The sequence below is a fragment of the Mustela nivalis genome, assembly GCF_964662115.1.
Source record: "Mustela nivalis genome assembly, chromosome: 17".
In the NCBI taxonomy this organism is placed as follows: Eukaryota; Metazoa; Chordata; class Mammalia; order Carnivora; family Mustelidae; genus Mustela; species Mustela nivalis.
Window position 1 is genome coordinate 37504156 of NC_139036.1, and position 69419 is coordinate 37573574.

General features: G+C 53.7%; 2 protein-coding genes across 15 annotated transcripts in view; one reads left to right on the forward strand and one right to left on the reverse strand.

The window, feature by feature from the left end:
• Positions 1-1454: 1454 nt before the first annotated feature.
• Positions 1455-32985, reverse strand: ITGA3 (integrin subunit alpha 3). Of its 14 annotated transcripts, none has more exons than XM_082704698.1 (27): positions 32886-32981; positions 30328-30535; positions 22362-22489; positions 21968-22047; positions 19999-20248; positions 18391-18477; positions 17799-18006; positions 17155-17351; positions 15426-15514; positions 15162-15298; positions 14912-14998; positions 13699-13766; positions 13492-13628; positions 12720-12869; positions 12525-12622; positions 12024-12171; positions 11692-11760; positions 10787-10866; positions 10599-10676; positions 9950-10052; positions 9628-9810; positions 9303-9425; positions 8414-8527; positions 7355-7453; positions 4067-4192; positions 3533-3675; positions 1455-2810 (listed from the first exon to the last, which is right to left on the reverse strand). In XM_082704698.1, exons 2-26 carry the CDS (start codon positions 30531-30533, stop codon positions 3565-3567), a joined length of 3156 nt encoding a protein of 1051 aa, XP_082560824.1. In that variant the 5' UTR covers positions 30534-30535; positions 32886-32981; the 3' UTR covers positions 1455-2810; positions 3533-3564. The 14 variants fall into 14 exon arrangements, with proteins under 14 accessions (XP_082560824.1, XP_082560829.1, XP_082560820.1 ...); XM_082704703.1 differs by lacking the exon at positions 32886-32981 and adding an exon at positions 31550-31737; XM_082704694.1 differs by lacking the exon at positions 32886-32981 and adding an exon at positions 31176-31595.
• Positions 32986-65166: 32181 nt separating this feature from the next.
• Positions 65167-69419, forward strand: part of DLX3 (distal-less homeobox 3) — a 5243-nt gene continuing 990 nt past the window's right edge. The window contains exons 1-3 of the mRNA XM_082708540.1: positions 65167-65707; positions 66798-66988; positions 68569-69419. The exon at positions 68569-69419 is cut by the window's right edge and continues 990 nt beyond it. Of these exons, the coding sequence (XP_082564666.1) occupies positions 65383-65707; positions 66798-66988; positions 68569-68916 (864 nt within the window). The 5' untranslated portion in view covers positions 65167-65382 and the 3' untranslated portion in view covers positions 68917-69419. The remainder of the gene's footprint in view (positions 65708-66797; positions 66989-68568) is intronic.

Consider the following 69419-nt stretch of genomic DNA (forward strand, 5'->3'; position numbering starts at 1 on the left):
CTGAGCCACCCAGGTGCCCCTGCCATTATGTTTCTTTTATAAAAGTATAGCACCAGTCCTGAAAATGACTACTTATACTGCAGGGTGTGTGTGTGTGTGAGAGAGAGAGAGAGAGAGGACTGTGTTCTCATCCAAGCATAAACAGTGTCACACACACACACACACACACATTGGGGCTGAGCCTGTGGAACTGGTCAGAGGGATGTATAGACCCCTAGATGCTACCTTTTTCTTAAGCAGTTAGTATCCACAAAGGACAGGACTGAGTGGGCCTGAGCTCTGCTCAGCCTGAGCTGGGCTTTGCCAACGCCACGTGTAGTATTACTCCTGACGGAGTGAATAACCCAGGTTTTGGAAAAGGACCTGGGGGTTCTGATTTCTAGATCAGAGACCTCTGGGTAGGGGCTGGGGCTTTTCTGGGGGAATTGGACCTTCTGCTATTAATTCACCCTGGAACGGGCAGGCCCAGCACGGAAAGTGAGGGGTGGGAGGGGTGGGCTCTGGTGGGGGCAGCAGAGGGCAGGGAGGCAAGTTGGGGGACACCAAGGCAGACATCGGGTGGGGCTCCTGGGAGGATAGCCTGGGTCTGTGGGCTCTCGGAGCAGCTAAAATTGAGGATCTACCGCTAGGCTTCTCTGAGTAGTGATTTTCAGCCTTCAGTGAAGTCTTCCAAACGTCATAGCTTTGAGGACAACTGACAGAAGGACCTATGCCACAATTTGGGATAAAGAAGTCACGGGGAACGCAGAACTGCTCTGTTCTCCCCGGCCTGTGGGGAAGAGTGACCTTGGGAAGCAGAGGACTTGATCCAATGCTGTGGGCTATGGGGGCTCGGGACTGAAGCACCCTTGGAGGAATGGCCGTAAGACTAGAACGCCAGGTACTCCTGCCCAGAGACTGGCGGACACCATGACCTTCCAGTCTTTCTAGTCTTGAGTCACTGGTTCACCCTCTGATCTACTCATCATGGTGTCTAGGGGTGGGCTTGAGGCAGAAAAGCAGGCTTTTATCTGAATCCAGCCACTGGATGAGGGCCCTGGGCTCTCCACCCTGGCACCCAACCTCCATTCACCATTATCCAGGATCACCTGCTTCTATAGCCAAGTAGCTTTCTGCTTCTGGACCTGGCACACCACCACCTCCACCTCCCACCTCCCTCCCCAGGGCCAGCACACTGTCCACCAAGAAGCCATTTTGGATTCTATCCAGTCTACTCAGGGGTTTTCCCAGACTTTATGTTCTGGATCTCAGCTAGATGTCCATGACCATCCTTTAGATCAGGATGTCCCTGAGAGCAGGGACTGGTGCGTCCTGCATCCATCTTCACCTCGCCAGCCTCTCAGATCCCGGCCCCTGCCTTTTTCCACCTACGGGTCAGCTGTTTGACATCACCAGACTGGACAGGGGGTTGGGACGGGGCGGGGAGGGGGGTGAAGGGAGGGCGATGCAGAGCGTACAAACCGGGAGCTGTTTATTGGTTGCCGTGAGAAGCCTATATACAAAGAAGGCACAGGAGGGGGAGAGAGCTCCCCAGCTACAGTACCATGGAAGTGGGTAGGGACTGGGAAAGGGGGACTGCCAAAAGGCAGGGGTCAGGAGAGGTTTCCTGGAACCAGCCTCAACTTCTAGAATGGGCCTCAGGACTTAGCCCATGGGGGGAGGAGGCAGAGCTAAGTTGGCTTTGAAAGCCAAGGACAGCCAAGAACCCCACTTCTAGGCCCCCTACCCATGGTCGGTGAGGGCAGAGCAAGGTCCAGCTGATGGGGCAGGGACAGGGCTCCCTCCCCGTCCTACATTCAAGTGTCGCTCCCTCCATGATCTTGGGGGGTAGGGAATGGGTGGGTGGGTGTCTCTCCAGGCCTTCAGAGGCCTGGATGCTAGTGGTCAGTGAGAAGTGGGGTCTCCTCTCTCCTTCCAACAGCTCCTTAGTGGAGGATGGGCCCCCTTTTTCACTGAGCATCCCTCCGTGCTCCCAGGGCTGTGCCGTGGCTTGTCTGTCTCTGTTCCTTCAGACAGCATTCTTCCCCAGAAGGCATCTCCTGCAAGGAGAGAGGCCTTGCAAAGATCTGTGAAGGAAAGCTGTCCTGGGGACCTTCCTTCTAGTCCACTCTGCTCTTGGATCTGAGCATGCCAGGGCCTGGAAATGCCACCATGGCCAACCCGAGGCGGGCCCCTGCTCTCTGGGGCAGGATCTCCAGGAGCAGTGGCTGGGGGAGCCCGGTGCGTGGTTCCCTGTCAGCAGCAGTAGTCTCAGTAGCAGTCAGTCCAGTGACTATGGCTCAAGATGGGTCCAGTGTGAATGGTGGTGGGCGTGGTCACCACAGAGGGGGCCTCTTCCTCCTGGCTCTGGCGGAGGCCCTTTGGCTTGGTTTTGGCACAGGCAGAGGCGGAGACACGTATGTCCGTGTACCATCCGTTATGTCCAACATAAGTCCACAGGCGGTGGGCACCCCCATGTGTCCAGGGCCCCGCAGCTCCAGCCCTCCTATGGGGAGCAGCCTGTGGCTAGACAGCACGTGCCTGTGCTAGAGGGGTGTGTGTGCCCAAACCTGCCAGCGCCAGCCAAAGGCAGTGGCCCCCGTGGATTGTCAGGGGCATAACTTATGATAAATAGAAGGGGCACTGGGGGAGCAGGGGTGGGATCGGGGAGGACATCAGTAGTATCGGTCCCGAGTCTGCCAGCTGGTCACCCAGTGCTTCTTGGTAGGCACGGTGCTCCCTGGAGGTGGGTAGCGCTCCTCCTCCCGGATCCGCACTGCGTGGTACTTGGGCATGATCCGGTAATAGCGGGTCCGCTTAAAGAAGTCACACTGGGGGGTGGGGGAGGGGCGGAGAAAAGGAAGGACATCAGCATCCAGCCCTTGAGGTTGCAGGAAGATGTGCTTAGCACCTCCCCCAAGCAGAAGCCCTCAAAGCCAGGACCCCTGACCCAAACACATGCCATCTCCCTGCACTGTGACAGGGAGGGCGAGCTTGCCCACCCTCGGCCCCAGAGGAAGGAGGAACTGAGGAAGGCAGAGAGGAGGGGGGAGGCAGCTGGAGACAGTGGCGGTCACCGACGCTGCTGACGCAGCAAGTGTGCCGGTCTGCCCTGATCACGCTGTGGGGGTGGGGGGCCAGCGTGTCACCCCAGAGGGGCTCGGAGGAGGAAAGGTAATAGGTCCAGGGGAAGGACTCTCCTAGTGCCCTCCTTCTCTGGAGGTGCAGAATCACTCTGGATATTTGCTGTGGGGCCTATAGATGGGGTCTAGCCTTGGCCTTGGTCCTTTTCTGGTTCCCAGAAAACAAATGGGTCACAGGGAGCATTTTATGGCTCCCTCTTGGGGCCCCAAATCTTCAGCAGGAGGAGGCAGTGAGAAGAGCTCTTGAGCCCTCCCAGGGCATGGAGGGAGATGGTGGCCTGCTCCGTGGGGTGGTGCTGGGGCCAAGTGAGGTGCAGAGAGAGCCCATGAGGAAGAAGAGCAGATAGGACAGAATTAGAGGCCCTGGCCAGCTGCGGGGCTCAGGGAAGAGGGCCCAGAGGCCGTGTTACCCGGGTGGGCTGGGGGCAGGGGGCTGCCCCCCTCAGTAGTCGTCCGTCAGCCTCTCTGTCTCTGACGGCTGGCTCTTCATCTCCGCCTTCTGCCTCTTAGCTTCATACAGGGCGCGAGTGCGGGCTCGCTTGAAGAAGCCGCACTGCGGAGGGGAGGAGGTGGGGATGGGCCATCAGGGGGCGCTGGGGGGGTCCTGGCCAGCAGCACTCATGGGCTGGGGCTTAGGGCCGAGGAGCCTGGATCCCTGGATCCCATCCCCTGCGTGGTGGTGTGGCCAGAAGCCAGAGCTCCTGGCTTCCCCTTTCCAGCTTGCAGATCCCCCCCATTAACCCGGCCGGAATGTCCTGGTGGGTGAGCTGAGGATGGGGGGTGGGGGTCAAGGTTGAGATGGGAAGCTGGGGAGAAGGTGGGGACAACATGGGAGAAGGGTGGGGGTGGGTGGAAATGAGGAATGGGATGAGGGGAGAGCTGGTGAGGGTCTGCTGGCAGGAGGTCCCAGAGTGGGAATCCCAGTGGTGGTCTGGGGTCCTAACCTTCCACAGCAGAAGAATGATCAACCCCAGGAGCAGCAGCCCAGCACCCACGGCCACAAGCACCAGCCACAGCTCGATCTCCGCTGGCAGCTCCTCCACCAGGTCAGAGTCAATGTCCACGGAGAACTGGCGGGGGTGACAAGGGGCTCAGCCCTGTGACCACCCCGTTAGACCCCATGCTCATTCATCCTGTCCCAGCAGGACCCAGCACCCTGCTGTTTGACCTACTACCAGCAGGGGGCACTCAGGGACCAGAAAAAGCCCCTGCCTGCCCTTTGAGAGCAGCAGATACCTCCATCCTCTGGTTTTCCCTCCGTGCAGACCCAGCCCCAGAGGACCAGCTTCAGATCTGGGACGCAGCCTGGAGTCTGGGTTTGTAACCCACACATCCGGGCTTAAATATCCGCTCCATCCTTGAACTGTGTGGCCTTGGACAAATAAGTTCACCTCTCTGAATCTCCATTTCATGCTCTCTGATAAAGGAAATCATAATACCTGCCTCATGGTATGGCAAAGTGGTCAAGAGCATTCTGGAGCCAGACTACCTGGATTCAAGTGCCAGCTGTGCTACTCACTGGCTGTGTGACCTTGGGCAAATAACTGAACCTCTCTGTTGCTCATCTGTAAAATAGGGGTTATGAAAATGATACCTACTTCATAGATTGCTGGTGAGGATTAAATGTGTTTATTATCAGTAAACTGCTCTGAACAATACCTGGTACATAACCAGCAGTCCATAAATATTTACAAAAAACAAAGAATGAAGATCATGTAGTACCATTATTTTTCTTCCCCTACAGTAGAGATAGACACACACACACACACACGCATACACACATATATATAGTTATATTATTATAATATAAAATTATATTACATACAATATATGTAATCAAACACTATTATATATACAATTGTGTTATATTATATTATAATATACAATATATTATTTTATAACATATATTATGCAATACTGTATATAATAATAAAACATAACACATGTAGCATAAGTGTTATAGAATATATTATAACATAAAATTATATTACATATAATATATTTTATATATATTGGGAGAAAATTTTTTCTGACTATACATTATTATTTCTTTAAAATTATTTTTATTATTATTTCTTAAAAGAGTTTATTTATTTGAGAGAGAATGAGTGAGAGAGAGCATGAGAGAGGAGAAGGTCAGAGGGAGAAGCAGACTCCCCAAGGAGCTGGGAGCCCAATGCGGGACTCGATCCTGGAAGTCCAGGATCTTGACCTGAGCCGAAGGCAGTCGCTCAACCAACTGAGCCACCCAGACGCCCTTGATTATTATTTTTGTTTAAATACAGATGATATCAAGGAAACTAAAGGTTCCCAGTAATTTTACTTCCCAGAAATAACTCTTCAACATTTTGGTGAATCTCTTTCCATCATTTCTAATGCACAGGTTAAACACACGTAACTTGCTTCCACATAAGCAGGGTCTCTGTGCAGAACCTACTCTCCTGTGACCCGACCTGCCTCCTCTTTCAGCTATAATCATCATCTCCTGATGTCAATTAAGAAAGATCGACCTAATCTCTGATGACTGGATAGCCATTCAAAATGTGCCACAATTTATTGAGCCGATCTCCTACCAAAAGACATGTAGAGTGTTTCCAATTTCATGCCATTATAAACCACGCTTTCAAATATCCTCGTACATTTATATTCGCATATTTGTCCTATTAGCTCCTTAAGATATATTATTGTGGGCTAGATCAAAGGAAGTGTGCGTTTTAAACTCTAATAGATATTGACAAACTCATTTCCAAAAACAATCTATCCATTTATACTCTAACCAATAGCATTTCCTTCTACCTCATCGGCACCAGACAGCCTTAGCGTTTTTTAATCTTTTTCAATCTGATGGGAAAAAAAAATTTTTGTTGCTGTTATTTTTATGACCTCACTACTGAAGTGACCATTCCTAGTTCACCCTGTGGACTCTGCCTGTTTATGTTATGCTGCCCTTTACCTTGACACACTAAAAATATACATCAATCCTTTGTCATATATGCTGGAAACTCTTTCAAAAGCAACCTATCGTTTGTCTTTCTAGTTTCTCTTTATCTCTTTCACTATATACAGATTTAAAATCTGTATTTTTTTTTCAGATTTTATTTATTTATTTGACAGAGAGAGATCACAAGTAGGCAGAGAGGCAGGCAGAGAGAGAAGAAGGGAAGCAGGCCCCCTGCTGAGCAGAGAGCCCGATGTGGGACTCGATCCCAGGACCCCGAGATCATGACCTGAGCCGAAGGCAGTGGCTTAACCCACTGAGCCACCCAGGCGCCCCTAAAATTTGTATTTTAATTTAATATAATATAACATTTGTGTTATATTATATTATATATAATATACAATATATTATTTTATATATGTATATATAAACATATTTTAATTTAATATAACATTTGATTGGCCAAATGTTTCCCTTGCAACTTCTGGGTTTAGTAAAATAACTCCTTCTCCCCGTAATTAAAGATTATTATTAAATTATTTTCTGAGGTTTTTTCCTGGTATATTAAGTTTTATTTCCTCTACGTAAATATTTAATCTAACTTCAGTGTAGTTTTTGGTTATCATGTGAGGGAAGGGGTCTGTCTTTACTTTCCAAATGTGTTAACACCACTTCATAATCCAACTTTCTCCATTGGTTAAAAATGCCATCTGGATAGTAACGTAAACATCTCTTCATAACATAACGTAGTATCTCTTCGTAATGTAACTTAACGTAATGTAACGTAATGTAACGTAACGTAAATATCATTGGTCTTTCCAGCTTTCCTCTGCTACCTCAATTTATTTTAGGAGATATACCACAATACATTTAAGCAACCCTCCCTTCATCTCCTATATTATGTCCTCCATATCTCCACTAGCTTTTACACAAAAAAATGGACAATTTTGTTCTTTTTGCCCCCCTCTCTGATGTAACTCAGAATCAAGTTTGAGAACTTTGTTTTCAAGTCTCCACGGAGACACAACACCCTCACAGACAAGTTGTGCAGATCGAGTAAGCCCTAGCAGAGTCACCGGGGGACTCATAACCATATCCCACCTGGGGTCCCACCTCCCCAGACTCAGATTTCACGGCTTAGGGGTATAGTCCAGACACCGGGAGCCCTCCAGAGGAGTCTCACGGACTGCCAAGATGTAGAACCTCGTAGCTAACGTTTGTGCGGGTGCTCTGAAAACCTGCTCCCGCCCCCATGCCCGGGCCAGGCACTCTGGCTCCTTACGTGCTCACTCACCCACACAGTCTTGTTCTCCATGTTGATGGTGGGGATGCTGGTTCGGAGGAACAGGGTAGCCCAGCCCGATACACTGACTCTGTCAAAGTCTCTGTAATCCTGCATTGGAGGGATGGAGGGATGAGGGGGAAGGGGTGGGTCCAAAGAAGCATCTGAAGCCCTTCAGAGCCTCCCTCTTGACCCTGAGCATCCTCCCCAGGGCACCGTCCCACCACTGGGCATCTTTAAGCAGCATCCCAAGGGCTTCAAGAGCCGGGCATCTGCATACACAAATCCACATCATTCATGCATCGGGTCCGACACCGGATGTGGGGGACAGCAGGGACAAGGAAGGTCATGGTCTAGGGTCAGGTCCCTGGGCTAAATCTGGCCCAGCACATGCTTTTGTAAATAAAATGTTTTTGGCGCACAGCCACGCCCGTTCCTTTCTACATTGTTTACGGTGGCTGGTGCTCCCTGGCGGGGCTGAGGACTTGCATCGGAAACTGCTAGCCCCACAAAAGCTGAAAAGATGGATAATCTCTTCGTTTGCAGAAAAAATCTGGTCTAGGGGGCTGGCATGGGAGTAAGGGCGACCCAGAGCAGAGCGTAATCAGCGGCACGCACAGCTTCAGAGGAAGTTCTGGAGAGGTCGTTTGCAGCTGGAAACCTCAGCAAAGACCTCACTGGTGGTGAAGCAACCGGGGAGAGCTTGAAGGCTGAAGAGAAGCTCACGTACAGAGGTAACAGAAGGAAAGCTGGCCTTCCAGGGGGAGGGAGCGGCACCGCAGCGATGTGGGGGTGGGAAAGGAACAGACACAGGAGGGAACGGACTCGTTCTGGCTGGAGATGAACATGACACCACATCCACACACAGATGCACAAACTAACACTGACAGGCTTACAGGGGCAGGTGTACAGTGCCTCCTGGGTGAAGTCCGACGTTGTCACTGACACACACACACACAGGGGCACACAGACGTGCAGGAGGCCTGGCTGTGACCCTGGCCTCACGCTCTCCCTGTTACTCTCCCCACCCTGGAGGGGGCGCAGTAGAGACGTCCAGACCCAGGCACTGACCTCAATGAAGGTGCTGTTCCACACTCGGGCCAGCACCGTCACGTTGGTGATGGCAGGGCTGTCAGGAATGGGGCACTCCAGCCACACGCAGCGGGCCTGGTCACCGCCGCACTTCTGAGGTGCGCAGAGGAAATGGGACATGAGAGAGTCTGGGGCTCCACATTCTTCCTGCTTCACGCCTTCCCTTTGGCTCTTCCTCTGGCTTAGTCCCACCCATGGTTGACCCCAAGAGGCCCCACCTCACCCCTCCGCTCACGCATACCACCCCACCCCTACACTTCCACACTGAAGCACATAGAGATGCCAAGGATGTAGACGACATGAAATCTGGTCCCTTTGCCTATAAATGGGACCCAGCACCTGATACTTCCTTCCCACCCCAGTCCCACACTGAGCCTTTGTTCATGCCAGCTTCTCCCACCTGGGACACTAGCTCCTACCTCTCCCACCCAGCTAGGCCTCCACTTGCCTCCCAGGCCTGTTCCTCTCTCCCTTCCAACAGAGGGCGCCCTGCACCACCCACATCTCCCCACCTCCCCTCCATCCTGCCTCTCCCATTCCCCAGCTCTAATGTCCAAGACTTTGGGCCACTATAGCACTCCCCAAAATATGGGGCTCTTGGGAATTAAGCCAGCGTCTCTTCCTTTGACCCCCTGGATTGGCTGTTCCTCAAGGACAAGAGCAGTAGGATTCCCACTGAGGGAGGAAATGAGTCTTCCTCCCTCTGATTAGGGGCTCCTGACGGCACAAGGGTCACATCACCCCATCAGACCAGGGTCTCCTGGTGACTAGTGTGCCCAGTCTCTCTCCCTTGCTGTGGTGCCCCCTGGTGCCCACATGCCCTGTGATGATGCAGACGATCCCTCCCAACCTTGCCCTGGCCACTCACCAGCTTGGTCTCAGACTTGGCTTTCTTGGCAGCAGCCAGAGTGACTGGAGGGGGGGCCGGGCCTCCCCCTGGGTCCAGCTGTCTCCGCCTGCGCTGTGGGGATGGTGGCCTGTCACCAGGGACCTGAGGAGGGAGGAAGATGTTAGCTGGGAGGAAGGAGTGGGAGTAGAGTCAGGGGAAAGGCAGAAAGGACAGGGCAAGAGAGAGGTTCCTAAAGGTATATGAGGAGAAGGAGGGCAAGACACTGGGCTTCCTGCCCTGCAGCATGCAAATGAGATATGATGCAAATGAGATGTAAACGCAAGACCCCCAGTGGTGTCCTTACAGAGAGAGTGAGATTCAGAGGGTTGACGAGGTCTCCAGGAGGCCGGCAGGGCCAGGACCCATTGCCGTGGATGGTGATCTCTGTGGGGTACAGCAGCCACTTGCCATTGATGACTTCATAGGGCCACTCAAGCCCTAGGACCAGGCTCCCCAGGGCTGTCAGCCCTTCCCCCATTGGGCTCACCTGTGGGCACAAGGGGTGTCATGGCCACTGCCTCCTGGCAAACCACCTCTATCTCACCCATCCCCAACCTGCACACCCTCAGACCCCAGGCCCTCCCTGCCTTAGAAGTCCCCACCTGGGGTCCTTGTGGCCCCCTTACCTGGAACTCATATTTGAGGGGGCTTCCCACGTCCTCCACAGTTTTCATGCCAGACTCACCCATCACCGTCCCTCCGAAGAAGCTTTGTAGTCGGTGATTCACTCTAGGGGTAAGAAAGATGCTGGAGTCTGAGGGGGTGGGAGGGGCCTTGGCAGAGGGGGTGGGCACCAAGGTAGGCGAACTCCAGCCCCTCTGACATCAGGCAGACCTGAGATAAATCCCAGCTTTGCATTCACTCGCTGTGTACCAGTTATCACTCAAGCAAGTTATGTATCCTCCCAGAGCCTTGGCTTCCCCATCTGTAAAATGGAGTTTGCTGAAGTCGCTATAACATAGGGCTGCTGTGGGAAGTAGGTGAGCTGCTGGATGTAAAATTCCTAGCACAATGAGCTCCCTTGAAATGGTAGGGCCACTCCGAAACCTTGGCCCCGGGCTGGCTGATTCCTCCACTGCTACCTGCCTTTCAAGGGAAGTAATAATAGCAAGAGTAATAATAGTGACTGCTGTTAGGGGAAGGGGTGGCCCAGGGGAAGCAGAGGCCTGAGGATACTAGGCCTAGAGGGGTGTGTCCGAGGAGCTTGGGAGCCACGTTGAGGACAGCGCGGCCCGTGCACCGTCACAGCGAGACTGGGGGAGGGATGGTACCCACATGCTGAGTGAGGCCCGGAGCGTGTAGTCTACCAGCAGAGTCAGGGTCACTGGCCACAGGTTGTCCTGGTGACTTGACCTGAGGAAGGAATGCAGGAGATAGGCAAGAGCTGTCAGCTAAGGCCAGGGCTGCAGGAGGTCCCAGGGTACCTCACCCCTGCCATGGACTGGCTTCTTGAGGTCACTCACGTGGAGAGCTGCAGCTGGGCCTGGAGCTCCCTTGTGTGCAGGGTCACTCCAGTGACCTCGAAGGCGATGAGCAGCTCCATCTGCCATGAGGAACAGGGAGGCAGAGAGGGGCGTGTGGGCCTGGGCAGGGGTGATGCCATGGGGGAGAGAGGGACTGAACTCTATTCGAGGGAGTTGGTTCTCTGGCCTCCCCTCTGATTTGGGCACGCAATCTCTTCCTGGCCACCTGCGTCCACACTTTCACCCTGTTAGCTTCATCCAGCTTCCCTTTCCCCTTCTTCTCTGTCCAGGACATCTCTGCTACTTTCAACGACATGACCTTGAGCAAGTTACTGTAACTTTCTTTTTTAAAGAAAGATTTATTTAGAGAGAGGGAGACCATGCGCAGGGGGAGGGACAGAGGGGGAGCGAGAGGCAGAGAATCTCAAGCAAACCCCCCAAATACAGAGGCCCAAGGGGAGCTTGATCTCGTGACTCTGAGATCATGACCTGAGCCAAAATCAAGAGTCAAGTGCTTAACCGACTGAGCTACCAGGCACCAGAGTTACTGTAACTTACTAAGCCTATACTATCTTTCTGTAAAACAGCATCTACCTCCTCAAACATTTGTGAGAACTGCAGCATAAAAAAAGTGTGAAGTCTTGGACTCCAGGCCTGGCACATAGTAGGTGCACAGAAAAATCAAGTTCCTCACCTCCACCTGCTCTAGTTTTGAGCATCGCCAGTGGCCCCATTTTTCTTAGTCTCTGGGCCTCCCCCCATGTCCTCCTGTATTGCTCTGTCTCCTACCCTGGCTCTTTCCTTCAAGGAAGACTGGGAAGCAGGCAGGCAGAAGCAGGGTTAAGGAGCTCATCAGTGTAGCAGCCTGGGACCCACAGGCCTGGGAAGGTGTGGCCCACACTCACCCTCTGGTTCCGTTTGAAGGGGTTCCCCAGCTCACAGACAATGGTCTCGTTGGCCTGGCATGTCCCAGCCTGAGGAAAGTAGAGGAATCAGGAGTGAGTGGTCAGAGTCGGGCATCTCCGGCCACTTCCCTGTGGCACTGGGTCCGATGCCTACAGGTTCCTATAGCATTACAGCCGTCACAAGCACCTGAGGAAACCCTGCCAAGAGGAAGCGGGGTGAACACGGGACTAGTGGGAACATATGTAAATGACATGCATTTAAGGATGTAAACGCTCCCAGGGCCCTGCTTGGGCTCCGAGCCCTGTGGGGGTCACTCGCGGGGGGCACTCACGGGGCGCACTGAAGACAGCAGCAGGGCAGGAGGCACTGCCAGGGTGAGCAGTGCCTCGTGGGCATCTTCCCCAGCGCGCTCCCTGCTGGGGGTGTTGGTCACATTGATGCTCAGGAGCAGTTTCCGGCCATCTCTGCTGTATTGCAGCCTGGGGGTGCAGTGGGGAGGACCCCCCGGGGTTGAACCCAGAGCCTGCCCCAGGCCCGCCCCGGATCAGTTAGGCCCCGCCCCTCAGGCCTACTGAGTGAAGAAAGCTCGGTCTGGGGATAGCCAAGCCCCACCCTCCAGCCTCCCTTGGAGAAGAAGGCCCCTTTCCTGGCCAGCGAAGGCCAGAAGCATCTGCCTGGCCAATTAACATCCCTGCCCTCAGCGCGCCTCTCCCTGAGGCTCCTCCCCTTGAATCTTCCAAAGTCCCTAGGATCCCCCAGACCCGCAGGGCCCCACCCCTCACCAATGAAGCCCCGCCCCACCCTTGGCCAATCAGCGTGGCCCAGAGCTCACCTGCTCAGCGACTGCCCCAGCTCCGACACGAAGGCCGCCTGCATCTCCAAGTTGCTGTCGCATTTGTTGTCCTGGCCGCACTCTTTCTGGAACTGGACCTGGGGGTGGCCAGAGGCGTGAGGGCCTATCAGGCACAGAGACATCTGGCTTCACAGGCCTCCCGGTCCCGGCCCTTCAGGCCCCGGCCCCACCCACCTCGGTGTGGTTCTCCAGAACCTGAGCTTGATTCAGGACAGGGTAGGGGTCTAGGGACCGCAGCCCCAGTCGGGGGTGCTCAGGAATCCTCAAAGGTAAAGAGTAGTTCATAGAGATGATGATGGGACGGAGTTTGTCGCGGACGTTGTCCTGGGGAAGGAGGAGGAGCTGAGCCCAGCACTGCGCTCCCCTCCCCTCTCCCCAAGTTGACTCTTCACACCACCCTGAACCCTCAAGGAAGACCTGAGCCTCCACCCACCCTGAAAAACCCCAGTACGGCTGAACCCCCTCTGGTCCCATCACCAAATTGACCCCCTTCCTACAACTTAGATCTGCAAGCAAGGTGAGGGGCCTCCTTCTCTCTAGAGTTGGGGGTGGGGGGACATATTGGGGGTGGGGCTTGTTGAGCCTCCCTTCATCCTTGGGGTCCCCAGGATGAGCTCTTTCAACCTAGATATCCTAGAGAGGGGCTGAGCTGGTCCCACACTCAGGGGCCCCTTTTGCCCACCAGATACCAACTAAGCCAAGAGTCCCACACCCCTCACTTTTGTAAGAGGAGATGAGCCCTTTGGCACCCATCCCCATTCCGAGGCCCTATCTCTTTCTAGCACATTCTGGGCACTGTACCCACTGCAGACTTATGGCCTCCCAGGTCCACCTCCCTGACCTCTGTCTCTGGGGAGACTTCAGTCCCTTGCCCCTGACCTGTCGGGGCATCTACCTCCCTCCTCCAGATCTTGGAGCTGGTGTCTGGCCCTGCCCCCTCCCTCACCATGAGGAGCAGTTCCAGCTTCTGGCAGCGTGTGTGGGGCATGGAGAAGAAGCCGTGGAAGACGGCTGACTGGCTGCGGGCAAAGCGAACCCGAGGCGGTCGGCGGTCCCGGTCGGCCTCCAGTGTGTAGGCCAGGGCTGGGGGAGGACGGGGTGTTATCAGTGCCTGGGCAAGCATGCCCCTCCCCCCTCAAACCCCCACACTCACTGATGTTTCTCCTATAGTTGGGGTTCCCGGCACTCTGGTTGTAAGCAAAGCACAGTTCCACCTGCACGCTGTTGAGAGGCGGGAGAACAGAGGGGGAGGTCACGGTGGGACCCAGTTATCCAGGCCCTGGCCTTCACCCCTGTACTGGGCCACGGAAAACAGAGGTCCTTAGAAGGAAAGGCAGGGGCAAAACTGGGGGGTCCACAGAGCTGCTTTGGGGTGTCCTTGGTGTCTTCCCTCCCCCCTCCCCTGAAAGCCATAGAAAACAGGGTTAGAGGGTGCCACAGTTCGTTAAGCAACTGACTCTTGGTTTGGGCTCTGGTCATGAGCTCAGAGTCATGAGATCGAGCCCCTCATTGGAGGCTGGGGGGGGGGGTCTGCACTCAGCAGGGAGTCTACCTGAGACTCTCTCTTGCTTTCCCTTTGCGGTGGCCCCTCCCTCTAAAGTAAATAAAATCTTTTTTAAAAATTTAAAGAAAACAGGGTTAGAGGTCACCAATAGGGAAACTGAGGCCCTGAGAGCAAGAATGACTTGCCTGAAGTCATCAGTTGATTGGTGTCCTGCCCAGTCCTGTATAGGACACGCTGTCCAGATCCTCTCCCACTCACCCCTGCTTTCTGCTCTGGCACCATTTGCCTTCTGATCCAGGCCTCATTCACACAAGTCTCGGGGTCATCGCCATCATTACCGTGACCATGTTAGCCACTAACATATTCTGAGCACTTCAGGTGGACAAGGTGCCATGTGAAGGGCTTTTTGTACTTTATCTCATTTAATTATCACAATGATCCCATAAATTCATTATTACTATTGACTTTGTTTTATAGGCAATGAATCTAAGACTTGGAGAGATAATTTGTTCAAGGTGGCTCTCTCCCATCCACTTAAATGTCTCCTTCTTCCCTCCTCCTCTGGGACCTCCCTCCCCAGAGCCCACCTCTACCATTGCAGTGGGCAGAGATGGATTTGTACAAGGCTGTCCAGAGCTCCCACTCCTAACCACCACACTCTCCCGCCCCTCCAGTATTTGCCCATTACCTCCTGCCACGAGGCTGGCTTTTTAATGAGGTTGGGTAGAAGGGGCAATACTTATCCCAGAAATCAACCCGGTACGGGTTGGGTAGCAGGAGTTGCCAGGGGAGGGGTTTCCCTTCCTGGTTTGCCCATACATAAGAAGGAGCGCGTGCACAGAGAAGGGCCCAAGAGTCTCACCAGGAGGTGGCTGTGCAGAACGCAGGGTCCAGCACGGATGGCCGGGCCACCAAGGTCTTATGGAGGATGTTGATGACAGGCCGTGCCCTGCACAGAAAACAGACATCAGTGCTTCCTGCTTGGCCCCTGCCAGGCCAGGCCCAGGGCTTGGGCTTGCATGGACCCAGTGCTGAAGGTAGACAGAGCTGGGGCTCCATGCAGACAGGGCTAGAGGGGAGAAAGGCCCCTATCCACCACTGGACTGGCTTACCGCAACAGCACGATGCGGTCAGACAGGCTCCCCACCAGCAGGTCTGGGTAGGAGTTCCCATCCACATCCATCTGTCCACTCAGTGAGTAGCCAAAGGTGGCCAAGCCGGGCAGTCCCAGCTCCTCCCCCTGGATTACCTGGGGGTAGGGAGAAGCAGTGGGCACAGGCTCAGGGTGAGCTCTGGGGAGCGGCGCCCAGGAGGAACAGGGAGAGGGTAGGTGAGGGGAAGTAGGGAAAGCACCCTTTGTTCCTGTCCACCCATACCTGCTGTGGCCGTCCCAGGAGCCCGCTGGAGCTGCTGTGGTAGATATACACTTTGCCCAACCCCTCAAATGGAGCTCCTACGGCAATGTCTGGGGAAGAGAGGCAGGACAGGTCACCCTGAGTCCTGCGGGCCCCATGTCTCCCCGACCTGGCACTCCAGGCCACAGGGTCCAGCAGGAAACAGACCTCACACTGCCAGGCAGCACTCAGAACATCAGAGAACAGAGCTCTACCGCTCAGGATTAAAACCGGGACCCCTGTAAGCCCAGCTGCCTCGTTTTTATATTGTGGGAAAGCAGATCTAGGAGAGACAAGGGATTTACCTAGAGTCATGCCACAAGTTAATATGACAGGCAGGTCTACACTCCTGAGCACTGGCCCAGTGTTTGTTCCTTACTATGGTCCCTTCCCTCTCCTCCACCAGACTCCTCTTCAGACACCTGGTTCCTCCAATGGCATTTACAAGCATGGTCACAAAAGCAAGTGTTCCCCGTTGGTGACTTTGCCAGGTAGTTATCAAGCACCGATCTCCTTTAATCCTGACAAGACTTCTGGGGTTGGGGACTGCTGTCCCATCTTAAAGAGGAGGAAGCAGACTCAGAAAACCCAAAGTCACACAGCTAATGAGTAGAAAGGGGACGGTTGAGTCCATGTCTGTCTAACACCGGGGGCTGGAATTTTAAGCACACTATCACTTTCCTTGTTAAAAATTCCTTAGATTTTAGACTTTTAAAATTCTAACCATTGTTTCCACAAATAAACCCCATCATGTTTTATTATCTTCTTAGGCTTTGCTAAAGCCTTTCTAGTTCGCCGCTTTTGATCTGATAAAGCCTAGGTAACCGGAAAGCCAAGCTTGTTAGAAAAGTATGTAAAGGAAAAGTAGGTCCTGAGTAGAAACCGGACGGCTCTTCTATCAGTAAATGCTTGGGCTTTGCTAACTGAACTTTCTAGCACCGATTTTCGCTCTTCAGCGACTCCTCTGCCTTCCTTTTGGTTCTCAGGGGTGTTCTGGGAAATTGAGGTCATCGGGAAAAGTGGTTTCCAGATAAGCCAGGGGCTGTCATTGCAACGAGGCTCTTCCTTAATCTATCTCCTTGATACCCCACGTCTGATCGATCCCCAAGTCCTGCAGAGCACCGACACCCTCCATATCTGGGGCACCCACTATGTCCCAGCCCTTAGCATCCCACACTTGATCGAATACGTTCGTGACCTTAACACCCCCAGCTTGCTCTCCCCCATCCATCCCATATCACTCTCCAGAACCATCTTTCAAGATACCAAGTTATCATATCACACCCCTGCCCCTGAACCTCCTCTGGACACCCATCCCTCTGCCATTACCCAAATGTAAAGCCCCAGTTCCTCTGCCTGGCTTTCAAAGCATCTACCCCCATCTCCACACTGCCTCTGCAGCCTCACTCATCTCTCATGTGAACACCCTACATCCACTAAATTTGGGTAGACTGAGCAAGTATCCCACACTCTCGTGGGGCCCCTTTGGTTCCCCTCTGGTTTGCGCACTCAGCCCAGTGGTACAGCCACTCCTCCGGGAGGCCCACCGAGCTTACCACAGGTCACGCCCCCTGCACAGCCTCTCTCTATTACTGCCATGAACTCCCTGGGCCTGGACCCCATCCCATCCTCTCTTTGGGTCCTGTCAAGCCGGGTATGCAGCAGGCACCCAGTCCGTGGGGTGTGCTGGGGCAGGAGCGCTGGCTCATACCCTGGAATCCATCCTGGTTGATGTCACCAATGCTGGCCACGGAGAAGCCAAAGGCGGAGCGACTGGGGCCGTGGAGAAGGAGGGAGGGGTGGGCAGGGAAGGAGGTGCCTGCCTGGTTCATGAAGACATACAGGGCACCCCCTACCTCTTCTTTCCGCTCAAAGTAGTACGGGGCGCCCACCAGGAGGTCCTGCCACCTGCACGGGAGAGAAGGAGGGAGAGATGGGACATAACTCTTGTTTAGTGGGCACAACTGCGCCAGGGTCCAAGGCTATACAAATGGCATCTCTGTCCATGGCTCCTGGGAAGGACGTGGCAATGTCATCAGGACCCGTCTGATAGAAGACACATGTCCCAGAAAAGACAGGGAGCGCAGATCACACCCCGACAATCCACATCCCCAAGAACCATACAAGGACAAAAGTAGATGCAGGTGTCCTGCAATTGACGTGGAAATACCCAGAATCTCATCAAGACTAAGTGCAGTCAACATGCAAATCCCAATAAGGAGCAGGCAAACAAATGGACAGTTGGACAACCAGACAATCGTGACCTTCCATTGCTCTGCCCAGGCTTGGGCAGGCCTACCGCCCTGGCCATTCCCCAGGGTTGCGGGGCCCCAGAGGCTGTCCCTGGATCCTCACCCGTCATTGTTCAGGTCCGCCAGGGCAATGGCGCTGCCAAAGTAGGCGCCCACCTGCGTGCCCTCCAGCACCTGCCTCCTCCGCAGGTCTCCGCCTGCCTCCTGACTCAGCAAGAAGACAGCACCCATGTGTCGGTACCGGGGGGCACCTGTCACGATGGTGATGTCCTTGGGGTGCAGGATGGCGCTGCCCACCTGCACTGTGTACCCTAGGATGGGTGGGGAGGTAGTCAGTCAAGGTCCAGTAAACTTGGTCCCCTTCCATCCTGCTCGCCAAGACTTCCCAAATATCTTCTATTCCTTTATTCCAAGTTGGACAAGAAAGTGGACCCTGGATGCCCAGCCTCCAGTCTTGCCTGCACGCCAGACTGTGACTTCCATGAAGGTAGGGACTGTGAATTCTGGGCACTAGGAACAGGCCTGGCATACAGGTGGTGCTCAATAAGTGTGTGTTACTTGAGCTCAATGGTGCTAGTCACACCTGCACCGAGGCCTCACTCTTCCACTAAGCACTGAAGGTGAGAGACCAGCGTGCTAGGAACTGAGCCCCCTCCTTCCTCCACCACCCCATGACCCACCACAGCTCAACTCACCAATATAGAGGTTTCCTTGGTCCTCTGGGTCCTTATAGCTATATTCGGATAAATCCCAGTCCTTCCGCTGAATCATGTAGCTATTTCCTTTCAGGAGGGGGAGGAAGGGGTTTAAATCAACACTCCCTTCAACCACCATGTCCAAGTCCTCCTGACACCCCCACACAATAAGGATATAATAACCCCTTTTATTTCTGAGCCCTCTGCCATTGGCAAATCACATCTGCTTTAATAATTCTGTAAAGTAGAACAATGATGCCCATTTTGCAGATAAGAAAAGCAAGGCTCAGGGATAGGGAGCAGGTGTTGAGCCAGGGCTGGAATCTGGTCATCCAGGCTCCTGGACACAAAATGACATTGCTCTTGCTCTAGACACTGAGACCAGACTCCACACCACTATCTCCTGGTTCTGCCCCAAACTCAGCTGTCCACCTGATCCTTGCTCCCTGGGGCTGCTGCTGGAGGGCACCTGCTGCCCTGCTGAGGTTCTAAAGGACTAGGGGTTGGTGGGGGAGGCAGGACCAGAGGACTGAGCAGAGCCCTCAGCCTCTGGTGTCTGCCCCTACGACTATGCCCTGGACTACCTCTTGGTCAAATGGAGGAGATTTGGGATTCCCTCTGCCTGTTGATTCTGCAGTTAACATAGATGCAGAAAGGAGAGAAGGCTCACTGGGACCACCACTATGTGGTGGAGAGAGGCAGAGATGGAGGAGCTGTGAGCCTCAGACACCCAAGTATCTGAGCGTGGCCATAGCATTTATAAGCACGGCTCTTGATCCAAAGAAAATACTCCCCGGGCCCCCCAAAGACTGCCCTCTATGTACGGATGAGAAAAAAAATTCCCCCAGCTCATCGAGAAGTGGAAAAGAGAAAGTAGAACAGCGTGTTGAGTGTGATCCTGTGTGTGTGTGTGTGTGTGTGTGTGTGTGTGTGTGTTTTAAAGATACCTATATATTCTAGGGGTGCCTGTGTGGCTCAGTGGGTTAAGCCTCTGCCTTCAGCTCAGGTCATGGTCTTAGGGTCCTGAGATCGAGTCCTGCCTTGGGCTCTCTGCTCAGCAGGGAGCCTGCTTCCCCCCCACTCTCTCTACCTGCCTCTCTGCCTACTTGTGATCTCTCTCTCTGTCAAATAAATAAATAAAATCTTAAACAAAATAAATGAAGATATCTATATATTCTAAAATAAGTCAGAGGCTCCGTGAGACACTCAGTAGTCTGTACGGGGAAACGGGGCGAGGGAGGTAGGTGGGAGAGAAGGGGCACTGTCTCTCTTTGTGTCACCAAATCCTACTGTCCCAGTTAGTAGCTGCACCAGGAGCATGTTTTATTGTCTTAATAAGGCTTTCAATGCTTTGAAGCAGAGTCAGACGGACCTGAATTCCAGTTCAGGTTTCGTAACTTACCATTGGCCCTGGGCAACTGACTTCACTTCTCTGAGGCTCAGTTTTCTGGAAAATGGGTCTAAGGACGCTTTGCTTTGCCTCATGAGGATAGTTTAAGGCTAATAAACATAATAAGTGCTTGAGGCGCGAGAGGGGCAAACAGGTCTCTTCTGCCCCCTGGGAGCGGGTGGTCTCCGCTCCTCCCGGCGTCCCCCCGCAGCACCTACCTTGCCAGTTGTAGGCCCCCGGAGCGCCAAAGTACACGGTGTTGTGGGTGAAGCCGCCGCTGGTTCCCAGCTGGCACATGCCTGTGGCCAGGTAGTCTGTGTTGCTGTTGCACATCTCGTTGTGGTACGTCTGCCAGTCGTCAGTGGGGTCCAGCTCGAGGTCGTTGCCCCGCACGTAGCACTTGCCCACCATGCGCCGCTGGTCCTCCGACCCTGACCACAGCACCTGGGTGTAGCGGTGGGCGCAGACCTGGGGACACACACAGCCTGAGCCCACAGCAGGGACCAAAGGCCGGCTGTCTCCTTGGCCCTGGGCACCGCTGGCTTGGCCGGGGAGGAGCTCGAAGAGGTCTCCCAGCTTTTCTGCCGTGCCACAGTGACACCTGGACCTGCATCTGCTTTCCAGGATTCAGAAATCTGCTCTGAAGGGTGGGAACACTTTTTGGGAAGGCCAGGAGGTCCTGGATTTGAGAGTGGCTTACAGATCTTGGCAAAAGGAAAAGGGGAAAGGATGAGGGGATGCGGGGCCCGGGCTCTCCGGTCTAAACAGAGCAGATGAAGGAACTTAACCTCTCTGCTGTGCCCTCTTAATGGGTGGGCCATTGTTAAAATAATCATAGCAATGACACCAGTTAATGATAGCAGCGAACGCCTACTGAGTGCTTCTTATACGGCAGACAGAAGTCTAAGCTCTTCACATACGAACTCCAGTCGGTCTCCCAACATACCCCTGCGGAGTAGGGACAATTTCCACCAACCCCACCATTTTAGATAAGAGGCACAGAGAACTAAGTCTCTAAGATCTCACATCTAGGGAGACGCAGAGACTCCTCAAACCAAGGTTGTCAGGCTCCCAAGTCTGAGCTCCTAAGCGCTAGGCTGCTCCTGCCTGTCTTATAGCTTCTCCCATATACTGGAGGGGCTCGACAAACAGTCGTGGGACACATCAATCAGAAAAGGGTGTTGATAAAACAGCCAGAGGCCAGGGGAAACCCGGAACTGGGTCTGCTTGCTTTCTGTGTCTGCTTCCAACCGTGAGCTCCCCCAGCAGCAGGCCGGAGTCACTGTCAAGCCGCTGGTGCTAGCCGAAGCGGGGCACACAGTAGGTGCTCACTGAACATCTGTGGAGTGGGTATGCTTGCAACTGAAGAAGGGCCCGAAATCTAGAACCACCCTCAACAGAGGCCTTCCATAACACAGTCCTAAAATAGCATTTCCTTGAACTGAGGCGAACCTGGGGCTTACAATGGTGGTGTTCAAAGGTAACAAACTATAACAGAGATGACTATGGGGGTGGCCATTGATTGGATGGGGACACACTCTCTGGAGTGATGTCAATATCTCTTTGATGGGTGTCGGTTTCACAGGTGTTTGGTTGGTCAGATCTCCTTAAAACTTAAAATCTGTATGTTTCACTGTCTGTAGATTTCACATCAATTTTTAAAAAATGAAAAAAAAAATTGCCTATCTGGGATTCAGAAATTGAGACCCCAGGGGCTGACACTGAAGAAGGCAGCCAGGAAGTGACAAGTGACAGCAGGGAGTGGCCCCCAAACCCCCAGGGGTGAGCTGGGGTCAGCAGGGCTGTGCCTCTTCCGCCCGCCAGCCTGTCAGGAAGGAGAGGGCCCAGGCCACACTGCCCCGGGCTCTCTCTGCCCTTTCCTCCTCACAGTTCCCTCAGCTCGTTCCCACGCAGGGTGAGCACCCCGGGAGAGGGTGGCGGTGGCGGGGGGGTAGGAAGCGGGTGATTCAGACAGGACTCAGGCCCTGCCAGGCCCTGCCAGGCCCTGGAAGCATGCCAGAAGTGCAGATGGAGGAGGCACTCAGGACCGTGGAGACATCCAGCCACAGAAATGGACATCTGCAAGGTCCCAGCTCCCTCACTGAAGACCCCTTTCCTGCCCTCCAGCTCCTGGGAGATGAAGGAGAGGACTGGCGTAGAGAGAGCTGACAGTGAAAGCCCACTTACCAAGACTCTGCCTGCAGGGCCCTGGCTGGCCACTGTCACCCCAAGCCACATGTCCTCAATAATGTGATGGTCAGGGTCACCTGTGGGCATGGGAAGGATCATGAGCCGGGGCGCCCGTCCTCCCGGTGCTCAGAGCCTCTAGAGGGTAGGGGTTGGTTTTCCTGGACCTCCGCTCCTGCAGGCCACCCTCCCTGTGCCCTTCTCCAGCCCGCCATTAATCTCAGCTCCACAGATGCCACGTGGTCCCACTTTCCTCTAGCACTCCCTCCTCCCAAAAGGGGAAGAAGGGAGTGGAAACCGCCCAGTTAAGCCGGATAGCTCCTCCAGGTCACCCTCCGTGCTACCCCCTCCCAGACGCCTGCCCCAGTGCTGACCCCCAGCGCCCTCCCCTCACTTTTCTCTGAGATGTCCATCCTCTCACAGTCGTCCTTGTCGGCAGTGAGTGGGCACAGGTACACGGCACCGGTCCGGTTGGTGTAGCCATCAGGCAGGGCGAGGTCCCGGGGAGCACCAGCCAGGAGCCTGGGTGGGGAGGATCCAATGAGGTTGGCGGGCCTGGGCTCAGACTCCCCAAAGCGTGCTTTGAACAACTTTCTGTTTAACATGTTTGCTGAGCACCTGCTGTGTACCAGTGCCAGGCAGTGTTCCGGGCTCTGGGGTCAGGAGATGAATGGATCCCAGCCCCGGTGCTCCAGGAGCGGCTAGCGCAGGAGAGGCAAGAAAACAGACATCTGCAGTCAGTGCCTCCAGAGAGGAAAGCAGGGCACAAACCAGTCCAGGGCAATGGCATGGGGAGCAGTGAGGGAGGCTCACAGACAGAGGAACGGGACTGAGTCTGAGGATGGCCAGGGCTCACCAGGAGAAAGGGAGGAAGGGCACAGTAGGCAAAGGTATGACCTGCATGAGGGCCAGGAAGCATGAAGAAGCAGTGTGACTCAGGATCCGCACAGCCCTAAGTGTGGTGGGAGCCAGGAACATGGTGGGGGGTCGGGAGGGCAGGGTGGGAAGGGCGTTTCAAGCAAGGCAGTGACATGATCAGATCTGGGTTTTGGAAGGGGTGCTTTGGCCTCTGCGGTAAAGGTAGACTGGAAGAGAGAATGACTGGGGGAATCCTGGCACCGGAAGTTTCAACTTCCGGTGGGGGTGGGAGCTGTGGGAGATGACACAGGAGGCATTGGTCCTTCCTCTCTAAATTATATGAGGACTCGGGCCCAGGGGCTAGCACTGAAAGGTGACACTGGATGCATGGAGTGTCCCTGAAAGCAGAGCCAGGTGAGCTGGGGTCAGCAAGGCCCCTAAGCAACCTGGGTGATGTCTATCCCTGCCCCCCGCCACACGGCACTACCACCCCCTAGAGACAGGCATACAAGCTATGAGGGGATGGGCACCTGACACTTTGTGGACAATGGAGCCGCAGGGCTGAGTTCTTGGCAGGTGGGCCTGAGAGTGGGGATTGCCTCCAGCATGCCCAGAACCCATCTTTGGGGACAGCGACCGCAAGTTCCTAGAAGGGTGCCTAGGGCCCTGGTCACACATCCCACTGCAGACAGGTGGCTAGAGAACAGGAAGGCAGAGCAGCCTGGGAGCAATATCTCAGAAGATGGTCTTTGGCCCACCAGCATCAGAAATCCCTGGCCAGGGGCTCCTGGGTGGCTCAGCTGGTTAGATGTCTGCCTTCAGCTCAGGTCATGATCCCAGGGTCCTGGGATCGAGCCCCACATCGGGCCCCCTGCTCCACAGGAGGCCTGCTTCTCCCTCTCCCACTCCCCCTGCTTGTGTTCCCTCTCTTGCTGTCTCTCCCTCTCTCTCTCAGTCAAATAAATAAATCAAATCTTAAAAAAAAAAAAAGAAAGAAAAGAAATCCCTGGCCGATTTGTTAAAAACTGGCAAACTCCTCAGCCTACAGCAGACCATCAGAATTGAACCTGGAGGCGGAACCCCAGAACCAGCCTATTTAACAAATACTGTGCACCTCAGGTCAAGACTCCCTGATCATCACCTCCCTGTCTGTAGCCTGTGGACATTCTGCCTGGATGGTCTCCCGGATCCTGATGGACACAGCCTTCTGGGTAGCAGGCACCTCCTAGATACCCCTCCGTCTGGCCCCAGCACCATCATCATCCCCAGGTTCCCAACTCAGAACTGGGCTCCGGGCTACCTGCCAGAGTCTGGAGGAGCACAGCAACATCCCCGCCCACAGCTCCTGCCTGGGACCCATGAGTGAGGGCAGCGAGAGAGTGGGCAGGGCTGGGCCTGGGCATGCTGGGACCTGGGGTGCCTCCGCCCACTGGCTGTCAGGAATGCACTGCCTGAGGGTGCTGGGAAGGGGGTGGGACCTCTGCCTGCGCCTCACTTCTCCACTCCAACCTCAGCTGGGAAGTGTCCCTGGGGGCAGGGGTGCAGCTTCTCCAAGCAGAGCAGCGCTAGGAGGGGCGGGCAGGAGGGCTGGCAGGGCGCCAGGGTGGCAGCCTGGGCCCGGTTAGTCACCCTCTGTCTGGCCTGGAGAGGGTGCCTGGTGAGTCCACTGCCTGACCACCCAGGTCCCCCCGCCCCCTAGTGACTGCCAGGTGAGAGAGGGAGGCAGAAGCCCTAGGGAAAGGAAATGTCTCCGCTTGTGGGAAAAGAACCGAAGGACCTGGTTCTTCCTCAGGAGGGATGTTTCTTTTCCCTCTCTGAGCTGTGAGTGCTTCATCGGTGAAATGGGGACCACAGCTGTCCCACCAACTTCCAGGGTTGTTGAGGGGAACAAATGGGTCCATGTTTCAGAAGGGCATTTGGACTATGACGTCATGGCCAATGTGAGCACTTAGTCCGGCATCAGGGACTAGACTTCCGTCCCCCGCAGGTGTTCCTCCAAGCAAGCAGGAGTGGTTAGGGAGTCTGGAACAGAGGGCAAAGAGCAGACTGGCTATTTAGAGGGAGCGGAGGATGGGACCTAGGAGTCCTCCCATGATGGCAGAATCACTGGGCGGGCAGCGGGGGGGGGGGGCACTGGCTACGATGAACTTGAAGGGGCAGGTCCAGGCCTCAGGAGGCGAGGTGTGCCTCGGGAGCCCAGGCTGCATTCCGAGGTGGGACACACAGTGGAAGTGTTGCTGTCCCCCAGCTGCAGGCTGGGTGGCAGGGGGGACCAAGCTGTGGGGACATGGGGTGGCCGGGGAGCAGGGTAACCATGACTTCCCAGCTCTGTTCATCTCAGAGGTAGTGGACTGAGGGACCCTTCCTCTTAGCCTCCTGGGGTACCGTGCAGGGAAAGCCAGCCATGAGTAGCATTTGGGACTGAAATCAATCCGTTTGCCGTCCATACTCACTCAGGCTGTCACCCTGCCCCAGCCTTGTGCCCACTGATGGGCGGTGGGGCAGGGCGGGTGCCCTAAATTCCAGCCCCACATCCCAGGCCCCTCCCTTCCCAGAGATTCCATGGGGAGCCCCCCTCTAACCCCCCTGGGGTATTTTTAGCTCCTACTTGGCCTGCTCAGAGGCCCTTTAAGGCCCTCTGGCTCCCAGCCCAGGATCTAATGGGTCCCCAGCCAGGGGACTGGGAGTTGGATGGGGGAAGGCCTGTGCAGAGGGTCAGGTCCAGATCCCTCAAGCCACAGCCAGGTGTGGGAGAGGTCTTCCTGGTACAGAAATGAAATGGAAAATAGAATGCAAATGCACCCCTCTACTGCCTGCTTTTGGGGCTGCTCCAGAGCAGTGGGTCCAAACGCTGACCCCTCCCAGATCACCAGTGAGTCCAACTCCAGGCAGCTGTCAGAAGGGAGGCCAGCAGGATGCTCTGCCCAGCTCTTAGAGCACAGAAGAAAGGAGATCTGACTTCCCCTCTCCTGGAGCCGGGCTGGGCCCCTCCGGGACTAGGGGGATGGATGAAATGACCTCTCAAGGGCTTTCTGACAGCTCCTCAGCCTCGTCTTTGGCTCCAGCCAGACAGCCACTCCTGGCCTCTGGGGAGCCCTTGAACTCCAAGTTCCATAAAAGCACTTCCTCACCCCCATTCCATCATTCTTCCTGGGGTGGGGGTAGTGGGGGAGGGTTCAAAGCTAATGCAACGGCCAAGCTGAAAACGGCAGAAGCGGAGGAGGCTGGGGAATGAGGCCCAGGAGCATTCAAAGCACCAGGCTTCTCACCCCGAAGAGAAGGCTCCCTGGGGGGCACTGGGGTGGGGTGATGCTCAGAGAATCGGCCAGTAAGATTCAGGGAGGCACCTCGGAAGCTTCCGGTTAACCTGGAGGGTACAGGGGCCAGCAGAGAGACCGCAGGCCCCAGCACCGCACTCCTCAGGGTTCCCTGCCCCCTTGGCCTGGAGGCGGGTGGGTGGCACCGAGCGCCGCTTCAGCGCTGAGACCGGGGTGCAGGTGCAGGCCGCCCTCGGATGCTGGGTCCCAGCTCTGTGCCCAAAGTGCCGCCCGAAATAGCCATCTCCCTAGAGGCTGCTCCTGTGGCAGCCGAACAACAGCCCTCTCCGTCCTCCCCTACGTCGCCTTGACGCTGCCCACCCAGCCCCCTCTCCCTCCTGGTGACTCAGCCCTAGAACCAGAGCAACAGGCCGGAGGAAGTGAGAGAATGAGAGAGGACGGGAGAAAGAGACCTTGGCCCCAAACAAAGCTGTTTGTCTCATTTCTTCTCCCTCTTGCTGGCTCCTTAGTATCTTTTCCCCTTTTGATCCTCTGCGGTGTGGGGAGAGGGGGGTTCCCCCTGTTCTCTATTCTCCATCTCTCCTGCTGCAACAGACATCTTCCTCCGTAGCTTAGCTCGGGGCAACCCCCTTTCATTTCTTTCTCTAAAAAGTCAGGCTTCCCCTTCCTCCTGCCCTCGTCCTGGGTGGGTCGCTGGAGAAAGCCCAAGGAACAGGGCGCTCCACAGTGCAGGTCTGCCTGCAGCCACAACTGTTCTGCCCATCTCCTCCAGCACGAGTCTTGGAGGCTGCCAGGTGCCTGCCCTGCCCAGGGAAACATGTTTTAGGAGAGCATGGCAGGTAAGCCTGGCTCCTGCCTACCTCAGATATGACCTCATCAGACAGAGGCACAGCCACGCCCGCCCCAGGCTCCGTAGACACCCTCAAGTTCATGCAAGCGCAAAGGGGAGAGAGAGCTCCAGAGGTATCTTTGTGGTCTACAAGGTCAGGCCAGACCAGGACAACTGGATTCCCAGGAGGGAACCACAGAGTAGGTGCAGGGGGCCGGGGGCAGAGACCAGCTCCCAGAGGAATGGTCCCTCTGCTTCCCCAGGGCTCGTCACACATTCCATCCAGAAGCCTGAAGCACCTTGGTCCTTGGCCCTCTTCCTCACCCGCACTTCCCGAGACAGGGAAGCCAGGGCCTGGGGGTAGGGGTGAACTCCGATGTGGGAGTTCCCTAACTCGGGTCCAGAAATAAAGACGATGGGAATGAGATAAAGACCTGGAGTTTTAGCCATTTCTGAAATAAGGCCTTCTTTGAAAACAGGATGAGAACTGTGCTCTTCCCTTCCCCTTACCCCCGAAGGACGCACAGATGCAGGATTTTCCGTGTATTTGCAAGAACCCCCCCCCCCCCCCCGCAAACCTTCAATGAACTGAGGCTAAGAGTTTGTTCAGGACCAGGAGACCTCCCCCACTTTTCCAAAAGGGCTTGTAGGCTAACAGAATATAATACCTGACTGGTTGGTTCCCCGAAGCTGTGCGCTCAGACAGCTGTTGACATCTGGCTACACAGCTGGCTGCAGCTTAGCCCAGCTGGCCCAGCTGGCCCTCCCAAAGGGCCAAGGGGCAGAATTCAGCGAAAGGAGGAGATGAGCCAAGATAGAGAACCACAGGGAGAGACATGCTACCCAAGAGAATGCCCCAGAACTTGCTCTAGAATTACCTGCCTCTCCACAGTTCATTAGTTTTAGAACCTTCTGGGTTTTCAGCAAGCCTAATGTGATCTCTAGCTGCCCAGGAAGAACAGTAAAGCCCCTCCGCTCAGCCATCTAGGGTGAGACCCATGGGTACAAGGGCCTGGCTTTGGCATGAGAGCCCTGAGCTGCTCCCCGGAGACACAGGCACATACAAAGTGATGTACAGACACTGTCTCACTACAGTCCCACTGGCACCTCATGAAGAAGGCATGCTGTCCTTCCCTCACCCTTGACAGGTGGGGACATTAAGATTCAGGTAGTAGTGACAGATCCAAGACTGGAAACTGGCAGGGGGACTTAGGGGCCTCTTCTCCTTCCCCAGCATCTGCTTTCTTCTTAATAGGCCAACAGAGGCAGGAAGGAGGACATAGATCCAGGTCCAACCTCTCTTTGGAGAAAATTGGCCCCAAGAAGGGAAATATCTTGCTCAAGGTCACACAGCGGGTAGGGGGTTGGATGTGGGGTTTACAGAGGCCATTATCTACTCCAGATTTTCATTATTCACTCTCGTTTTCCCGATAGCCACTTTCAGGGTCTCCTTCTTTTTCCACTGTGTTGTCTTATATCATGCAGATTCAGTATTGAAGTCTAAAAAAATCTGGGGCGCCTGGGTGGCTCAGTCAGTTAAGCAGCTGCCTTCAGCTCAGGTCATGATCTCAAGGCCCTTGCATCCAGTCCTGCATCCGGCTCCCTGTTCGGTGGGGAGCCTGCTTCTCCCCTATGCCCCTATCCCTGCTCGTGCACACTTGTTCTCTCTCTCAAATAAATAAATAAAATCTTTTAAAAAAATAAAAGGAATTCTGGAGCGCCTGGGTGGCTCAGTGGGTTAAAGCCTCTGCCTTCCGCTCAGGTCATGATTCCAGGGTCCTGGGATCAAGCCCCACATAGGGCTCTCTGCTCCGCGGGGAGCCTGCTTTCTCCTCTCTCTCTGCCTACTTGTGATCTCTATCTGTGAAATAAATAAATAAAATCTTTAAAAAAAAAACATAAATAAAAAAATAAAAGGAATTCTAAAAATTATTTTTCTGGGCTGGGGCAGAAAGAGTTCCAATACAGAAACTTGGGCTGATAGCCACTTTCAGGGTCTCCAAAAGATAAAGGGCTGGTCAAGGGCAGCCCACAGTTGCTGGTGCTGTGCTGGTAAGGGTGTGGTGGCCTTAGCCTCTGCAAAAGCGAGATGGAGGCCAGGTAGACTGGGCCAGGGCTGGGCCAGCAGGGCAGAGGCCAAGACTGAGGCAGAGTTTGGACTTTGGATATTCCAAGCTTCCTCAAGTTTTTGTAGGCCCCAGCCAGAGCTGGGAAAGCTTTCAATACACCTTGTAGGAAACCCCGTCCTCTTGCTCGTGGAGCTAGACACCAGGTTGGGGTAGATGTCTGATAGGTTCCCCAGCCCAAAGAGGTAGGTGGGACCTGCCACACCTGTCCCAACTCCTTCCCTTCTGCCGTGGCCTCCCCTCTCCCAGCTGCCTTTTTTTCCCCAGCTGCCAACCTCAGCACCTGAGCCCAGGGCAGAGAAACTTCTAAAACCTAGACTTGCCCCTCTAGGCAGGAGTGTGGCAGTGGCCGTGGTGGGGGTTGGGGGGGGGTAATAGGAAACACGAGCAGCTGGATGCAATCTCCTTCGCTCCTCTCCCCTACGGGTAGCTGTTCCCCCTCCTTCTCCTTACAGCTGTCCGGGAAGGCGAACAGAAGAGAAAAACACCATTTCCCTCTTCAAACCAAAACAAACACACTCAGGGTTGAAGATTCAACATGAATCTGTGGAATGCAGGGAAGACGTCTGGTGGGAGGGCGCCCTTGTGGGGGTTGGGGTGGGGGACAGGAGTGCAAGCAGGAGTTGGGACAGCTCCTTCTGCCTCCCCATCTTCAAGGGGTCAGAGGAAGCTCCTGGACAGTTCCAAAGGCCCAGACTCGCCCATCACCTCACCCTGCACCCGCCAAGCATCAAGCTCCCAGTGGCTGCAAGGCCCTCCAGTCTGGATCTGCAGAGGGTGTGGCTGGCAAGGCCCTGGCGCTTAAACATACCGGGCCACAGTTTCTTCCCAGTTAAGGGGAAGAGGGATCCACTGGGTGTTTACCTTGCAGTTTTCCCCAGGTCCCAGCCCTGGAGAGAAGTATTCCTACATTAGGTACGTGGTCGAAGGCGTGGGAGGAGGCTCAGGAAACGGGGATCCCACTTCTACTTTCAAGACAGCTTTATAGGGCTGAGGGGCTGCGTTTAGACAGGTTCTGGCTGGGTCAGCACTTGCCAGGGATTGCGGACCCCATCCCACACCCAATCCCTCCGCTTCCCGCCAGACCTGGGCAGGGAAGGCCTGCCCAGGTTTCCCCCCACCCCGTTTAATACCGGTTCACTAGAGCCCGCGCCTCGCGGGCCTGGAAGCCGGGCTGCGACTCGGCTCTGGATCCACCCGCACCCCTGCACACACACTCTGTCCCCCCCGCCCAACGCCCCTCCCCACCCCCAGCCAACCTCAACTTACAGGTAGCGCTGCTGCCGCTCCGTCTGCCGGTGGAGGGCGACCGAGTAGCCGAAGAGGCTGCCCGGGTTCTTGGCCTCCTTCACCACCAGGAATCGGGTGTCCAGGTTGAAGGCGGAGGCGACGCGGCCGCCGGCTGCCACCATCAAGGCGAGCGCACAGAGCATCCGGCGTGGGACGCAGGCGGAGCGGCGGGGGCCGGGGCCCATGGCTGCGGGGGCGGGGGCCGGGGCGAGAGCGCGTGAGGGCGTGCAGCTGGGAGTGAGGACCTGTTCACCTGCTCCCCGCGCCACCGGAGAGCACTCGGGCGGGCTGCGTCGCTGAGCCCCGCAGCGCTGAGAAGTTTCTGGCCCCCAGCCCCGGTCAGTTTCACGTCCGCTCAGGGTCTGCGCTCTCAGACTCCTCTTCGAGGTTCGCGGGTCTACTCTCCCGCCTGCCCGGCCCGCGGGTCACCGCCCCCCCCCCCGCCCCCGGCACCCTGCCCCCAGCTCGTCCCGGCCGCGCCCCCTTGGCCGCACCGTAGCCTTCGATCCTGGCTCGGCGGCGGATCTGGGAACGCAGACCGGTTGACCGCACGAGAGACGGGAGGGAGCGGTCCCCTGCGCGCGCGCCCCGCCTCCCCACGCCCAAGCCCGCACCTCCCCACCTTGCGCGCCCAGCCCGGGCTCCGCTTTCCTTCCGGGGAAAGAGAAAAGGTCCCGGCTCCGCTACCGCCTCTTAAAGGGGCAGCACCGCCCCTCCCTCCTCATCCTCCCTAACCAGGCTCCGCCCTCTCCCCCAAACACCTGTCGGGAGCCCCCAAAGGCTTGGATTTCCCCTCTCCGCCCCTTGCTTCTCCCAGGGAGCGTCACCTCCCGAGCAAGATGGATTGGACGGGCGGGGCCGGGGGGTGGGATTTGTCCGGCTGCTTTGCTCCGGCGGCTACCGCTGCTGGAAAGGCCTTTCCTGGCGCGGCCACCTCTGCGGGCCCGCTGGAGAGCCCCGGCGTTGGCGCATCTGGGAGGCGACATTCGCGCGCCTCTGGGTGGAATGCCGGCTTCGCCTCCGCAGCGCTGTGAGTCCCTGAGAGGTTGTTGGAGGTCTCTGGGTGTTCTTCCTCGCACCCAGTCCCTTCGCTGTCCTTGTCGAGATGTGTTTCTCTTGCCCGCCCGCCCCCGCCCACCCTGATCCGGGCTGGATACGGTCCCTCCGCAAAGCCAGACGGATATTCAGCAGTCGTACTAACCGAGCATTGCTAATTGTGATGAGCCGCAAGACAGCGCTTCCCCACAAAGGGCTCCGCCTTCTGGTATCCCTTATAAACCATTCGGGGTGGAAATGGGTCCCTTCTGCTTAGAATGCACTGTGTGGCCCGGGCGCGGGGCCTAGACTCTAACCATGTCTCGTCCACTCCAGCCTTCAGGGCCCAGCCCAGCAGAGGTCTCCTCCTCCTACCCAGGCTCAGCCTGAGTGTTGGAGACTGGGCAGAACGCCAGCCTCCCTAGGTGTGTAGTGGGTGGCCCCAGGTGGAGGTAGGTGGGCGGAGCGCAAAGCGCTAGTCATCCTCCGAAGAAACTAACTGAAAGGGAACTTCAAGAGGAAACTATGTACTTTCTTGAATCGAACTCAGATTTCTCATACCGCAGCACAGAGACTCACTTCCCCTGCACATTCTTTTCTGCAGGCTGAAGGAACTTTGTTTGGCCCAGAAGTTCAGCCTTCAGCCCTCACTCTCTTGCAATTTGATTTAGAGTCCCTGTCTCTGAGAGTTTATAATAATAAAAAGGAAACTATTGTGTAGAAAGTGCTCAGAAAAAAAAAAAAAAAAGTGCTCACTCAGCAGGAACTATGTTAAGTGCCTTACAGAGATTATTAGATTCAATCTTCACAACAATCTTTGAGGGTTATCTGCTTTATGATGAGAAACCTGAGGTTCAGAGAGGTTAAGCAACTTGGTGAAGACCACACAGCTTGGATTTTAGTTCTGTATTATCTGACCTTGGAGTCCTTCTTGTCCCCGTATGCTAATCATTATCATTGGTATGATACTCAGGGCAGGTCTAGGTTTGGGGGAACCTGAAGCTTGTACCATTTGGCACCTCCCTAAGGAAGGGAAGAAGAACTCAGAGTACAAAATTATGTTAACAGCCTGGACAGGAACTTGAACGTTATAGTTTATGAATCATTTCACGTGCAGACTCCTATATCATCCTCCTATCCTCCCTGTGAGGTCAGGATTATCATTCTCATTTAACTTAGGAGGAAACTTAAGGTTTCCAAAGTCCAAGTTCAGATGGCTCACAGGGGTGAGGGTGTGGGAGGGGGCAGAACTAGGACTGGAAGCTACTCACCACAGCTGTATCTGTAAGAGACAAGTCCCGACAGATGTTGGTCACACAACCAGATGCATTGGAGCAAAAGCAACTACAACAACAGTGTTCTCTAAGGTTCCCAAGCTGTGACTCCCCAGAGTCACCCAGCCTCTCCCCATGGTCTGCCTTGTGGCCCATGGCCTGCAGGGGTTAGGAGACATCTGGGCATAAGGAACAGAAAGCTGATCTGGGTGGAGGTTGACCAGTTACCTTGTTCTCCTTTGAGCTGGCTGCTGGTCACAGCTGTCTTATTCCTGGAAAAGAGAAGATGTTTGGGGCCGGGAGGGCAGGGGCCAGGGCAGACGCTCTGTGTGGGCAAGGAGTCCCACCTGAAACAGCTTTGAGAATCCTGTGATGACAGATGGGCTCTATGCCAGGCGTTATCTCTTTGGCCATCCCAAACAGGAATGACCAGTATGTCCGATCCCAGGGCTGGGAGCAGGAAAGGGATGAGGGATGGTTTTTCCATTCCAGGGGAGTATCCTGAGGGAATGTGGGAGTGGGAGCAGGACTGCCTGGGAGCGGGAGAGGGCTCAAGCGAAGGAATGTGGGGGAGCGTCAGAGAGATCTGGGGGAGACAGAGTGGGGATGGAGGGAGATGTGGACACTGAAAGGGTCTCTGAGCTGGAGAGAGGCAGAAAGAGAAGCCTCAAGTTCATGACGATGGTCTGAAGTCCCCTGGTTCCAGTGACATACCATCCATAGCCTGATCTCAAACCTGAGTTGAATTTGTCTTGGCAACTCTTCTCCGTGGAAAAGGGCCCACCTAGAAAGGTAGACAGAGAGAAACAAGGGCACATCAATAACACACGTGAGAAGGAATCAGAGTCCTTTTTTTGATGTTTAACTGCTGATGCTTATAAGCCACACCCCTCCCCCTGTGCCTTACACCTGGACAAACTGATAACGAACTCCCTGGTGGGGGGAGCATGTTCCCATCTTTGGTGGCCACCAGAGATTCAAACCCCTTTCCCGCACAAATGCTCATCTTGATCTCAGTCCTTAACCGCAATAAGGCTTTCTCCTCTCCTTGCTCTCTCAAGCCATTCCAGATCTTGCTCAACAGGCCAGCCCTGCTCTCCCCCAGAGACCTCGATTATGTAAATAATAAACTCTTTAATACCCTCTTGGCCTGTGTGTGACGTCATCAGTCTTGACATCAAGCAAAACCTTGGGTGGGGTCTGTCTGCTTCTGCCAGGGACGATGAAAACAGGTCAACTATGGGTTCTGCTGTGGAGGAAGGGAGGCTTCTTGGAGGAGGAGTATCTGGACAAGGGAGAAGGGAAGGACTAGTAGGACAGAGCCTTGGGAGAGAAGAAAAGAAGAAGAGTTATAGGGGTCTGGATTAGGGTGAAGTTTTCTGAGTCACAATGATGACAACGTTGAGATTCTTTTTTTTTTTTAATATTTTATTCATTTATTTGAAAGAGGGAGAAAGAGCACGAGAGGGGAGAAGGTCAGAGGGAGAAGCAGACTCCTCATGGAGCTGGGAGCCCAATGCGGGACTTGATCCTGGGACTCCAGGATCATGACCTGAGCCGAACGCAGTCGCTTAACCAACTGAGCCACCCAGGTGCCCCAACGTCAAGATTCTATCCAGGTGCCTCGGTTTATTCAATGCTTGCTAGGTTTGCGTTAGCCTTCCTCTGGGGACCCCACCCCCCATATCGCTGTCTCAGAGCCCCGGACCACTCGGCTTGCTAGCTCCCTCCCCACAGGAAGCTTTGAGCGCAGACAGGTTGTGTGTGGACAGCTGGAGGAGAGAGAGATGGAGCAGAATTAAGGCGCCTTATGAGTTGAACATGGGCTTTCTTCAGCCCTATCACCTTGGGCAAGTTACTATTTTCCTCCAAGCCTCGATTTCCCCATCTGCACCATGAAAGGGCTGGAGGATATGTCTCCTTATTCCCCAGCCGGCAGCCTGTGTATCCCAAGGCTCCTAAGATTTGTGGAACTAAGTGGACCAAATCTATTGAATTAAGACTCAGGTCTCTATCTCTGATCGGAGTTGAAAATGCAAATTACTGAGGAGCGAAGGAGGAGCAATGAAGCATGAATGGGTTTATCAGATTTCCTTTCTCCTGCGACCTAGATACATTCAAGCAGATGCCCCGTCCCTGCCTTGGAATCTGCCAGCTTCAAACATTCACTGACACGCCCCTGTGTACCGGCGCAGAGCAGGGAACCCCCAGGCGTGCTCAAGGGCACCTTCGGGGGAGGCCGAGCTTTCATCCGGACCCCACATTTGGAGAGCTGTCAAATGTAAACAGTCTAAACCTTTACCACATTGTATTTTAGGGCTGGTGCTTGGGGGGCAATGGTGGGGGGAGGTAGAGGGGGCGACCCGCAGTCACTCTCGAATCTTCCAGCCCTTACAATGACTTCTAGTCTGGGCTTGCCCTGTGATTATAGACCCACAGGTCTGTGAGAAAATAGAACTGGGGCCCAGAAGTCGCTCACGACGTGGTGGTTGTGTCACCGTTTACGGCAGCTGTGTTTCCAGAAGCATGACAGTCCCTTGGATACAGGAGATCTTCAATCACTGCATGTCCAGCCGAATTCAACCAGCCACATGTTCTTTATGGCCTTAAAAACAGAGAACCCAGGCGAGGTGAGTGGAAGGCCAGTTCTGTCTCATAAATATCCTCTTGTCCCTGTCCCCTCCCCAAGCCTGGGATCCTGTTGGGACAAATGTCTTGGCTCAGTGGGTTGAAAAGGAAAGTCAGAATTCTGAGGCATGAATCGCTGTGCCCACTGACTCACTTCCTCCTCCCCACCCACTCCGGACCCAGCTGGGCCCTGAGGAACAGGTTGGAGCCTCCTCCCCGCCCTTGCTCCTCCTCCCAGCACCCCACCCCCCTGGGGCCTCACTGTGGACCTCACCCCTGCCGTAGAAGGCTGCAGCGGGACAGGAAAGCCAGATACCCCTGATTTGCAATCTGCTTGCAGGTTTCCATGAGCTAAGGAGCAGACTACAGGGCAGTGGGGGTGCGGGCAGGGAAGGGTGTGGGGTTGGGGGAGCAGAAGCCCTGCTCTCAGGCTCCCCGCTCTGATGTGTGAGGCAGGGCACCCTCTGGAGTTTGATCTGGGAGGTAGCAGAAATTCCCCTCTTCATTAAGGGCCCTCTCCTTTCCTGCCAGGATCACAGAAATTCTCACCATTAGGCAACCTCCCTGTAGCCTAAGGCCTTGTCTCCTGAAGGTTCCTATGAAAAGGCGGGGAGCTCTACCTGGCAGGGCAGCACGTGGGCTCCCTGGCGGAGACCGGCAGGATATTACAGCATCACCCACAGAAACTAGAACCCCGGGGGAGAAATGATTCAGGCAGCGTGAAGGTGGGGGGGCGGTTTGTGGTGGGAAAGGCCAGAGCTGGGACAAAGAATAACTTCATGGGTGTGGGAGGGGCGGGCAGGGGTTCCAGACAGACCCCTGGCACTACCCTCCCTGGTTAAGGGTTGGCATGACGGGGTAATGAGGAAGGGATTTCACTTTCCTGCAAAACAACACCCAGAGTCCTGGCTTTTTTCCTCGGCAGTTCCCCTTCCCCACCTTGTCCTGGGATCCTCTGAAGAAAAGAGTCATTGGGTTTGGTTGGTTTGGAATAGGGTCAGGGTAGGAGAGCCTCTGAGCCAGGTACATCAAGACCACTCACTCCTTCAGTGGCAGAACTGCTCTGAGCAACGTCCTGATGGTAGCTGGGAGGCTCAATCGCTGAGTCAGATGGACGGAACCCAGGGCTACGGCCTGGGGGAGGATGAGCAGGCGCACACAAGGGCATGGACCCTGGGAGGTGCCATGGGCCAGACAGCAGAGCAGAGATCTCAAGGACAGAGGCTGGAAGGGACATGCTCAGGAAAGGCTTCAGCATGCTGACCTTGGAATGGAAGGGAACGGATGGGTTCCCACCTGGCAGTGAGCTGAGAGCTTTTGTGGATTCCAAAGATCCATCTGGGGCTGATGCAGGGAGGGACCTGAGGAAGGGTGAGGACCCGCCCTATTGCAGAGATGGACACGGACCTGAGAGATGCTTGGGTGAGGTGGGGGCAGGAGATGGTGCAGGGGACTCGGGGAGAGGTCAGTGGCAGGGGTGTTTTGTGAGTCTGCGGGACATCTAAGGCCTCCTAGGTGGAGGCACAGGTCGCCCCAGCCATCTGCCAGGGACCCCAGAACAGGGGTGGAGAGAGGATAGACCCCAGTGTAGTGCACTCCAAACCTACCAACAGAGGGAAGTTCTTAGGGGCCTTTCCCCAGAAGCACTAGCCTCAGCCTGGACATGACCAGGGCCATGGCGGTCTGGCTTCTAGTGGTCAGGCTGGGGTCACAGCAAGGTCCCTGGAGATGGTTCCTGGGGCACCGTCTCCCTCAGACCCTTGCCACCCACACCCAGGGCTCCAGGCCCTCCAGCTCTGTCCTTTGCTCTGTCTAGCCCCCTTGTTGTTCTCGCTCTCTTGGTGGCCCCATTTACAACCCCAGGGGCCCGCACTTCATTCATTCCATGCCTTCTCTATTCTCTACTCCCATAGACAGATTTAGGCTTCAGAACACTGTACCCCCACGCTCGCTGCCAGGGTGCCAGGCAGGGGGACCCGCTGCCCCCGTGAGCATCGGCCTCTAACTCACTTTTGGTCTCCTCTGAGCCTCAGTTTCTTTGCAAAGGGTAATGATCATGCCCAACTCTAGGGAGAGCTGGGAGACTGAGTGAGAGCCTATCTGGAGAACATGGGGCATGGGGCCAGACACTAGGCCTTTCCCCTCTCCTCCCTGAAATAATCATTACCCAGCTCAGAGGCTCTCCTACCCTGACCCTATTCAAAACCAACCTTGGGGGTACCTGAGTGGCTCAGTCAGTTAAGCATCTGCTTTTGGCTCAGGTTGTGATCTCGGGGCCCCGGGATCGAGCACCTACTTGGGCTCCCTGCTCAGCAGGGAGTCTGCTTTTCCCTCTGCTGCCCTCCCCTGTGCCCACTCATGCACCTGTTCTCGCTCTCTCAAATAAATAAAATCTTAAAAGACAAAAACAAACAAACAAAAAACCCAAAACCTTGGACAGCTTGCAGAATCAAGTCTCCAACACCCAGCTGCTCAGCTCAGCCTGGGGCTTGAGGTCCTCCAAGACCACTGCTTACCTTTGGTCCTTGCCCTCCACACTCCCATTCTTTCCCCATGGCCCCAGCCTGTGGAGGGTGGGGGAGGGGAAGATCTTCACCCTCCAAATTCTGCTCACCCCTTTCTCAAGAGCTTTGTCCAGGGTGTTCCCTCCACCTGCAACCAGCACCGACCACAGTGCCTTTCTGCCCACTGACAGCTCCCCTTCTGTCAAAGCCAACTGAGGTCTACCATCTTCCAGGCTCCCTGGGCCTCCACAGATGTTTTTTAATCCAGGATAACCCTGTTTTTCCCTCAGATAGAGTGCTTGTCACGTTGGGCCATTGTGTCACTTATTAGCTTGGGCAAAATTGCTTAAGCTCTCTGTGACTCAGTCTCTCCACCACACACTGGAGTGAACAGCCGCGCGCTAACCGTGCAGTTGTTGTGGAGAGTAATTAGGAATTGCGCAGCACCTGAACATAGTGAATAGGTCAATAAATGCTATTTTTTTCTTAAATATTTATTTATTTGACAGAGATCACAAGTAGGCAGAGAGGCAGGCAGAGAGCGAGAGGGGGGAAGCAGGCTCCCTGCTGAGCAGAGAGCCCCACATGGGGCTTGATTCCAGGACCCTGAGATCACGACCTGAGCCGAAGGCAGAGGCCCAATCCACTGAGCCACCCAGGTGCCCCAATAAATGCTATTTTTTTATTAAGATGATGAAGAGGGTGACAGTGGCTCTCTGTCTCCCAACAGCCCTGACTCCAGGGAAAGCAAGGAAAAGCAAGCACAGAACCTCTCTCCACCTTGCCCATAGCTCCTGCTACAGTGCTCTGCTTGGAGTGGAGGTCAGTGATACTCATCAAATTGAATCTTCTCTGGTCCATCAAACAACTCATAGTGCTTCTTATGGGTTCCTCTTGGCTCCATTCCTGTGGGACATGGACATTTCTATGTCCAGGAAGTGAACCCCTGAGAGCTAGTGGAGGTATCAGCACCTGGGGAGCCCCATCACAACACCCCCACCCCCGAGTATCCTGGTTGGCCTTCCCCGGGGCTCCCAGAGTGGGACAGGGATGGGGAGACAGTGGAGAGTAAGCATCCTGGAAGACTTCTTGGAGGAGGAAAATGGAGAGAACTGGGCTGAGAAAAGGGATAGCCGTTTTCACTGGGAGTCTCACAGGGCTAAGCCCTATATGACCTTTATTCTTCATGACCAGCCTGTGACCTCAGTCCTATTATCCCCTTTTCCAGAAGAAAACAAAGGCCCAGACTGGCAAAGTGACATGTGCAAGATCACAGCACCGGTTGAGGGGAGCAGCAAGATTCTAATCCTGATCTGCTGGGCTCTGAGGGGGAGGGCTCAGCCCAGAGGCAGTCCAAACTGGGAATGGTGGGAGAATTCCAGCCTTGGGCCAGCTGCCCACGCATCCAGGGAGGCGGTGGGCGGGGCGGAAACAGCCACCAGAAGCCAGGGGCACGCGGCAAACAAGGGTGCCAGGAAATGACCCGGACCCGGGGTCCTTCCTCTCGGCCCGCCCTGTGCCCCTGGCCAACTGCTGCCTCCCATTCCTGGTGCTCTCTGTAAGAGAACAGAGAAAACTGGGCCAGAGGCCAGGGATGGCCAGGAGGGTCTTGAAGCCCCGGAGGGGAGCCCTACCAGATCATAGCCACCATCATGCCCCACCCCCTGCTGCCCCCGGGTCCCAGGAGGAGACACAGAGCAGGATCCTTGAGGTCTTGTGTTGTCTGCCTCGGCTGGAGCTCAGACGGGGGCAGGGTGCAGATAAGGCACACGGAGAGATGTGTGTTGAAAGGAAGGACGGCAAGTGTGGCGTCAAAACCGTCAGGCTGGAGGTGAAGAGACTTGGTCCTGACCCGGTTCCTGCCCCCCCCCACCCCCACCCCTGCCTCGTGACCCTGGACGAGTCTCAGAACCTCCCTATCCATCAGATCAAGTCGTTATCCTGGAATACCCATCACAGCTTGGGTCCCTTCCAACTCTGACAATGCAGGTCTATTAATTCTTCGACTGGCGCACTAACTTGTTATTTCAGCGAAATACATAGTACAGTTCAGTGAGTATATTTGGGAACTAATGAAGTGGTGGGCAGAGCGACAGTAATAAGCAAAGGCTGTTGGCGGGGGGGGGGGGTGCGGTGATTTGTTAAGAGCAAGGTGGCCTGGGTTCAAATTCTCCCTCCATCACCTGCTGACGGAGTAACCTCGGGCAAGTCCCTTACTCCTGTTGAACTTCAACTTCCTTATCTGTAAGAGGGAGATAATAGGAGTATATACTCCATGGGGTTATTGTAAAAATTAAATGAGATAATGTGAATAAAGGAAAATGGTACATAGCAAGTGCCCAGCAAATGTTAGCTATATTATTCCTTAGAGATGCGTGAATTTCAGCAGGCAAAGATGGTGGTGTGTGTATGGGCAGGGCTTATGGTGGGGTCGGGGGGGACGCATGGGAACAGTGTGTCCTTAGATACAGAGGCAGGAAAAGCCAGTAGGAGTCTAAGGAGTAGCAAGAGGCCAGTCCAGACAAGGTGGAAAGAGCTAAGTGGAGAGCAGATGGTGAAGGGCTTTGGTCAGGCTAGGAAACTTGGATCTGACCTTCTAGATTGGCGTTTCCTAACTGATGCTCCCCCAGAGTTCCATGAGCTGCTACTGGATGTTATAAACATAGGTAGGGGAGGTAGGAGAGGTGTGGGGGGAGCTTGGGTGGCTCAGTTGGTTAAGTGCCTGCCTTGGGCTCAGGTCATGATCGCAGGGTCCTGGATCAGGTGGCGTCAGGCTCCTGGCTCGGCAGGGCGTCTGCTTCTCTCTCTCTCCCTCTCTGTTTGTGTGTACTCTCTCCCCTTCTCTCTCCAGCTCTCACTTTCTCTCAAATAAATAAATAAAATCTTTAAAAAATATATATATATACAAGGGGGAATGGCAGAGAGGACTAGATGTCCACATGCAAAAGAATGAAGCTGGACCCCTACTTCAGATCACAGACAAAAATGAACTCAAAAAGGATCAAAGATCTAAATGCAAGAGCTAAACCTATGAAACTAGGTTTTCTGCAAAGAAAACACAGGGGTAAGTCTTGGTCATTTGGATTTGGGAATGGATTCTGATGCGAGGACCCTGAAACCACAAGCAACAAAAGAAAATATAGGGAAACCCGGTGCCAGGTATGAATATTTGCATCCCAGCCTTGACCTTCATATGTTAAAAAGCTAATCCCCCACGTGGTGATATTAGGAGGTGGGGTCTTTGGGAGGTGATTAGGTTGAGAGCCTAGAGCTTCACGATTGGGATTAGTACCTTATTTTTATCTTCTAAGAATTTATTTTCTTTATTTTTGTGAGAGAAGGAGAGCAAATGAGCATGAGTGTGGGGGCAGGGGCAGAGGGAGAAGCAGACTCTCCACTGAACAGAGAGCCTGATGAGGGACTCGATCCCAGGACCCTCACGGGAGGCAGCCGGTTAAGCCGCTGAGCCACCCAGGTGCCTGATTAGTGTCCTTGTAAAAGAGGCTCCACAGAGCCCTAGCCTCACGTGAGGATATAGGGAGAAATCTGCCCCTGCACGGGGGCCCTCACCCCGCCATGCTCACGCCCTGAGCTTCCCCTTCCGCCTCCAGAACTTTGAGCCGCAAATGTCCGTTGTTTACAATCTTCCCAGTCCATGGTATTTTGTCACAGCAACCAGAAGGGACTAAGGCACTGTGCCTCACACTTTAAAACCTCAAAGTTGGGGCACCTGGGTGGTTCAGTGGGTTAATCCTCTGCCTTCAGCTCAGGTCATGATCTTAGGGTCCTGGGATGGAGCCCCATATGTGGCTCTCTGCTCAGCAGGGAGCCTGCTTCCCCCTCTCTCTCTCTGCCTGCCTCTCTGCTTACTTGTGATCTCTATCTGTCAAATACATAAATAAAAATCTTTAACAAAAATAAAACAAATAAAACCTCAAAGTCCTTCAAAGGACACCTTCGCAAAAAGATAATCCCTAGGATGGAATAAAATAGTTCTAGATCACATATCTGATAAGAGATCAGTACTAGAATATACAAGGGACACTTACGAGTCAATAGTAAAGAGATGAGGAATTCAGCTGAAACAGGGGCAAAGGGTTTGAATAGATATTTCTCCAAACAAGGCATAGAGAGAGACAACAAGCCTAGAAGGAGATGCTAGTCGTTAGGGAAATGCAAGTCAGAGCCACAAGGAGACACCACGTCATGCTCACGAGAATGGGTACAGCCAAAGAGTTAGGTAAGTTTCAGTAAAGACGCCGAGAATCCGGAGCCGTCGTGCACCGTCGGTGGGGATGTTAAATGATGCAATTGCCTCAAAACACAGTCTGGCATTTTCTCAAAGAGTTAAATATAGAGTGACCTTTTGGTCCAGCAATTCCACTCCCTGGCGTACACCCAGGAGAAACGAACACACACATTTCCGCAAAAGCTTGTACACGGGTGTTCAGAGCAGTGTTGTTCATAATAGCCCCAAAATAAAACTCACCCAAGTGTCCATCAACTGATGAATGGACAAGCAAAATGTGTCATGTCCACACACCAGACTGTTATGTGGCCACAAAGAGGAATGAAATGATTCCAGTATAGTCAAACCTTGGAGACATCTTGCTGAGCAAGAGAAGCCAGGCACAAAAGGCTATATATAGTATGATTCCATTTATATGAAATGTCCAGGATTGGCAAATAGGAGACACAGAGCACATTAGTAGCTGCCTAGGGTCCAGGGGGAGGGAGGGGGGTGCAGGCTAGGGATGAGGCTAAAGGGCCTCAGAGTATGAGATTTCTTTTGGGGGTAAAGAAGACGTTCCAAAAGTAATTGCGGTGAGGGTTGCTTGACTATGAATATTCTAAAAACCACTGAACTGTACGCTTTGACCGAGTTGTACGGTATGCGAATTGTATCTCAATAAAGCTGTAAAAAGGAAAATATAAGGCAGGGTGCAAAGCTATCGTCATGTTTACTTAGGAAATTCTGGGTCTGGGAGGGGAGTTTTTGCTTGGGGAAAGCTTTGAGCTGACATGTATTGGCAAACTTGGAGTGTCTTTGAGTTTGCAGCATTTCCCAAGAGGATGACCGTAGTTTACCGTGGAACCGTTTTCAAAGGAACTTCTCTTTGCTTTTTCCAAAACACATTTCACAGAACACAGTTTGGGAAGTCTGGCCACAAGGAATGGGGAGCCATTGAAGGTTCACGCAGTGGGAGAGGCTGGGTTTTAAGGGAGAAAGGGCGGCGGTAGGGAGAATGGAAGGAGAAAGGACAGCTTAGGGACCTGGTGCCAGAGAGATGGTTTAAAAGCATCCAAATAGACTTTTCTCTAAAGAAGATACACAAATGGCCAATAAGCACTTAGGAAGATGTTTAACATTATTAGTCATCAGGGAAATGCAAATCAAAACCGCAGTGAGATACCACTTCACACCTGCTGAATGTGCAGGCAGGGGGCAGGGGTCTGAACGTGACTTTGGTTGTGTGTGTGTGTGTGAGGGGGGTGGTTGTGGAGCCACCCTGCCTCACCCCTCTTTGGCTCCTGAAAAGGGTGCTTCCCTCCTCCCTGGGTTCCCCCACCCAAGCTTTAGGAATTCCCAGACCCTCCCTGATCAGGACAGGAGCTCCCCACCACCCTGGCGCTTCCGGAGAGGATGCTGGGGGCTCTCATTCATCCTGGCTGTGTTTATGTCCCTTTTCCTGGAAGTGGGCTGGGCACCAGCCTTCGCAAGGCTGGAGGGGGTTGAGAAAGACCTAGATCTGGAGACCTAGAGGAGTTGGGGCAGTGGGGGGCAAGAGAGGATAGGGGCAGGTTGACCTGATCAGAACGTGGTTGGAGCAGGAGCCGGTCCAGTCGCAGAGTACCTTATTTCCTGCATAGGCCCCCTCCCCGAGGCCATGAGAAGCACACCCAGAGCTCAGGGCTGACAGAACATGGAGGAACCTGGCTTTTAAGACTTGAAAGCTTCAGTCATAATGGTTAACATGTATTGCATACTTAGCGTATACTCTATCCCATGCTAAGTTCCCCTCATCTGCTTCTTAAAACAATCCCATGAAGCAGGTACTATTATTACCCCCATTTTACAGATGAGGAAACTGAGCTCTAGAGCATTGCAGTAACTTGCCTGATATTACACAATGAGACAGCGGGCCAAGGCAGTCTCATGAAATGAGGTTTGATAGCGAGCTCTAGACGAGGGACCGACACTGGAAAAGCCCACACAGCTGCCTTCTTCCTAGCCACAACCCCAGCGTTCCTGTCCCACTGTCCAATCCCGGGCAGCCCCGCATCTACAGCCTCTCCTGGATCCCGGGGAGTGTAGGCAGGGAGCACCCTAAGACCACTGCTGCCATCCCCCTGCGGCAGGTAAACTCCTAGCTGCCTAGTGAGGGAGCTGTCCAGAGATGTCCTCCAAAAGACATCCTTGTTTTCTCAATCTGACTCTGCAGGAAAGTGGAGAGGTCCCCCTGTGTGTCCCCCTCCAGGCTCCTGGTGGGGCAGGGGAGGGGACTCCCCAGGAGTTCCAGGACATCTGCCCAGAGATCAACCCTTCCATCCAGGGTGACAGCAGGCAGACAACTCTCCAGAAAGGGGCACAATAGAGGAGCGTAAGGACCAAAGTTTATTTCCCAAAGTCCAGACGGGGTTCATTTCCACCCCAATACCAAGCCAAGGGCTCCCAGAAAGGCAGCAGCTAGATTTCAGAAAGAATGCCCATCAGCAAAGGATTCTGCACACAAGAGAGAAGGCTTGGGGTCTCCCAGCTGGAGCAGACTCTGTCCAGCCCAGAGACAGGGGGATGGCTAAAGTGGTCCCACTGTGGGTAGCGAAGAAGATGGGGATCCTGTCTGTGACCAGACCTATTGAGGGCCCAGCTGATTCTTGATGCTGATCCCAGCTCGGAGGCAGAGGGATACACCAGGCAGCGGCCTCCTGCTCCCACAAGCCTAGTGGGGTTGCAGTCAAGAGTCGGCTGTGTGCAGAGGGGAGCAGGGAGCATTCACTCCCCAAATATTTACGGACAGTGTTCCTAGTGCTGGGCCCTGAGCCAAGACTCTCGGGTCAGGCCCTGGCTGCGTCCATTACTCTTGTCTCACACGGGCCAGCAGACTCTGGACAGGGGGTGGGAGGGAAGCTGGAGGAGGCAGGAGCCTGGCTCACCCCACGTGGGGGATGGGACACATAGAAGAACAGTAGCGGCTGCCCAGAGATCCCTCCCACAGCCCACCCTCCCAGCAGGAATCTGGCTGCTGCCCAGAAGTCTCAGGCCTGCTCTCAGAGGAGCCACTGGGAAACTGGGGGCAGGAAGGGGGCCTCCCAGGCTCCCAGGATGGGGGGTGGGAGCCATCTCTCTGGTCTCCCTGGTTCACATTATCCAGGCCCCCAGGAGCCGGGGCTCCCGCAGGGCCAGGCTGCAGCAGATAAGCTGCTGCCTGCCTTCCATCCTGGGCTGGAGGCTGTCCCTCGAGGCAGAGCAGACGGGAAAAGATAATCAAGGAGCTGGTCAGAAGGGGGGTGGCTCTGCCCTGGGCCGATGGGCAGCCACCTCCCAGAGTACGGTCACATCACCCTCGACAGCCCCTGGACACAAGCCCAGAACCACCTGCAAGTGTAGGGCGGGCCCCAGAAAAGTGAAGACCCAGGTCATGGGCAGTGGACAGGGGCTGGCCCTGTGTAGCTCCCCACCTCTGGGCCAGGATGAAGGACTGCCCTGCCCCACTCCTAGGGCCCTTCTGGACCCTTGTCTCTACTCCCCCTTCACCTCCATCACCCTACTTCCACCCTCTTGTCCTGGCTCCCTCTGTGTCTCAGTCTCCCCAGTCCTCATCTGTCATCCTTCTGCAAACACAGGCTAGGACAGGAACCCAAATGCAGCCCACCCAAAAGGCTGGCAGGGAGGAACGGGGCTGGGCCGGGAAAAGTGGTTGTGGATTCTCCCAAAGTGTGGAGAGCCTAGACCCCTGGCCTTCTCTGTGTCTGCCTGTCCCCGCCAGTGCCTGGGAGGTTTGGGGCAACAGCGCAGGAACAAACAGCATCTCTCCCCCTCACGGTCTGCTTTAAGTAGCTAAGTCTGAACTTCGGCCAAGTCTCTCCTGCCCAAGTAAACACCTGCTCCCCTTTCCCGCAAACACCCCAACCCCCGAAGACAATGGGAGGAGCTGCCACCTGCCCCAGGGGGAGCCCCCATCTGTTCATGGTTGGTGCTGGGAGGGACGCTTAGGTCCCATGGGGTCCAGCTCACCAATAAAGGACAAGCCCTCTGGCTCACCATGGCCTTTCCTTGCCCAGACCTGGGCTTCCCTGGCTGGAACTGGTCATGGGAATAGGCCAGTCCTTGTACACCTTTGGGGGTTCCCAGCCAGGGCAGCAAGAGCAGGTCTGCCCTAGACTTGGGGTGTTTGGTGGGAAATGTGGCTGTCCCAGCAGCCGTGAGCACTCCTTCCCAGCACACAGGTTCCCTCTTCTCTCTTTCCTTTCCTCTCAACATCTGGAAGGTGCGCTGGCTTCTCCCAGGCTCCAGGGCACCCTCCCTCAAGAAGTCCTCCAGGTGGAGCCGACCCCTCCCCGGCTGACTCAGAAAGTGCTGGTGAGCCCCTGCTCTGTGCCAACCTGGAGGAGGCCCGGCCCGGCTGCACAGATGTCCACAAGTTATGTGGGGAGACAGACGGAGCAGGTGTCCCACTCAGGTGGGGGGGTGGTGGTGGGTGGTGTGCTCTACCTTTTGGGAGGTTGGGGGATGGGGACGAGACTAGGGAAAGCCTCTCTGATGAAGACATCTAGGAGGGCTTGCTGGAGAAGGTGGCGTTTGGAGATGGGCCTTGATGAGGAGGGTCTTATTCCTTTTGGGGGCTCCATCCACCCCTGCTGCCCCCTTACCCCCACACTGAACTAGATAGCGCCTCCCTGACCACAGGAGCAGAGCCTGCGCCCTGTCTTCCCGCCAACTCACCCAGGGTGCCGCCTCTTCCCTACAGCTCCCCCACCTCCCAAGGACACCCACCACCACTGGCTTCCCAGCTGGGCACTTTGGGCCTGGGATGGAGCCTCATTTGCACAACAGAGGTAGTGAGGCATCCCCTCCAGCTGGTTTTCCTGCTGATCAGCTGGGGTCATGCTGACATGGTTCCCTGCAGGCTGGTTCCCTGCAGGCGAGATCTCCTCCAAGGTGCCTCCCCACAGACAAGACCCTGAATGGAAGCAGCATAAACAAGGGCTGCCGAGGACTGGGAGCTCAGAGTCCTTCCACTCAGACACTTGGAGGGCGGGTTCGGAGGGGCGGTCTCTCCTTCATGCTTCCCAGTGTCACTGAGGTGAATCTCAGTGGCCTCCTCCAGCTATCTTGGCCTTTGGCTACTGACTTCCTCCACATGTCCACGTCCTGTCCGCCTGAGAGGGGCTGGCCTTCTGCAGCCCTGCACCCATGCAGGAAGCGGCTAGGGGGAAATTCGTGGAGCAGAGGGCCCTATGCTGCACGTTTCTCCCCTGCTTGCCTCACATGAAACCTCAGGGTCGATCGCCCGGGTTCATGAGCTCTCTAGGCTTCCAGACTCAGTCTGCCCCTCTCATGTAAAAATCCATGCTGGGATTTCAAGCTTCAGCCCTCACCCTGAGGGGCCTGGGGTGTCCCCTCTCCCTCTGATTTCCACTGATTGCCAGATTCTGCGTGTCCTCTCTGCCCTTCTCCCGTGGGCTGTTGGCTCTGCTCTTGGTCAGGCCTTCCCTCTTTAATTCCTCCCTAAATACTGCTCACCAGTGGAGAGGGAGGGTGTCATTTCTGAAAGGTGGAGGTGACAAAGGAGGGAGGTGGCCTACGTTTCCACCCACAACTGACTATCGGACACCACTGGTGTCCAAGCACCCAGCTGCCCCTCCTCCCACAGCCATGCTCCATCTCACCCTGGTTGCCTATTGTCTTGTGATCTTGTTGGTTCTCTGTCCTCTGCTGTGTCCGTCTCTGTCTCCTCCTACCCATGCTGCCCAAGATTCATCTGTATTGCTTCTTCCTGTTGAAGTTTGTTCCTTCATATTGTATCGTATACTGTCACATGAAGAGACCACCCATTGTTGATCTAGTCTACTGCCAACGGACATCTGGGTGTGTTTTAGTTCAGGGCTCCTGGCATCCTTGTGTGTATCATTTGGAACATAATGTATGCTTTTCATGTTGGACACATGCCCAGAAGTGGAAATGCTAGACCATAGGAGCAGAATATGTTCAGCTTTAATTGATGCTGTCATAAGATTTTCCAAAGCAGTTCTGCCAACTTACTCTCCCTCAGTCGGGTATGAAAGTGCTATATGCTTCATAGTCCTGCCATATTCCGTTGGTCTTTTCATTTTAGCTCATTGTGATTTTTACATTTTCCTACTGACATGATGTCACACCTTCCCTTAGGTTCACAGGCCATTTGAAAAGCCTTATTTGTGAAGTGCCTGTTCAAGTCACTTGCCCATTTTCCATTGCGTTCTTCATCTTACTTTTATTGATCTGTAAGAGTTCTTTATATATTCTGGATACAATCCCTATGTGTTGCAAATATACTCTACAACTCTGTAGCTTTTTTGGTCACTTTCTTAATAGTGACTTTTGATAAACAGAAGTCCTTCATTTTAATGGAGAATACTTTATCAAGTTTTTTTCCATTATGGTTAGTGAATTTTGTGTCCTATTTAAGAAAACTTGGCCTACCCCTAAAATGTCTGAAGACATTTTAATGTTTTCTTCTAGTTGTTTTACTTTTCTGTATTTAAGTGTTTTTTTTTAAAGACTTTATTCATTTATTTGACAGAGATAGAGATCACAAGTAGGCAGAGAGGCAGAGAGAGGGGGAAGCAGGCTCTCCACCGAGCAGAGAGCCCGATGCAGGGCTTGATCCCAGGACCCTGAGATCACAACCTGAGTCAAAGGCAGAGGCTTAACCCACTGAGCCACCCAGGTGCCCTAGGATCAAAATATCTTTTATAGATTTTTTCCATATGAATATCTAGTCAACCCAGCACCATTTATTGAGAAGACCATGCTTTTCTCTGTATAGTGAAGCAGCAATATCTGTATCAAAAATCAAGTGGCCATTTTTATGTGGATCTGTTTCAGGACTCTCTATTTTTGTTCTACTGGTCTATTCTTTCACTAATACCACATTGTCTTAATATCTGGTGCCAGAAGTCATCCAACTTTTCTCTTCTTCAAGAGAGTCTTGGGGCACCTGGATGGCTCAGTTGGTTAAGCATCCAACATATATATATATATATATATATATATATATATATATATATATAATGAGATCATGACCTGAGCCAAAGGCAGAGGCTTAACCCACTGACCAACCCAGGCGCCCCAAGCATCCAACTCTTGATTTCAGCTCGGGTCATAATCTCAGGGTTGTGAGATCAATCCCTTTGTCTGGCTCCAGATTGATGTGGGGCCTGCTGCAGATTCTCCCTCTCCCTCTGACCCTTCCCCTCCCTTCTCTTTAAAAAAAAAAAAGCCTCTTAGCTATTCTTGGTCTTTTGTATTTCCATGTAAATTTTAGAATCAACTTGTTGATAGAAACTCACACACATTTCTGCTAAGATTTTGATTGGGATTGCATTGAATCTATAGATTGACTTGTGAAGAATTAATACTTTTACAATATTGAATCTTCCAATCCATGAACACTGTATACCCTTCTGTTAATGTAGATATTTTACAGTATTTTTCAATGATGTTTTATGATTTTCTGTATATTGAGTGATATTTTACTCTTCTGGTTAGGTTTATTCCTCAATAAGAATTTGATATCTTGGGGCACCTGGATGGCTCAGCAGGTTAAGCTTCTGCCTTTGGCTCAGGTCATGATCTCAGGGTTCTGGGATCGAGCCCCACATCAGGGTCTCTGCTCAGCAGGGAGCCGGCTTCCCCCTCTCTCTCTGCCTACCTCTCTGCCTACTTGAGATATCTGACAAATAAATAAATAAAATCTTTAAAAAAAAGAAATTTCATATCTTTATGATGTGTAAATGATTTTCTTTTGAATTCCTTTCTCTAATTGTGCACTGATAGTACCTTGAAAGATATTTGATTTCTTATACTGAACTTATAGCCAGTGACCTTGCTAAATTCACATATTTATTCCAATAGTTTGTATATTTTTTTGATTTTTCTGTGTGTGCCATTATGTTATCTAAATATTGGTAGTTTTATTTTTTCCTTTACAATTCTCATAACTCCCTTCTCTTGACATGTTGCCCTGTCTGGGTCTTTTAAGTATCATGCTGGACAGAAGTGGGGATAGGAAGATCCTTGTCTGGTTTCTGATCTCAGCAGAGATCAGAATATTCCAATATTCCAATATTTCGCCATTAAGCTTGATGCTGGCTGTGTGTGTTTGGAGATACTCTACATAGTAATACACTTTTGGACATTTTTCTGATAAGAGAATGGTCTACGGGCTTGGGTAGGGAACACTTCATGGGAGGGGAGCCCCTGGGAGTAGCCTGCTCAGCACTCAAAAAAGAAAAAAGGGTTGTCTCCAAAGGGAAGCACCTCCATCATGACTCCCCTTCAGGTCCTCCATTTAACCTTCAGCCTAGGTCGCCGGGTGTTCCCCTTTGGTTCTGGAACATGAGATGACCAGTCCACTCCCATCATTTCTCAGGTAATTAAAGCTCAGAGTATGGTGGTGACTAGTCTCAGATCACGCAATAAGTTACTGGCAGACCCAGCATTAGAACTCAGGTTTGCTGGATTCCAGCCCCACTTCAACTACCACTCTGGTCAGAAGTTGGGAGGTGGCCAGAAGTCAGGGGAATGTGCATATGTTCTAGAAATAGAAAAACTTTGTCCAAGTACTGGACCCATACGGACAGATGCTGTGTAAAGAAGGTGGGCAGGCAGCAAGAGAGGGAGGGAGCCTGGGCTGGAGGTGGGAGGCCATGGAGGAATTGGCTCTCACTTCTGGTCCTGTGCAGTTTGGAAAGAGGCTTTGTGGAAAGAGGCTGGTGTAGAATACCTGCACTCATGCGGTAGGATGAGCCCATGACCAGAGAGGGCAAGTCCCAGACTCAGGATGCACAGGGAAGTGGGGCCGAGCTGGGGCTGGACCAAACCCTGAGGCCGGATTGCCTAGAACAGGGACAAAGGCCCTGCAGAGAACCCTAGCTTGGTCCCCCCACATTCTACTGCAAATTCCTGAGATGACAGGGCTGAGAGAGGGAAGAGAAAATGGAGGGAGAGGAAGAACAGAACAGATCAGAAGAGGATGAGGAGATAGACACAGAGACCAAGACACAAGGGGCTGGGAGGCACCTGAGCCCTGGGTGGGGGGAGAAACTGGCGTACCCCAAGACCTGGGATATTGGAGTCCAGCAGCATTCTCCTCTTCTGGCCACCCGTCCTACACACACACACACACACACACACACACACACACACACCCCGCCTACGAGGAATGTTCAGAATGTGATGAGCTGATAAGACTGGGACTCCCACTCCACCTGGCACAGGATACTGCAGTGGGGGGTGGGGGGTGTGCTCTGCCACCCCCCCCCCCTTATCAGAGGGGATTTTCTTCTTAGGGATGAGGTGGGGAAGTTTTCAATGGACATAATCCTCATGGAGGCACTTGGTGGAAGGTCTGAGGAAGGGGCGTCTCTCAGGCAGGGCCAACGGGCTGGATGCCAGAGCCATGGGCATGGCCAGATGCTTTTCAGCTGAGCTGCACAGTGAGTCAGAAGGCACGGGGACTGGGCTGAAAGAGGGGGTTCCCAGTTGTCAGGGAAGTTGGGGCAGGACAAGAGGGGAGAAGGAAATAAGGCACAACAGTGGCTGGCGCTCTTCCAGAGGACTGGGCTCCCTGGCTGATGGCCGAGGAAGCCATCTGGGGACCCTGTCCGAAAAGTGATCCTGGAAGGTGCTACCCCATCCCTGCTGGGTCTGGAGTCCCAGTGCATAAGGAGCAGCCTGGGGCTCCTGAGGTCCTCAAGGAAGCAGGTGCACGGGTGGGGGGGGGGGAGCTCTGATTCAATTTAGGGCAGTTACTCTCAGGTGTGTTCTTAGCCTCCAAGCTCACCCCTGACCACCCTAGCTTTCTGTGGACTGTGGGGCCTCCCTCTGGCAGAAGGGGTACAGTGATCTCAAGACACCCAGGCCGTGGGCCTGCTCCAGTGCCCACTTCCTGCTCTCTGCATGGACACTTAGGAGAAAAGCTGCCAGAACGGAGCAAAGGGAAGGGAGGGACAGGGGAGGGGAGCAACTGGTGGTTTGAGGTTGGGCTTGGTTGGAAGAGGAACAGAGATGGAGAAAACCTCAGCCCCAGGGACCAGTGTGTGGCTGCACCTGAGACCCGTTGTGGGAGACCTGAGATCGGGGTGGGAGGCAATCCAAACCTCGCTCAGGGCCTGTTGCCCGTTGGCTCTTGCTGAATGAGAACAGAGGGCAACGGGCACGATTCCACGAGGCTTCAGTGGGAACAGACCTCAGCAGCAGGCCTCCCCCACAGACATCTAACCCCAGCTACGGACCCTCATCTGGGCATTTGACCTGCCGCTGGGTAGGGAGGCCTTAGGCAGATGCCTTGAACACAGTCTTAGTCTTGGCCACTTGCTTCCTCCCCACACTTAGCACAATGCCTGCTGGCACATAGGAGGAGTCCAAAGTGCTTGGGGAATACAAATCATGAATGAATAAATGATGGATAAATAAACTTATCAACCAACTTGAGTGCCCAGCAGCCAGAGTCCTCAGCATTTAGAAATGGACAAGCCTGCCACCTGGTGGCGACTGTGCTAACTGCAGGCCGAGGTCAGGCCCAGCGCCCTCGTTCAATGGCAGAAGCCTGGATTGTAACACTTTCCTTGCACTTCCCCAGGCCTCACCACGTTGGTTTTCAGCTATAATCGGGCAGTTTTCTCTTGTTTTTAAAACCTCCAGGCTGCCTGGGTGGCTCAGTCGGCTCAGGTCATGATCTTGGGGTCCTGGAATGGAACCCCACATCAGGCTCCCAGCTCAGCAAGGAGCTTACTTCTCCCTCTCCCTCTGCACCAACCCCCCACTCTCTCTCTCAAATAAATAAATAAAATCTTCCCAAAAAATAACTAACTAAATAAAACTTCCAAGGAAAGAAATTCCTCCCTGACCTTTGTTCCTTAGAAAATCCTACTTATGGCTGACCTTCATGTTTTCCTCTTTTCCCTTTTGTCCTCAAGGCAGAGAAAGAATCAGAGGGCTCCCCTCCCCTCACCCAGACTGGAAGGCCAGCCTGAGGCAGGGTGGCCCATCTCATTTTGTAAATACAGTGTTGTATTTGCGTATCCTCTGTGGCTTTCTTGTTTGTAATGGAGAACCCAGTGCTGAAACACAGAAGCTGAAATACTTTCTACCTGGTCCTTTCCAACCTCTGTGGGAGCCGCCCTGCTGATTCACTCATGGAGCAATTGCTAAGCACCTACTACGTGCCAGTCCCGGGATAAATTCTGGCTGGAGTCACTGAGGTAAGGAACATGGCGGCTGCTCCCTGGACACTCACAGTCTACAAGGAGAAACCGGCCAGCCAAGAGACCACCTGCCTAAGCAGAGGCTTTACCACAGGCTGTCGAACGGCTGTCAAGTCCCACAGTGGCCACACAGTCAAATGCACCCCTGAAAGGAGGACTAAATGAATAAGGGGTTGGAAAGCACGGAAGAGCAACGTATAGGGCTTTCGGCTGAGGGCTGAGGCCACATAGAGGGCTTCTCCTTGGACTGATCTCCCAGGACAAGAAGGAGTGAGCCACCTGGAGAAGTGAGCCACCTGGTGAAGGTGACAGGTGCTGAGCACCGAGGGGCAGGCTGGGGGAGGTCTGGAGCAGAAGGCCTACTGTACCATCAGGGAGGCGTCCTGAGGTTGGGCAGTGGGATGAAGAGAGACGGGACATTGAGAGATATCTGGGAAGCAGGATCAAAAACATGTAAGGGAGGGAGTCCTGGGTGGCTCAGTCAATTAAGCTGCGTTTGGCTCAGGTCATGATCCTGGGCTCTGGGGATGGAGTCCCGAATCCGTCTCCTTGCTCAGCAGGGAGCCTGCTTCTCCCTCTGCCTGCTGCTTCCCCCGCTTGTGCTCTCTCTCTCTCTGACAAATAAACAAATAAAATCTTTAAACAAAAACAACAAACAGACACGTGGGGGTAGACTGATGGTGACAGGTGAGAGCAGAGTAAATTGAGTGACCAACCGATGGTCCCTGAGAAAGGGAGCAGTGGAGGAGGAGAATGCTTAGTGTTTAGGGATAAAGATGGGAGGTTCCATTTCCAAAAGAGTTTGAGCTGTCTGTGAGATGTCCAACTCAGACCATCCGGAAGGCAGCAGGAGACCCAGCCCTGCACCCAGGGGGACCTGTGCTGGAACTGTCATCGAAAGCCATAGGATCGGAAGAGATCATGCCAGGCACAAGTGAGCCAAGGGCTGAGAATAGAGCCAAGAACGGGATCCCGGGGCATCCGTGACGTGCCCGGCTGGGTGCAAGGTGTAGGGGACAGAGCGGGAATCAGGGGTGGCTCCTGTCCTTGAGAACTCACTGTCCAATCAGTAAGAGAGACACAGTGACAGATCATCTCAACATAATATAGTAAGTGATAAAAAGGATGCATGTTTGTTTGGCTTCGGGGAGCTGGCCCAAAGCGATTTAGGAGAAAGCACTTTGGCTGGCCACCAACAGGGTAATGGATAGCTAAAGATGCTTTTGCCTGCACGGCATCTCTCCCCTCTTCTGGGAAGAGTCCCAGGTTTCCCTTTGCCACTTCTCTATCCCCTAGCTGTCTTTGAGGGAGCTGGCTTCCTACAGGCTCCCTCCCGCTCTGGGAAGAGCTGATAACCCAGGCTCCTTTGGACACAGTAAGGGGGTCAGGGACAGGCGTGTGAACTCAGGGCACCCACTGAGACCCAATCCCAAGACTGTGTCTGGAGAAGCTCTTTCCTGGCTAGGATTTTTAGCTGAAGAAGCCTGGGCGGGGGGAACCCCATAGAAAGCAGATGGAGAGAGAGATGAGTAGATCTCATTTGAGCTCTGTGAAGCTCCGGGCTTCCAGAAGGCAGTGAGGGCCCTCAACCACAGTGATTAGCTTTTTAGAGGGCCAATCTTTCTAGAAAAATGCAGCCATACCAGAAAAAAAAAGAAAACTTGATAATATTTTATCTAAGCATGTTTTATGTCTTTAACATAAAAGTATGGAGTTATTTGAAATTATGTTTTTTTATTATTTTCTTTCCTGGTCCATAGATGCTGTTATTTATTTATTTATTTAAATTTATTTATTTGACACAGAGAGAGAGATCACAAGTAGACAGAGAGGCAGGCAGAGAGAGAGGGAAGTAGGCTCCCTGCTGAGCAGAGAGCCCGATGCGGGTGGGTCTCTATTCCAGGACCCTGGGATCATGACCTGAGCCGAAGGCAGAGGCTTTAACCCACTGAGCCACCCAGGCACCCCAATGATGTTATTTAAATGAAATAATACAACTAGTTAAAAGAGGCAATTAGCGCCAAATGATAATAGGACCAATTACATAATATGTGTGAGAAAAATATAACAATATTTTTAGGACATCTCTTTTTATCTGATATAGGAAAATTTATTTGAACTCTTTAAGAACTCTTTGCTAGACATTTAAATTCTGTGAGCTATATGATTGTGTATTCTTTTTTTAAAAAAATTTAGGTTTATTCATTTATTTAAGTAATCTCTATGCCAAATGTGGGGCTCGAACTTACAACCCTGAGATCAAGAGACTTTTAACTGAGCCAGCCAGGCATCCCTGATGGCCTATTCTCGAGATTCAGAAGTTTAAGACTTTAAAAAGGAGAACATACATGTGATAGGACAAATGGAGCAGATACTGTTCATATTTGGTAATAATAATAACAACAATAATAATACAACAATGGCATGTTTCTGTCTGACCTGTGACATGGTAGGATAATGTGATTCTTGGTTTTCTATTCCAATAATACTTCTTTGAACTTCCGGCACCTTTTTTCATGACAGTTTCCTTTCCTTTTATATATAGTGTTGAAACTTCACAGAGTCAAATGTCAAAGTCACTTGGACCCACAGCTCTGTCCTTAACAAGCCCACAATATAGGATTCCTTGTGTCCCTCCAGTGTGATAACTTCCAACTAAATCTGTCCTCAACAAAAACATATGGGCATGGAACACTTAGGATTCTACTTACTCGCAACAGTGGGATTTTAGACTTGTGGGAATATATTACGGCTCCTCAAAAATGCCCAGCTACTTTGCATCTACAACCCTGCATCTACAATCTTGTAGATCCACTGTTTATCAACTGGTCCTTTGTGTCTATGAGTTAATCTTATAGACTAGCCATGACTAAAATGTCCATCATTTTTTAAAAGATTTTATTTATTTATTTGACAGACAGAAACAGCAAGAGCAGGAGCACAAGCAGGGGGAGTGGGAGAGGGAGAAGCAGGCTCCCTGCTGAGCAGGGTGCCTGATGAGGGCTCGATCCAGGATCCTCGGGTCATGACCTGAGCCGAAGGCAGATGCTTAACGACTGAGCCATCCAGATGCCCTGATTGACTTCTTTCTTAGGAAAAAAAAATTTTTTTTGGTCTTTTTTTTTTTTCCCCCCAGCATAACAGTATTCATTATTTTTGCACCACACCTAGTGCTCCATGCAAGGAAAAATGGTTTTAAAACACAGAGGTGATCTGGGGGCACTTGGGTAGGTCAGTCAGTTAAAGCGTCTGTCTTGATTTGGGCTCAGATCATGATTCCAGGATTGTGAGTTTGAGTCCCCTCTTGGGGCTCACAAACAGTTGGAAGTCTGCTTGAGGTTCTTTCCTTCTGTCCCTACCCCTCTCAAATTATAGGTAAATCTTTAATAAAACCCATGGAGGTGATCTGTAGTGTGAAATCCAAGTTGGATTCTGTGACGGTTAATTTTATGTGGGCTGAATTGGGTCAAGGGCCCCCAGGTGTTTGGAGAAACACTATTCTGGTGTGTCCAAGTGGGAGTTTATGAATGAGATTAACATTTGAATCAGTAGACTGAGTAAAGATTACTCTCCCCATCATCGTGGTTGGCAAAGCGGGTGGTGGGGGTGTGGAGGGAGGTCCTCACATCCAATCTGTTGAAGTCCTGCATGGGATAAAAGGCTGATTGGAGAGAAGACACTCTCTCTTCTGGCTATCTTCATGTTGGGACACCGGTCTTTGCCTGCCTTCACACTGGAACTTACACCATCCATCGTCCCAGGTCTCGGGCCTTGGAACTCAGGCTGAAACCTTTCAGTCAGCTCTCAAGGGTCTGCAGCTTGCTAATTAGAGATCTTGAAATTCCATCTTCCATAACTACATGAGCCAATTCCTTAAGTTAGATGATAGATAGATAGATAGATAGATAGATAGACAGATGGATAGATGGATGGTTATCATTTTGGGTCTTTTCTCTGGAGAACCCAGACTAATGTCGATTTCAAATAAGTTACAGTTTCTATTAAAAAAAATTAAGAAAATCTTGTGTTTTGTTTTTTTTGTTTGTTTTTTTGTCTTGTTTTTGAGTTCTGAAGCACTCCTATTTCCTAAATGTGAGTCTTTTTTTTTTTTTTTTAACTATATGAGTTTTAGCATAGCCTGTACATGATACAGAACAATTCCAAGGCAGTCAGGTATCCGTTTCATTTATTAAAAGATTTTATGGGGGCGCCTGGGTGGCTCAGTGGGTTAAGCCACTGCCTTTGGCTCAGGTCATGATCTCAGGGTCCTGGGATCGAGCCCCACATCGGGCTCTCTGCTCAGTGGGGAGCCTGCTTCCCCCTCTCTCTCTGCCTGCCTCTCTGCCTACTTGTGTCTCTGCCTCTCTGTGTCAAATAAAATTAAATAAATAAATAAATAAATAAATTTTAAAAATAAAATAAAATGAAAGATTTTATGTATTTGAGAGACAGAGAGAGAGATGGGGGGAGGGGCAAAGGGAGAGGGCGAAGCAGACACCTCGCTGAGCGTGAAGCCCACCCCAGACCCAATCCCAAGACCCTGAGGTCATGACCTGAGCCAAAATCAAATGCTTAACCAACTGAGCCACCTCCTTTCAACTTAACCAACTGGCGCCCCTCCTTTCTTCATTTTGGTCTTTCATATGCTTCCAAATTAGAGAAGGACATTTCTCTTCTCTCACTCTTTAAGAATGACTTCACAGGTCAACATTCTGACATCTGTGCCGTGGACAGCAACCCTGACAGTCATCTAGTAGGCAGGTGTCTAAAGAGAATCTCCTTCTACGTGTATAACATCAGTAATCTCATTGTGCTTCTGCACATTTCAAGGAAACTGAAACATGACTAAAAATATTTGTTATGGGGGTGCCTGGGTGACTCAGTTGGTTAAACATCTGCCTTTGGCTTGGGTCATGATCCCAGTGTCCTGGGATCGAGCCCCAGGTAGGCCTCCCTGCTCAGCAGAAGCCTGCTTCTCCCTTTCCCTTTGCCTGCTGCTTTGCCTGCTTGTGCTCTCCCCTCCCCCACTTCTCTGTCAAAATTAATTAATTAATTAATTAATTAATTAATTAAAAGTCTTTAAAATAGCTAAAGTCTTTTCCATTTACTTCTGACTCCAAACCTGCAAACGTACCTCCATCCCAGAAGGGTTAAAAGTCAGACTGCTGGGGTGCCTGGGTGGCTCAGTGGGTTAAAGCCTCTGCCTTTGACTCAGGTCATGATCTCAGGGTCCTGAGACCAAGCCCTGTGTCAGCCTCTCTGCTGAGCAAGGAGCCTGCTTCCTTAAAAAAAAAAAAAAAAGCGAAAAGGTGGAAAGGAGAGTGGCCACTTATAGAGTAGTGGGGCAGGAACTCGGGTGTAGAAGGCTTGACCAGTGCCCGTCACGGTCAGTGCTGCATGAAAGCCAGCCCTTGTCATTCCATCTTCCCTCTTGACTCAAGGGCAGGGAGAAAATGTTGTGAGTCTCCCCCCTTGGGTGGGGCTCCAGATCCTTCCCTCCCACCTACTCAAGGATGGATCTTTTGATGAACCCCTCTCTGCTGGCTGCTGTAATTGACATCTAAACAAGCTTTCTTCCATTTAAAACACACACACACACAAACACACACACGCACCCCTTTCCTAATGTGCCAAATACCCTCCAGCGACCGCGCTTTCCGCTCCCTCCTGCCTTTCCTCGGCAAGCGTTGCCTGCACTTGTTCTCTCCATCTCCGCCCCTCCTACTGCCCCTCAACCAGCTGTAAACAACCTTCCCACTTCCCCTCCACCGAACCCGCTCTTCCTGGTGTTACTGACTGCACCCCTTGAAATGTCACCCAAAGGGCACATCTCCGTCCTCATCCTGCCTGAACTGCACGTCCCCAGCAGGATTTGACCTTGCTGACCACTCCCTCCTCCTTGAAACACTCAGCAGCGACAGCAGCACCCGCAGACACACTCGGGGCCACCCAGACACTGCCCTCTGCACTGCCTGACACCAACCTGGCCACTCTCTCCCAGGTGTCGCCCTAGAACTCTCTTTGGCTCTCTTCTGTCCCTCCCTTCCAGAACCATCTCATCCATCAAACCCCCAACTTGCATCTCCCATCCCAGACTCTGATTTTTCAGACCCTTAGAGCCAACTACCTGCTGGACAGCTCCCGTAAAGCCGGTCACACTCAGCATGGTCAGAGCTGAGCTGACTGAGCCTAACCACTTGGGACAATGATTAGGCAGAATCTTCTTCTTCTTCGTTTTTAAGATTTTACTTCTTTGAGAGAGAGAGAGAGAGAAAGAGAGAGGGAGGGCCAGGGGAGAGACAGAAGGAGAGGGGTAGAAAAAAATCTCAAGCAGACTCCTCACTGAGTACAGAGCTTGATGTGGGGCTCGACCCCGAACCCGGAGATCATGACCTAAGCTGAAATCAAGAGCTGGACACGCAACCAACTGAGCCACCCAAGGGCCCCGGCAATATCTTCTTTAAAAAAAAAAAATGTTTTTTTAAGATGTTACTTATTTGTTGGAGAGAGAGACAAGAGAGGAGCAGGAGATGCAGGACTCGATCCCAGGACTCTGGGATCATGACCTGAGCTGAAAGCAGACGCTTAACTGACTGAGCCACCCAGGCGCCCCCCCCCCCGGAGTATCTTTAAAAGCCAAACATACATCCTGTGGCCCCACAAGTCCACCGTTAGGTACCCAACAGCAGTGCGCGCCAAAAGGCATGTACAAGAATGTCCGTAGCGCTGCTCATGATGGTCCCAAACAGGAAACTACTCAAATGCCCACAGACAGCAGCACAGATAAATAAATGGCGGTATATTCACATGATAGAAACAGCGAAAATGAATGATCTACAATATATCCAATAATATCAAACTCACACAAACATAATCTTGAACAAAAGAAGTCAGACATAAAAGAGTATACGCTGTATACTTCCATTTATTTCGAAGTTCAAAATCTTGCAAAACTGACCTTTAATAGTAGGAGCTGAGACTTTAGCCTTGGGGTGTCATAACCAGAAGGAAACCTGAGGGGGCCTCTGAGGGCTGGTACCATCGCTTCCCACCCTGGCTGTCAGTTACATGGCTGTATTTGGGTCGCACAAATTCGTTATTTATGATTTGTGCACTTTTCTGCAAAAAGGTTGAAAAGAGCAAAACTAAACTAAAAGGGCTGCTCGTCAAGCAGTCCCTCTTCTTTGTGTTCTCTCTTCCTCTCTCACTGAGAATGGTCTCAAACTTTCCACTTAGTTGCCACTAGTCCCCACTGTCCCCTCTCCTGGTCACTCACCTCCAGTCCATTTCCAAGCACTACTATTCCTCCTCCTCGCTGTCTCTCAAACCCATCTGCTTCTCTGCATCCTCACTGCCTCCTCCTTACCCTGGACCCAATAGCTCTCTTGCTCAGGCTCCTTCAGTAGCCTCCAGGCTGTCCCCCCAGGTTCTGTTCTTGTCAGCTCTGATTCATCCCCACACAGCAACCAGAGAGACCCTTCTAGAACCAACACCCAGTCATGTCTCTCCCCTGATTAAAATCTTCCAGTGGTTCCCTGTCGCCCCATTCTTTCGCTCTGGGGTTCTAAGATCTCTGTGCTCTGGGTCTCCAGCTTTCCCTTTAGCCAATCCTTCCCCTACACTGTGCCCCAGGCAGTCCCATGAGGCTTTGCAAAGACTTTTTCCAGAACTCCCTTCTTCCCCTTATCCTTGCTTTTTCTGGCTGAATCTCACACAACCTTCAGGTCTCAGTCCAGATATCTTCCTGCCTCCATGTCACCGTGTCACAGCAGAGCATGCCACACCTGTCCCAGTACATGTCACATGATAGCAAAACTGGCTGCTTTTGTGTCCACTCCTCCTGTTGACCTTGGACTTCATGGAGAGGGTATTGTGTCTGTCTTGTTCATCACTCTGTCCCCAGCACCAAGAACAGTAGAGGGTCAGGAGGGATTTATTGGGTAGATAAAGGACTCCAGGAGACATCCAGACAGCCCAGGGCTGGAGGTCTGGGGTATATGTCCAAGGAGGTTGGTGAGATGGTGAAGGTGAGCTCCCCCTTGAATGACAAGAGTTCGAGAATTTAGAATCAGAGTTTGAAGGGAACTTAGAGACCATCTAATAGTCCACTTTTTAAAAAGATTTATTTATTTATTGCAGAAAGAGAGAGTGCAGGGTCGGGGGGAAGGACAGAAGGACAGGAAGAGAGGAAGCGGACTCCCCTCTGAGTGAGGAGCTGGACATGGGGTTCAATCTCACGACCCCAGGATCATGACCTGAGCCGAAATCAAGAGTTGGGCCCTCAACCAACTGAACCACCTAGGTGCCCCGTAATAATCGACTTTCTGATTTACAAATGACAAACTTAAGAGAAAGACCCACTGGCTGGACAAGGATGGGTGCAGGGGAGGGAGATGGCAGCTGCAGAGTAAGGCATGGTGGTGATGAGAAATGAATATTTAGGGGCACCTGGGTGGCTCAGTCGTTAAGCGTCTGCCTTTGGCTCAGTTTAGGATCCCAGGTTCCTGGGATCAGGTCCCACAGGGAGCTCGCTTCTCCCTCTGCCTCTCTGACTCTCGTGAATAAATAAATAAAATATTTAAAAACAAAAAAGGAAAAGTGAATATTTAGTGCGGATAGGGCTCCTAAAATCTGTGAAGACCATATTCTTTCTGAGTATGATGGTGGGGCTTTTGCACGAAACTCCCTTCCTGGGTCTCCCTGGTGGAGCTGGACTCTGGCCTCCTAATACCGACCACTAGATGGCGTCCGCTCCCTAGGCAAAGGAGAGAGCAAGGTCTGGACCGCTTCTCCCTCTGCCTCCAGCCTTCCTCCTGTGTTCCTCCCCTGGGATCCAGCGCCTCCTGAGCCCAGCTGCTGTGGCCGTGCCCAGAGAGCAAGATACCTGGGTTCCAAGAAGCAGCTTGCTTCAACAGTCTAGCGTTTCTCGTGCCCAGGGAGAGGGTGGGCGATGGACCACAGCTCCCCTGTCCCGCCAGCCTCGCAGAGGCTCCCAACAGATCACCCGGCAGCATCCCAGCACCAGCCGCGGGACTCTGGCCCGGCTGACACCTGCTCATCATGCTGGCCCAGAGCAGATGCACTGGGCAGCACTGATCCCACTACATCCTCCCACTGCCTTGCCAACTCCGAGCCTGCAGGGTCCTGGGCGAAGGCAGGTGGCCCCAGTCCCAGTGACCTGACAGGGCCCTTCTGAGGTCACACATGGTCCTATCTGGGAAGCTGCTGCTACTTCTACCCTGGAGGGAGGTAGCCTGACACCAGGGCCGGCTCCACGCCTTCCCTTTCTGTCATTCTGCAAGCACACTCAGACAAAATGATTCAGTCCCTCTCCAGGAGTAGAGAATCTCAGTTATTCATTCAACAAACATCTATTGAGGACTGAGGTTGTGTGTGTCAGGACCTGTTCTAGGTATCTGGGAGGTGATAGTGAACAGCAAGATACAGTCCCTAGAGTCTTGGAGCGTAAAGTGCAACAGAGAACCAGATGCTAATCTCACCGTACCCAACCTTGTTGAATTGCTCACTGAAGTCTTCACTGTGCGGTCTTGTCCATTTCTTTCAGACTCTCTGAGCCGAATATAGCACAGAAACTAGCCTAATGTAATCCACATTTGCAGGATTCCAGGATTCCGGACTCCCAGTCCAGTGCTCACTCACTGAACTTGGGAGCTGCAGGTTAGGGTGGGGGAGGAGAGAAAGGAGCGAAGCTTCTTCAAGGACCTCATAAAGAAGGCAGACTAACTCCCTGCCGTCTGCCAATCACCCGGCCCTCCTTGTCTCCGTAGTGAATGAATGAATGAAGGCATGAGAGGGGGGGTTGCCATAGGCTGTCTCTTTTCTGGGGAGAGCTGGGTGCTCCAGAGCAGGCCCTGACCTCTTCCCCCGCTCCCATCCTGGGAGGGGAGCCGGCCGGGCCAGTGCCCTCGCTGCCCCCAACGCCTCGGGCTTTCTAGGCGCCCTCTTGGCAACAGAACAGAGGGCATCCTGAGCGGGTGGCAACTCGCCCCGCCACGGGCTCAGAGCGGCGGGCGATAGGCGCTAGGGGGACGCGGAGATAGACAGACAGATAGCGCTCCCCTCGCCCGGCCCCCGCCCCCACCTTTCCCACGCTGCGGCCTCCCCGGAGCAGCTCAGACCTGGCAGGCCCTCCAGCCCCTCGGCCCGAGGACCGGGGCCCTCTGCCTCCGCCAGCTGCAGCTCCCAACGCCCTGGGAGCTCCTGGCAGCCTGCCCACGGAGTCTAAGTTTGGACAGGGGCACAGAGCCCCCTGCACACTTATCTGCCAGGCGGGGGAGTCTGCGAGGGAAACCCGTACCCCGGGGCCCGGCGAGACGATGGGAGGCTGCCGAGTCCAGAAATAACCACAAGGTGGCGCGCTGGCACTGCGTGTCCTTGGTGGCCTTAGCCCAGCCGTGCCCCTCAAGGGGACAGGGAAGAATTGACAGGGCTGCCCCATGTGAAGGTCGTACGCGCCGGGACCTGAGATTTGGAGGACCTTCCCCTCCCCCCCAAAAGAAGGCGGAGAGCAGAATAGGGGGTGGAATAGAGAAATATTGTAGGCTTGGGAACAACTTGGATGACTTTGCAGGCCAAATAGGACTTAAGAGGCACCCGCCGGCAGGAAGGGGAGCCTCTTCAGGGCCCTCTCCGAGGGACAGGACTCAGTGGCCCATCATGGGTTGGAGCTACTGGAGACTGGGAAGGCGCTAAAAGTTTTGTATACATCTGCATACAACTATGCATGCACACGCAGAAACCCCCTCCCACAGCCCTCCACTCACACGGCTTATACTCTCCCCTATGCCCACTCCTGCATGCACACACACACACACACACACACACACACTCCTACACTTTTGTGCATGTCTGTATACTGTGGACCACGTGAAACCCTTACACCACATGCACCAAGTCCACCCGTCCCATATACCTGATCTCTAAAAATGCCTGCATTCCTTTAGTGTTGTCCCCAGTGCCCAGAACAGGCCCCCCAGACTTACCAAGACACACAGAAAGCCAGCCCGTGTCCCACCCAGCCTCATGGGGACTCAGGTCCCCTGCTCCCTCCAGCAAGCTCAGGCAGTCTCTGAAACAGCATCGCCCAACAGGTTACGCCCCTCCACCCTCTGGATAAACCCCTAAATCCACACCCACTTGCTCCCCCACTCCAGCCGCACCCCCCAACCTCTCCAACAGGACCCTCACGGTCCCATTATGACATTCACGGTCCTGTGGCACTTTGTCCTGATGGGCCCCTTTCTCTGGAAAGGCATTCAAGGTTACATTTTATGACTGCATCGCTGTAAATAAATCAATATCCTATAGTCAAACATTTTCTTCAACTGAAAGTGTCTGTTCCTTTTCTTCTGATTGTAAAAGAAATTTAAAGTATTTTCATGAGCCCTGGGTCTTTCTCATTCTGGGCACATCTGTCCGCCTGTTATTTGCATAGTGTCACACACACACCACCTTGGACCACCTCCCTCTACAAACGCCCAATGGGCAAATTCCCCTGCTTCTCCATCGCACCTAAGCCCACCTCCCAGCCACAGCCAGGGAGACAGACAGACTGGCAAATCCCGGGGGCGCCCGGCAGAGACACCCGCCCCCTACGCCTTCCTGCAGAGACGCTGGAGGGGTTATCTGAACTGGGGGTGGGAGCCACGGGAGGAGTAGCAAGGGGTGTGTGTGTGTGTGTGTGTGTGTGTGTGTGTGTGTGTGTTTTGGGTAACAACAAAGAATGGGGGAGAGAGAAGAGAAAGAGAGAGAGAGAACGAAAGAGCGCAAGAGCATGTTTTGCCTCGAAGGCAAGACTTGCAGCCAATCAGAGCGCAGGAGCCTCCCTCCGCGACTCCACTATTGAGTCTATAACCGGCTGGCCGGGCGGAGCTGGCAGCATTTGACTGTGGCTTGGGACGCGACGGGAGGCGCGCAGCGACCGCCGGAAGGCCGGCGATGGTCTAGGCGCCCCTCGGCCTCCCCTCCCCCGAGAACCTGCGGGTCCTCCCCTCGCCCCCCCGAACGCACACCCCCGCCTCGTCTCCTGTGCCTCCTCCGCGCTCCTGCCCGCTCCGGCTCGGCGGCCCAGGCCGGCCCCCGGACCCGCGGCGCCCGCCAGGATGAGTGGCTCCTTCGATCGCAAGCTCAGCAGCATCCTGACCGACATCTCCAGCTCGCTGAGCTGCCATGCGGGCTCCAAGGACTCGCCCACCCTGCCCGAGTCTTCTGTCACCGATTTGGGCTACTACAGCGCTCCCCAGCACGACTACTACTCGGGCCAGCCCTACGGCCAGACCGTGAACCCCTACACCTACCACCACCAGTTCAATCTCAACGGGCTTGCGGGCACGGGCGCTTACTCGCCAAAGTCGGAATATACCTATGGAGCCTCCTACCGGCAATACGGGGCGTACCGGGAGCAGCCGCTGCCCGCCCAGGATCCAGGTGAGAGCCTGGAGGGTTCCCCTAGGGAGAGAAAGACGGGGAATTGAACCCCAGATCCAGGGACGCGTTGAGGGGATTAAAAAAATAAAAGTGCTGTCTAAAGTTAGGCAGGGTGGGTTAAGTGACCCCAGAGGGGTCAGACAACCTTTCAGTCGCAAGGCTGTGCGCCGGGGTCTCGGTGAGGATGGGGCCAGCTAGAGGAGGGAGGAGAAGAGGGGTGTCAGGGGACTTCTGAATCGAGTTGCTTTCGCCGGCACATCAACTCTTCCAACGGGTGGCAAGGCTTGGGGTTAGACAACGGGGACTGGAAACTCCAGGGACCCTCTGGAAATGGGCCGGGGATAGGGGGTGAATGGTAAGGGCAACTTGGAGAAAGGCACACACACACACACACACACACACACACACACACACACACGGAAGCAGAGACTGAGAAGTGGAAAAGTGAAAAAAAGAGAAGGGGTGGAGAAGGAGCGAAAGAGAAATGTGGAGAGACAAAGTGAGAGAAAGGAACCCAAGAAAGGCCAAGAAAGAAAGAGAAGGAAGGAGAAAGGAAGGAAGGAAGAGGGAGTTTGTATTATGCTTGCAACTTTTCTGAGAATCTAAAACGATTCCAAGATTTAATAAAAAAAAAATTAAAAAGTTTAGAAAAGAAAAAGGAAGGAAGGGAGAGAGGAGGGAAAGAGCGAGAGAGGTGACGGAGGGCAAGGTGGGGCGGGAAGGGGGCGGCCGGCAGGAGGGTGGCGAGCAGACGCGAGGCTGGGAGGCGAGCCGGGCAGGCGTCGGACCGAAGCCTCGGCTGTCCTCGCCCGGGTGGCCGGCGCCGGGGACGGCGCTCTGGGGCCCGGGCGCGGAGCTGCGGGCTGGGGGCGCGCGTCGTGGGCGGCCGCCGGGTCCGGGTCTCCGCCTTCAACCCCCGGTCCGGCTCGGTCGCCGCAACACCCTGCCGGGGCGCGGGCGGCGGAGCGCGCAGGCGGGCGGCCCGCAGCGAGTCGCTGGGCGGGAGCCTGGGACTGCCGGCGGGAGCGCGAAGGGCGCAGGGGGCGCAGGCCCAGGCTGAGCCGCCCCCCGCCCCATGCGTTGCCCGCAGTATCCGTGAAGGAGGAGCCGGAAGCCGAGGTGCGCATGGTGAACGGGAAGCCCAAGAAGGTCCGAAAGCCGCGCACGATCTACTCCAGCTACCAGCTGGCCGCTCTGCAGCGCCGCTTCCAGAAGGCCCAGTATCTGGCGCTGCCCGAGCGCGCCGAGCTGGCCGCGCAGCTGGGCCTCACGCAGACACAGGTCAGTGAGGGGCCGGCGACGGCCGCTGGGGCTTGGTGGGGCCGCGCGGGACCCGGGGGCTCCCCAGGCGCCGACAAACTGGCTGGCCTTTGAGATCGCCGGCAGGCCCTTGAAACCCTCGCTTTTTGAGCGAAGGCCACCCCTCCCCCATGCCGAGCCACAACTGCTGTCGGAAGTTTCTGCATTAAAACGTGTACAGGCGTGCATTATTTGTGAACCTGTGCAACTGTGTCTGTCTGCCACAAGGAGAGGTATCCTCCCCTTACTCCAGACGCCCTGGCTCCCACGCTTCTCCGCAGGGCTTGTCCCTCACTTAACAGGAGTTCACCTCCCGTCTGGGCCCCCCCTCCGGGCCAGCAGGCCAGGCGTGTGTGGGTAGCAGCGTACATACACGTGTGTATGCGTGTACATTTGCACACATGCCAATGGGCCAGTGTACATGTGGGAAGGGTCGCAACAGGAGTGTGACCTTCCAAGGGTCATTGTGTTTATAGATGGAGGGACATGTGTACATGGCTGCATCCACAGCTGTGCACACTGGCCAGCATGTGTACAGAAATGTTCGCTTCTACCCAAACACCACATTAGTGCTTGACCCAAATGCTTCACCCCTTCCTCTGCACCAAGCCAGGGAGGGAGATACCCCACCAAAGGGGGATGAGAACTCAAAGGTGAGCTCCACCCCTCCCCCCAGCCTGTTCCTAGAGCCCCCCAGCAGGCTGGCCCTGCTCAGGGGGGAGTGGCTGTTGGATGCCTGGATCCCTACAGGTGTTGACAGGCGGACCTGGGTGGCTGCGTGGGGCCCTGTCCGCTGGGAATCTGGGTCACCCCGTGAGGAGCTGATTCATTGTTTGTATCAGTCATGGGGTGGGGAACAGCAGGGGGAGGGGGAGATACCCCAAGGGAAATGTGGGGAATCATGGCTCACCTGCTCCTGAGTCCCCAGGTCACCCCCGTGAGCCAGTCCCAGGGTGCCCATGGGTGCTCATGTTCACAGGGCATTTATCTGGGTGCCTCTGAGCCTGTGTGTGTCTTTATAAGCTGGTGTGTGAGTGCGATGCTGTGAATGGGTGCATTCCTGCACATGGAGATGCTTACGTGGGTGTGTGTTTGTCTCTGTAGGTCTGTGCACCTCTGCCCATGGGTTTCTTATGTGAACAAATGCCACGAACTGCCTGTTCCCCACCCCACTGGCTGCCTTTTGTTGATTGCTTACCACACAGGCGGTCCTAAGTTCTTTATCCATCCGAATTCATTTGAGCCTCGTGATGACCCTATGAAGTAGGGGCTTTCAGCATCCCCATTTTGCAGATGGGAGAAGTTAAGTCGCTTGCCCAAGGTCACGCACTAGAGCGGACTTTGGACCCAGGGAGTGGAATGTTCCTCTCCACGTTCTAGCCCAGATAGAATAAAGATGCTGGCCCTGGGTTGAAACCCTTGGGTTTTGCCTGGACCTTGTGTGTAAAATGGGGTGGGCTGAACTTGGGCTTGCTCTCTCTAGGCTGGGTCCTCTTGGGGTTTTTGCTGAGCATCCTGAAAGGCTAACTTGCTCTCCTTTTTCTGCATGCCCTCCCACGCAGGTGAAGATTTGGTTCCAGAACCGCCGCTCCAAATTTAAGAAGCTCTACAAGAACGGGGAGGTGCCCCTGGAGCACAGCCCCAACAACAGTGATTCCATGGCCTGCAACTCACCGCCGTCCCCCGCCCTCTGGGACACCTCCTCCCACTCCACTCCGGCCCCTGCCCGAAGCCAGCTGCCCCCACCGCTCCCATACAGTGCCTCCCCAAGCTATCTGGACGACCCCACCAACTCCTGGTACCATGCACAAAACCTGAGTGGACCCCACTTACAGCAGCAGCCGCCTCAGCCGGCCGCCCTGCATCACGCCTCCCCTGGGCCCCCGCCCAACCCTGGGGCTGTGTACTGAGCACCCACCTGGCCTGAACCTCCCATGAAGGACCCCGGACCAGGCAGAAGGCACCTCTGTCCTAGCCGACACTCAGGAATCATCGAGGAGCACTGGGGAAAAGGCACCCCTTGCCCCCTTTCCTTGCCCCTTCCTCCAGGGACCCGAGAGCTTCCAGATGAAATTTGCATGGACCACGGATGTCCCCTGAATCTCCCTCCCCCTGCCTGGGCACTGGGGTCCCCCTCCAGATATTGGGGCACTCCACTCCAGCTGGGACAGCCGTTCCCCTTCTGCTCCAGGAGCCTGGATTGGCTTTCAATGGCCCATCGCCTTCCAGCTTCTAAAACTTAGTGCTCGTTCCGCAGACTGGAGACCTTGGGGACCAGGGAGACCACGGAGCATTTGCAGCTCAGGCCCGGGCCGGGGCACCAGGCACCAAGGATCCCAGGACCTGCTAGGCCTGGTCCCTCCTAAGCCACCTGTGGCTCCCCACTTCCCGAGCATCCCCTCTGTCAAAAAGA

What these genes read in the sequence shown, in the direction of transcription:
- ITGA3 (XM_082704699.1), bottom strand. An exon ending in AGCTGGAACTGCTCCTCATG is followed by an intron (nt 12,870 to 13,491) that starts GTGAGGGAGGGG and finishes CTCCTTCCCCAG; the next exon opens with GACAACGTCCGCGACAAACT. An exon ending in TGGAGAACAAGACTGTGTGG is followed by an intron (nt 4,193 to 7,354) that starts GTGAGTGAGCAC and finishes CACCCCCGCCAG; the next exon opens with TTCTCCGTGGACATTGACTC.